Source organism: Ptychodera flava, chromosome 18 (assembly GCF_041260155.1).
Source record: "Ptychodera flava strain L36383 chromosome 18, AS_Pfla_20210202, whole genome shotgun sequence".
NCBI classification, from domain to species: Eukaryota; Metazoa; Hemichordata; class Enteropneusta; family Ptychoderidae; genus Ptychodera; species Ptychodera flava.
In genome coordinates, this window is record NC_091945.1 from 4,662,962 (window position 1) to 4,723,909 (window position 60,948).

The following is a 60,948-nucleotide window of genomic DNA, read 5'->3' on the forward strand; positions in this document are numbered from 1 at the left end:
TTTGTTTGCAATGTGTGAGTAAGTGATTGAGTGACTAGGGTAGGCATACATCGGATTTCGGCCGAAAGTAGTTAGAAAAGGTAGTTTTTCGTGCACGATCCAAATCGGAACAGCGGTCACCTTGTATTCCGCCTATCAATCAGCACATTCAGCAGGGCTGTGGTGGGGGAGCTCAGGCTGTAGATACACTGGGAACACACAGCATCGTACGCAGGTCATACAGTGAGCAGCGCCGGCACAGTGAACGACTTTGGCTGCTCAACTCTACTGTTACTTATACACTCCAGTATAATGTGTACAAAGCAGCCGAGCGGCCACAACTTTCCAGACTGAAATTTGAAAGTGCGTCGTGTTGTGTACTTGACGCTGCGGATTTGAATAACGATTAGATCGGATGTAATTACATGGATCGCATAATGTGCAATCTGATTGGCTGCTCCAGAGCGCGAGATTTGAACGCGACCTTCTATGGGAGTTGGTCAGATGTAGTGAGAGGCGACAGCGAGAGAATACCGCGTACGCATAAGAAGACGTCGCCGTACTCTACATCTGATTTTAATCAGATTGCAGTCTGCCGATCATTTTACATTCTGATTGGCTGAAAGCAGCCACACCCCTGATTAATGCAAAATCGAATTAAGCAAGTATTAGCTGATCATCATGGAGATGAAAAATCTTGTTTCAGATTTATACGCACCCATTGTGATATCAGAATTTTATTAGGATGCGCCCTCCTTTGTAATACTTTAACAAAATCTAGAACCATTTTTATCACATTTCATGGATTTTATCTTGAAAAAAATCTAAACATGTACTATATATGTGAGTTGTCGTAAAAACCCAAACAAGCCTAGTAACAGGATATAAGCTATAACTGTTGATAATTTTTGCAATATTTCTGTGCAGTATATCAACTACAGTTTCTTGCTGTTTCCCTACAGCATGCTCAAACACACACTATTCAGTTTGGTTCAGGGTATTGGGGGTCTAAAAAAAGGATTTCAATCGCGATCCCCCAAACGTTATTTGTGAACACAGCCTAACACAGTATTTTAGCAATAGTGGAATATTAGCTCTTGTCCACTCAGAATGGCTCATGGTATCATGATATAATATAATCTAAACCATGCAACAAACGAGATGGCAGCTGTAAATGCAATGAAGGATGACATGGTGAGCAATGTGACATCAGTGAGTGTCAAAGTCAAAATGTAATTCAATTTAAACCAATTCGAGATAGGAAAGGCTTATCATCTATACCTCTAGACAAACTCAAAAATATGTGTAAACAATTAAAATAGCACCTCATTTATTTACCTCATCACGTCATTTTTAAACAGCTCTGTATACATCATGTTTATACACCAGTCCAATCGTGCAAATTCATTTCTCTGAAATAATATGCTCATTAGCAGGATATTATATATTAGCTCACAAAGATCGTGCTCTAAGCTGAACCCGGAAATCAGTAACGCTAACCACGTATGTCTTGTCCGTTTTATTGCGAGCAAACTTAACCGTGATGCAAAGTTTAACAATAAAATTTCATGTACTTACACGCTAGTAGTGGGACAGGGAATTTTCCTATCGTGTTTTTATTATTATTGATTTCAGAGTGTGAACAAGGAATGTACGGAGAAAATTGCATGCATGAATGCCAGTGTGCTATGAATAATACAGTAGCGTGTGATCCCCATGGCGGCAGGTGCAGGTGTAAACAGGGATGGGTTGGAACAACGTGCAATCAAAGTGAGTTATGAACTTATCATGTTACAAAATTCTATTTAGAACTGCGTAATAGTATGAGCTATTTAAGTGTGTATGCTTTGCCGATTATTGAACTGAAAGAAAACAAAGTTAGCCGGGGACTGAGTAGAATTAACGACATTGGGTGGGGCAGTGAAAATAGAAAGCCTTGAAAAATATATGGGTGCTTATTTCGATCTCAGTTCTCACTCTATACAAAACAAACAGAGATACAATTTACTTACTGAGAGAGTATAACCTTACTTTTTTAAAGCTTAGCCTATTTTTAGCTTTAATCTTCAGTATGAGATACTTTGATAAAGCTTTTGCAGTTGCATTCTAAAAAATTTGCATAATCTGACTTGAAATCACATCTTGTAAAACTGAGTGTTGTGCAGGAGGCTCAAAGAGATATACAGTACAGTTTTTCTAGCATGTTTCTGTGCAATTTGCTAAACGTAGAATCCACATGAAATGGAGGGACTTTGCCTTCTTGAAAATTGGCATATTACAACCTTCGACAACTACAGGGGAGGCTAATACCTCCATGGTTTACTCGGATATGACACGCATGATTTTTTAAAATTGCCTTTAAAATGGCTCCGAGTATAAACTTTAGAGTCTTTCAGCCGACATTGCTTTGATTCCTCGACTATGATAGACATTCCTCTTTTGTCGTGAATTTCTGGTTGACCTTGGATTACAGTTGTGACATTTTTCAAAAGATCCGAAAGAGGATCGAAAGTCAATCACTACATTTTTTTATTCCAATCCAATATTTCTTATTTTATTAAATTCTTCATCCCACAGGCATTGCAAAATTACAGGGTGATGTATCCATTACCCACTACTCACTGGAGCAGTGAGAAGTAATGTGACTCGCTCAATGGCACAACACCGCGCTAGAGTATCTAACTCACCATCCACAGACAGTGAGTTCGTTACTCTGGACTTGTTGGGTCATCAACTCACCATCCTTTGATCATAGTGAAACTGGTACCCTAACCACTGCCGGGTACTAGATGCCGTGTTGTGACTGCTAGATCAACTTTGGTATGTTCAAAATGTCAGCCTCTATACACGATGTTCCGCTAATCGTTATGTTAAACTCCCAGAAATTCCGTTCTACTAGTAATAAAAATAAGATTTTGTCGTTTTCACTGGTAATCTTTAAAAATCTCCTGTTGCGATTTTCAGCATTAGTACTGATGATTTTCGCTGAATTTGAATCGCAAGGTCGCCACTTCAACTATATCGTTGTACCGTTGGAATGGGTTATCATTGTTTATCATTGATTTAGAAAAGAATCAATAATATTGGCCACATTGGTTTGACAAGGAGGCAGGCACCGATTTTATAAGAGTAATAATTCAATTAACTGCATGGGCATTCCCTTATTTCCTATAGCTTGGGATGTTATTGTAGAAACCGTATTTCCGTACAAAAATTACCGCCAGCAAAATGACATCGTTATTCTACAAAACAGGTGCCACCAGAAAATTGTGTGACTGAGGGCTGAAGGTAGACCCTGATTTGCAAGTGAGTGCGTACAACGATAGAGGGCGTGTGATGTTTGAACTTTGGCACAATATGAACGGCTGGGTCACGGGTCAGCATCGTATCCCCAGTGGCTGGCAGATCGTTGGGGCTGTACAGCGACTTAGTTCCGTCACGACTAGCGGCTAGACTGCGAAGCCAGACTCTGACAGGTGACAAGACATCGACTCATACATATCGTCAGGAGGAGGAAGTCTCGATGACGCTGACAGCGTCATTCTAAAAGCTCCTGGATAGAATATACGAATCGACAATCAAACGTACGGAAAACGATACTACTTGGTAAGCCATTGACAGCACGCACTTTTATAAAACAGGCGAGTCATTTAGTTTCAAATTTTAACGGCAGCTCAATCACGCACTGCACTCAGGTACCATCAGTGGGCGTGTGCACTTTGACCCTATACTGTTTGTATAATGCAAGCGAAACCTGTCTAGTCTATTCTACACACACTACAGCAACTGAGTTTTAAATTTACCAGTATTATGTACACAGGGAAGGCAGAAATTTGCAACTATGACGACTTAGCTGTATAAAGCTTATAAGTCATACTCTCAGCGTTCAGTCTTCCGCGTCGACCTGTATCCTAGCAGCTTGAAGAACCCATGTGACGTAAATTGGTTGAGGTCATTGACCTTTGGTCGACGAAAGTGAAAGAAGAAACACCAGTCCGACTGTCGGAATGAAATTTTTCCTCCTTGTGAAAGGATTTTTATTTCGCTAGTAAAATCCCCGTTGCCAGTTTCAAAGGGTGCTATTACGAGACCTGATGGAAAACTGGGAGCTGATAAAGGGAGCGGTCGTTGTTTACGGCCGGGGGTCGCAGGAATTGCATCGAGAAATCAGAAATTCCGAGTTGTCACATGCCTCGCGTGCGAAGTGATTTACACCTCCTTGCTGGCTTGAGCTTTTTGCATGGCACCACCCCTTTCCCGATGTGACATTTGGTTCAAATCAGTCTGGTCTTATGCTAAGCTTATGCAAAAGTTTGTCACCACTCTAAAATTACCATCATCAAAATCTGGATATATATATATATGTATATATTGTATGATGTCAAGAACGTTAACCGTTTAATTTGAGTCAACAATACAGAACACTGTTGCAACTTTGAAGTAAACAAAGAGTATATAAATATGAAAATATTTATGATCAAGAAGCTTTAAAGCCATGCTGTTGCAGGCCAGGATGTAGGTCCCACCTCCGATACTGAAACTTTTTGAAATGTAGTTTTTAAATAGTTTTAGTTTGTGATGTCTAGAACACAAATTTACATCTGACCTCCACCAACCCAGTCACCCTTTAAAGCTTTACATTGATATTATACATTTGATAGTTTTTATGTTTATAACAATCGAGTCTACACAAATTCAGAATCTGCAAGTATCTTCTAGCTATCAGTAAGATTCAACAACGGCAAGTATGAATAACAAGTCAAGAGAATACAGGAAGGATTTGAAACCAGATACAGTTCTTGTAGTCCCTGCGTTATCAATTGTGTATGTTTGATGACACCCAACTGTCAAGTTGTGAATACACTGGGAACTCTGAGGTCAGGATGAGTTATCCCCTCCCTAGTGTGAAGACTTTTGAAAATTTAACAGTGAAGCATTTCGTGATACTTAAACACTTGTTAACCTTGACATTTTTCGCACAAGCCCCTTGTTTGTTTTCATCGACAAGTGCAATGCATAACGAAATAGATAGGTAGGTAAGTAGATAGACAGATAAATAAATACTAGGTAAATAGATAGATAAATGAATAAATATTCCCTAACCACCCCATTCCTTCGACCGTAAATGAATGACGGCTCCCTAACGACACCATGTTGGTTGTGAAGGCTTCACGAGTCATGTGTGGTATCGTTAAACTTATATCTGTGGTAACCATGACATGTTTTCATGTCCTGAAACTTCTTATTATTGAAGACTGGGAGACTGTAAATGTTTGCCCCTTTATGTTGAACTTATACAAATACAATGGAAAGCACAGAACAACAACTGCAAATATGTACAAATTTACCAAATCTTTGAAGAAAAGCTTGTTCGCTGTATTTGTCTGTACCCTTACGATTAGACGCATGAAAAAGAGGCCAACTTTTGATTTACCGCTTGTCATCGTAGATGTGTAGTAACATGCATTGCTTCATTTTGGCGCCAAAATGAAACAACACGACATTAACGGGGTCACAACTGGTAAGCGTGGTGACAGGGGTCAGTACTTGATTTACGGTCATACACACTTGAAGTTTTATACATGTAGAGATGATAGGATTACAGTTACTTTTTCTCTTGTGGAAATGTTGGTCAGCGGCAACTAGTGAACTTAATGAAGTAAATGACGTGTGGGAATCTGTTCGCAATGTCTTTGTCTTAACAGAGATCAACACTCACCCATGGCCATCATGATGCACAATGCGGTCAACTGACTGAATCATACAAAAGTGGCTATAAGGTATACCTGCCACAGGACTCGGTGCTCCGATTGAGAGCCGTACTCAACGTTGAAACCATGGAAACATGTTAAGTAAACTTCTGGGTGAGCTCTGATTAAGAGCGGAGTAGATTTTTCAACAAGTGAAGTTGTCATTACACTTCTTGCACTGTCAAATCTTCAGAAGTAAGACAATGGGAAAGTCCCTCCTTTCGGTAAATCCAACAAACGGGCATACTGACCCTGAACATGAGACCCAGAAATCATCAAATCTTATGTCCATCTTAATTTATAATCTGTTTTACTTTAACAGATAAGCCACCACAAAAAAGTCATGAATCAAGTTCCAATTGATCGTGTGAATACCTTTCTCAAAGGTGAGTAATGTCATTTGCATAGAGTGCCAGGGAGATGTACCGTAGCTGACTATGTATTTAAACTCTCCAGCGACCGAACTTAGGAATTCAATCTCACTCTTGACACAGTATTCTTATTAAATAAAAAAATCTTCCTTTGAAATATAAAAAAATCAAAATTTACTAATTCTCGCAGCTTGCCGTAAGAGTCACGTCCGTTAGTTATTTGTATTGGTGCATGATATACAATACATCTTAAACTATATATTTACAACTGGACTAGTTGATCTGTTGGCGTCGGTAGTGGGCGCTCCTTTCTGGACTAACGGTGCAGTGGATCATGACAGATATCATTCAATGCACGGATGTTTGGTCGTTTTGCAGAAGTAGAACATTTCCTGGTGAGCGCCCTCCAAGGTCAAAGTCTACATCAGGATGCAAGGAAAGAACGGGATGAACTTCTCAGAAAGTTAAATACTTTCAAGGCTGACATCGAACAGATGACGAAACCAGCAGGTTGGTTATTATTTAACGCTGCAATTCATCATGATATTCAACGCTAAACATTAAGTCGTTGAGTGTGATTCCCGGTAATTCATCAACATAACCATTCCTTTCTCAATTATTTGCAAACTACAAGAAATGTCGCACGTTGTGACTAAAACATTCTGGAACTGTTTTTTTCTTTTTCTGGTCGACTGCGGGCGTCTTAACTTTAATGTCCCATTAGATGTAACTTTTTTATGTATTTTGCAATTTTGTTTTGCTTCTAAATAGATTACAAAGAGATTCTTATTCTACTCCATAATTAATGCGGAACTTCCTAGTGTCCATTTTGTCAAAACATTTTGTAAGTAAAGTACACCAAAAAGTGTAAAGTGTAAGTTGGTAAGGAAACAGGCTTTATACAAAGTAATTTTCAAGCTGAGAAGAAAATATTAAATTTCTCGAACGGTAATGGTGAAAACATTGTGTTTCCGACGGTCCACAGTTCCTTAAATGTGTCAATGAATATAACTCTGCCTTAAAGTTGCCACATGCATTTCAAAGTTCCGTGCACTCTTCCTTACATTACCTTGGTAGTATGTGGAATCTTCATAAAACAAACGAAGGATTCAGTCAATAATCCCTTTCTTTCAGATTCAAGACCTATTCTGGAGCGTCAAGTCAGCTGCAGCCGTAATTCGTTGTCAATCCTCAACGAAATCAGACCAGACTTGAGGTTTGTTTTAGAATCGGAGAGCGGCCCCAGCCACGCAATGCAATTCACCTTTTCAGTCGAAGTCGATGGAAAACGGTTTGAGGGAACTGGAAGCTCCAAGAAGCAAGCCAAGCACCGAGTCGCGGAAAAAGCTTTGAAATTCATTCAAACGGGCAGCTGCCCCGAAGACGACAGTAACCAGGGTCAGACTGGAGGTCAACCAGGAGAAAAAGATGAAAGTGCGCATGCGTCGGTAATGTCGCACATCGACGAAGTCAGTCAAGATGACACAGATCCTACGTTCGTTCTGAACACTTTGAAGCCAGGCAAAGTATTGTACGAATTGGTCGCCGAAAACGTTCTAGAGGGTGGAGAGAGATGCTACATCTATCACGTGACAGTTGAAGGTCAAGTTTATGAAGGACGCGGCACTAATAAGCGCCTGGCGAAAATTGACGCTTCAAGAAGAGCTTTAGATTTCTTGAAGCTGACTCTATCTCTCCCAGAAGAAGGAAGACCTGATGCAAGTCCTCAACAGAAGCTAGCCGACCAAATCAAAACAATGGTCTATAAAAAGTTCAGCCAGATCACTGAGAACTTTACATCAGCGTATTCAAAGCGTCGGGTTTTGTCGGGAGTCGCTATGACAGTCGGAGATGATAGTCCTCAAATCATCGCCATAGCAACCGGTACAAAGTGCATAAATGGTAAAAACTTATCGAATAGAGGCTCAGCGCTGGTCGACTGTCACGCAGAAATAATTGCAAAGCGTTCATTGGTTCGCTACATCTACTCCCAGTTGCAAATATACGCAAGCGGAGAGGGCGGAAACTCAATATTTACTCCGAGAAAAAACGGACGTGGATATCAGCTAAAAGACGACGTTAAATTTCATCTCTACATAAGTACTTCTCCTTGTGGCGATGCAAGAATATTTTCGCCGAATGATGAGTCAAATGACGGAGCTGCAGACTCACATCCGACGAAAAAGTCACGTGGTCAATTACGAACGAAGATCGAAGCAGGGGAGGGTACAATCCCAGTAGACCCTACAAGCTCTACTACACAAACCTGGGACGGCGTGATTCAAGGAGAGAGACTGCTCATCATGTCTTGCAGCGATAAGCTTGCCCGATGGAACGTGCTCGGTGTGCAGGGCGCCCTCCTGAGTTACTTCATCGAGCCGGTGTATTTTTCAACAATAATTATCGGCTCCAACTACAACCAAGAGCATACGTCACGAGCACTCTTCTCGCGTGTCAAACTCGACAATCAGCTGCCAGCAGCGTACAGGCAGCACGAACCTACCCTATGTCGGACTACTATACAAGAAGAGAGACTACCGGGTAAAGCTCCGGACTACAGCGTCAACTGGAACGTATCAGATGACAGTGTTGAAGTTGTCACCACAACGACAGGACGCACAGAACTGGACAACAACTGCTCAAGACTTTCTAAGCAGAGTTTTTACAAACAGTTCAAAGAATTGGGTGGCACGCTAACTTCTATAATCATGAAGAAGCGTGATGTGTTGAAAGCTCTTGGCTACGGAGATGCCAAGACAAAGTCAAGCGAATACCAGAAGGCAAGAGCGGCATTCGTGCAAGCTTTCCCTAACGCTGGCCTTGGTATGTGGGTGAAAACGCCCGCTGAACTTGACGATTTTGATGTGTAAATGCAAACATTTTATTGACTCTTAGGAGGTATTCATAAATACACGATATTCAACTATAGCACAGTAGAGTATTTGTCATACTGAAACCACATGCATTTCGAGTTGTCACGGATCCCTACTCCAGACTTTCAATCTGAATCTGACTACAGCATGACGGAGTGTTCCAAATATGTAGAGTATAATGTGTCTTCGACATGTTTATAAATGATACCATATAATATATGTCACTATTGGGCAGATCAAGTGCAACACAAAAGCATTGAAACCACTCATCGAGCTTACAACCATGTGAATTGTGCATTGGATATTCATGGACCAAGAACCCTGGTTTAAGTTCTGCTCTCAGAGAAGTCTATTTACTAGCTGTAGTTGACCATAACGGTATGGGGATGCTGCAGAGCTCTTTGGATCTTGCCATCTTGTTTGACAATCACCATGTACTATAGAGTTTTCTTGCTTCTTATTATGTTGTGTCTCTTTTTTATAATATTTGATAGGCAAGTATTTCGAACAAGGTGGACTATAGAGTAGTGCAGTCACAGATAGAACACTTTGAACAATACATGTAGTTATTTTCATAATCCAATATTTGTAAAAGCCTATCTGCCATGTTATAAGGTAATTCATTCAGATATGCCGATGCTTTCATATGGAGTCGGTATCTATACTGCACCCATAAGTCAGTTGAATGACCACTTTGCTACAAGATGCCTACATGCAAGTAATAAAGAAGATCAGTCAGTTTAAGTGTATACGTAAATCGTACAGTCGATACATCACCACGTTTCCTCCGCGAGTTTTATGTTGTACTGTATCACATTATACTTCAATCTTTATACACATATCTTTGATAAAAAATGTTATCAAAATCTATCATTATCATTTCTTTCCGTACTATTCAAATGATATCTTTTATGTTTCAACATTGAACAGTTTAAACACCTGGTTAGGCTTCGGTGTGACCCGGTAAGCCGCAATTATATATTTTGTAGTCGCTATTTAAGACAAAGTACAGTACTGTTTCTCTCTTAAGTTTTTCAGTATATTCAAAATTAAATTTGTATTCATTTGTTTCTGTCCAGATTTATAGAAACGCACCTAAATAGTGCACCCACAGCTGTGTAGATTTTCACCGGACGCGGTGTAGTGTGTTAAATGTCATAGGGTCAAATTCAGTCGCTGTCAAGTCATTGGCAATAAAAGAATGTTTAACTTTTAGGAGTATCAAGTTTAAGTGTAGTGACGCTTTTCAGCTTCATCACGAAGGTATCCATCATACAGCGGTGTCAACCCGAACCTTGCAATGTCATGTTTCAGACGCAAACAATAAACAGCGTTACCAGATCGAAAAATTATCATCAAATTTAAAAAATAAAGATAGTTTTGATATGTATGCAAAAAGATAGACTTCGTTTCTCTCCCAAAAAGATAGTCTTTCTCTTCCACCATAGAGCTGGCCATGCTCCCACACGTCGATCTAGGCAAACAACGTCGAATTTTCTTTACAAGGTTCACTGTATTGAAAGTCTATTATATGTACTTGTGACATTACTTGCCGTGTAGATGATGCTTAATCGGCTCTGTGGGTTACTTAAGAATAAACGTTTACCTTTCAAAAAGGCAATGTAGTAGGACTACACAAGCTCAACATGAGTTTGTCATGACAACACCTTGACGACCCCGTGGGCTTGTGTGTAAAGTTTGTGTTGTGAGTGGAATTGACTCTGTCAGGGTTTGAAATTGAGGGGATAATGAATTTCATCAGCATTCATTCACTGTATGAATATGAAGTTATATTAGCTTTGGCATTTTGGCATTTGTTTGAATCTTAAGCAGTTGTCTGAGATTTGAGAAAGCCCCTCTGTGTGCTTGTTGTGTATGCATTAGAGAACACGTGAAAGTGGCCTACGAAATCGATAGCTGACCTTTGACCTGAATGTGAATGTCAAGTGAAAGCAAAAAGGTAGCCCGATTGTTTATCTCAATACATCTGATCACTGTTTTGGTAAACACAATGTTGAAATGTGTTACCTCAAATGGAAACGCGATCATTGGGCAATACACACCAACAAACTGCTATCTAAATTTCGGTGTTTGAAACATGTGTCACCTTGGTTACTTCAATAGCGTAGTTGTTAAAACACTGTGTATCTACAAACCAACTCACAAGCACAGAGTAAATAAAGGTTGTATTGTGAAATGCCTAGGCCGCTATTGTATAACAGCACAGTCTATTTATGTTTTAATGCGTTGCTGTAGTCGATAATCCTTTACGGATCTAGTGAAAGCAGACATGGGTAGTGCGGCGAGCACCAAAAAATCAGCGACTGTATGGGCGTCAAAAACGAAGCAGCGACGGGAAGGTGAAAGGTCACATGACGAGAAAGACGTTGACGAAGCGTCGATCGGCGACGTCGCTACAGTCAGCGAAGATGACAAAATAAGCGCAGCGCTAGTGGATCACAAAACGAGGCTGTCTGAACACCCTGAGATAGAAAAACTATTGCCTTCGTTTCAAGAAGCGATCGATACCATAGAGAAATGCATTGCTGATCCAGCTTCGTCGGACTCGCTGGAGAAAGTCTACAATGTGGTGGACCACAATATCAGACAACCAGCCATGACTTACACGAGCAAAGAACAACGGCGACTGATCTGTGACCAGCTAGCCTTCGACAAGTTTGTCTGGACTATTCATGGCTATTGTGAGTCGTTGTTGAACACTGGCCCCTTGAACAGAAGTGAACCATTGTTTATGACGTACGTCTCCTGTGCCGATATTATTACTTCCTTATCCGACAGAAGCAGCATGATTTGTGATCAGTGTCGACAAACTGGATTTCTGGAGAGAATCATTCAACATTCAAAGGAAAATAAATATGCAAATGATCATGACCCGAAGATCAATCGAGTAAGCTATTAATATTGACTTCGTCACACTGTGAATAAACCGTAACGCCACACTAACAATATTGCAAACATGTAAGTGGTCGTTGTCATAGCAAAATGTATCTAAATAAAATTTCTTAGACAATCGGTGCAAATTTCCAAATACATATCACAGAAACATTGACTATTTTTTGTTGTTAGCATTTTCATTGTAAGAACAACGTAGATTCAAATTTCTAATTTTGCTTTGTGACATTGTTGTATAAAACAAAACCTTTTAGATAATGTTGCTCTGCTTTTTGACACTTGCAGAAACGGCAATACGAATATATCTGTCTATATCTATCTATCTATCTATCTATCTATCTATCTATCTATCTATCTATCTATCTATCTATCTATCTATCTATCTCTATCTATCTATCTATCTATCTATCTATCTATCTATCTATCTATCTATCTATCTATCTATCTATCTATCTATCTATCTATCTATCTATCTACATGCATGACATGTAGCTAGCTAGTTATAGAAGAAGTAGTAATTGTTATTCATTTATTGTTATTTACCTAGGAGTCCTTAAAAAACAAACTTCATCTTGAACTTGATTTCTTTATGTATTTTGTCTCGTAGATAAATACCCTATTTGTAATAACGTGTATATCAATAGTGAATAACTGTGCCAAGGGCGGAGTGAGTCGCCAGTTCTTCACGGAGCTCGATACAATCAAGGCTGTCTTGCCGTACTCAAAGTCATCGGACATCGTACTTCAATCAATTACGTACATGACACTGGCTTATCTTGTGGACGAAGATGACGAACAAAGCGACCTCATCGCAGCAGATGATAAAATCATTCGATTTCTCATACATCATTTGAAGATTGCTCTCAGTGTACCCGATAAGACATCCCCACAGGCTGGAATTGCAGCAGAGGTATCGTTTTTGTCTTGGTAGTCCCTATTCCTTTATGTTCTAGGAATTAAAGAGATAATTGCGAAACTTTCCTACTTCTGCCTATAAGTATTGCAAACATAATGCATTCAGCATGCAATGTTATCGTTAGCAAACGAAATTTAGTCTGGACTTAACTTTCGTCATCAAGGAACAGTAACATTGGATATCGCACACCCACGTGCGCTTTGTTTACAAAATGAACACTTGGCATTTTAACGTGGTCTTTGGAGTAAATAAGAAAGTCAGTTTCTTTATAGATAGTCCGAAAATAATATTTGAAACACATTCGAGGCTGCTGCCGATGAAGTTTTAGGAGTCATGGTCAACGATGGTCACACATTTATCAGCATCAGATCTAAGACCGCCATATATACAAAATCATGAAACGTACTATAATTGATAACCATATATATATTTTACTTTGATCGTATGTACCCTCTGGTCTATGGTTCAATCGGCCGGGACAACGCGACAAATACATCAGACCTTTACTTAAGAGAAGATTAAGTATCCCTCTTGACATGATTTAATCATCGAATACAAAGAGAAATGTGAGAACACAGTAAATTAAACGTAGGGTCTCGAATGTGTCACTCTCATAGACAAACACATTCAAAAATCGAGGACTAAACATCATTATTCATGATTTGCCTATACTAATTGTCAAACGATTTCTGCTTTGTCAACATTAAGGAGATCGCTCAAGCCTTGTCTTGTCTCGCTAACAACGATAAGAACAAACCCAAAATAATGGAAGCAGGCACCGTACCGTTGTTGGCGACGCTAATGAAAGATGGAGACGAGAAAGAACAGCTGTATGCCGTCAAAACTATATGGAATCTGGCTTTCGATGAAACTTGCAGAGAGAATATCAAAGGAGAATCGGGTGTCATTGAAATCATTGAAGGACTGAAGACGCACAATAGTCAAGAAATACAGAAAGCGGCGAATGGAGCATTGTGGGTACTCGAAGGTCAACAAAAATTGCGAGGTATGAACTGATAGAAAATTGTACTACTCTTCATCAGAAGACAGGAAGATATGAAAATATGTTCGAATATTAAATAGCTTGAAAATTAAAGGATTAAGGTGTTTGTTCAGTTCTGAATGTTTTGATGTTAAGTTTCAGAGAGCATTTTATAATTTTCTTTAACTATTTTTATATAAAATTTATATAAAAATAGTTTAATATTAAATATTTATAACAGAATCACTCTTGAGTACAACTGACATAACGTGAATATGAGTAATACTATGACAATGAAAGAAGAACACCCAAAAGTCGACAAGAAAATATTGGAACAATATTCTTTTGAGGTTTTGTGTAGCTTATAATGCCACAACCAATATTGAGTATTAACACTTTTACTACTACTGCTATATTTAGACACTTCGGAAAAACAAGGAGATGTGTCGGAAGCAGGGGAGGAGTGTCAGCACGTTATGATAAGTTACCAATGGGATGTTCAGAATTTGATGATAAAGGTCAAGGGTCATTTGGAGAAGAACGGATACCGAGTGTGGATGGACTTGGAGCAGATGGGCGGATCGACGTTGCAGGCAATGGCAGATGCAGTTGAAAATTCAGCTGTAGTGTTGATGTGCGTCTCGCAGAAGTACAGGGACAGTCCCAACTGTAGGGTGGGTAAGTACAAGTGAATTCTGGGACTGGTGTACGTGTCCTGTGAATGCACGCGTATTTTTCGAGACGCCTACTCAGTTTACGTCTACTCAGTTTAGTTAGTACTTCCGTCTACAACTGGGATACTTCTCTGTGATTTTAACGGACATTTTATTGCGCATGTCCAGATACACAGAACGATTTAGTCAATTAGAATTGTATGCTAGCTTGCTAGTATATCCCCGTCTGCTCGGATTCGTTTTAGGATGTTAATAAAATAACGATTATTGTTAGCATATCAAGCAAGCAAAATGCGAAGAAAATCACTTTGCTGTACAGTAGGGAGAAATAAACTACTTTGTTTTGATCATATTTTTCTCTGTGGCCATAGAGATTCGGTTCAATAGGCCCAAGAAGTATCTCAAAATACATGTACTCAAAAGTAGAGACAGGAAAATCAAGCCAACAGAGGATAACCTATGTGCATAATTGCCTTTGACTTGAAATTCACTGAGTGCGGTGACTGAGAAGTCTATACGTTTTAGTTCGTACTTCCGTCTTCGACTGGGAAAGTTCTCTTTTACTTGATTGAAAAAAAAATCATTGCATATGGACAGTGGTATAACAGATCTTGTTCAAACTGAACAGCTAAACATGATGTTCAAATATGGACTGGTCATCAAGTGGACTTTACATAGACGCCGCGTACCATCAAAATATCAAGGATAAGGAGCGTCGAGTGAATGCGTCACAATATCTCAACTACTGTTACCGTAAAAACCATTATTTTCTACCTTTCTGATACATGGCAAATGCATGATTTATTCTACAGAAGCCGAATATGCATTTCAACTCAGGAAAGACGTGGTTCCACTCATGGTCGAGGACAAATACAAACCCACAGGGTGGCTCGGTGCAATCGTCGGAACAAAATTTTACGTGCATTTTGCCAGGAAGAATGCAAATTTTGAAGTTTGCATGAAACAACTCGTCCGAGAACTTGGAGAGCGCGGGATGGTTGGGCGAAAACGCAAACATGCTGTCGCGGACATCTCAACGGTTGAAACTGCTGTAGCAACGCCCTCTACGAGTCATGTCACACGAAATAGTTCAAGTCACCCAGCGAACAAATGGACAGAAGTCAATGTCAAAAGCTGGATGAACGACAACGGTATCGAAATGTGAGTAAAATTCCAGCTATTCGCACAGATATTCAATAAAATTTGCTATTAACTGGTTCCCTGACCCATTTCCCCGGTAGAGGGCGTGGGGAAATATAGGGTCAGGTACCGGCTAATGTAAACATGGGCGCTATTAGGTTAAAATAAAACAAGCTGTGATTGGATAAAAGTAACACTTGTAATCTTTTCTCGTGTTTCCTGGGTTTCGCATTTTCAGGCTCACTTGACACCAACTTCTTGTTTGTACCACAAAGCCGTGGAGGTAGAAAGAAAGACTTTGTATCTTCATGATTTAGCCACTGTGATTTAGCACACCTCTCGATACTTTTAGAACGTCCACATGATGCCTGGCATTTTTCACGAAATTCGGACACCATTCTATCCATCGAAATCAATCGTCGTTCACAGTTCCAACAAAGTTTGCTTTCAATTAGCTGTGATATCGCAGCAGTACTTGTGGCGTGTATCGAACGTGCTCTGGTCATTGGGGTCACGCCACAGTCGGCGATGACCTCAATGACCCTAGCGCGTTCGATACACGCCACAAGTACTGCTGCGATATCACAGCCAGCCTTCAATCACCTCTATTTCCCCGTACTTCTGGATTAATCCTTCAGTTTATGTTTCCCGTCTCGTGTGCCAATGTTTTTGGTTCGGATACCGGTGTTCTAACATAATTCTGATCCAGTCGAATTTTGACCGGCGTTTTCATGGTAGCAACCATATTTATTGTAGCATGTTCTATCAGGTGACTAACCTCCGCCATCTTGAACAAAATTCTGTTCAAGATGGCTACCCGGTACCTGACCCTATATTTCCCCACGCCCTCTACCGGGGAAATGGGTCAGGGAACCAGACTAATTACAAACAAAATTTGCTATTAACATTTCATTGTAACTTCATTGACAACTTACCGATTATGTTCCCAATAGGATGATTTGCTGGCCCCTGGACGACAATGTTTTCTCTCTCGAGTGAACCCTTTCTCATAGAGTATAAATTTCTGTTTTAGGCAGCGTCAGTATATTATTGAAAAGAAAACATTTGGCCACTTGCTCAGGTCGTGAAGTATGGGTGAAATATACAGTGTGGTCTCGATGTGATTTTTATTAACTCATTCGCCATGGCAACAAACAGGAAACATACAAGAACAAAAGGAAAAGCCCTATACCACACATATTTTAGCAATGCAAAATGTCACGATTCCATAACCTTTTTTTTTCACAGCAGCGTTGATTCTCTATGAAGAATGTTTAATCCCTTTTAATAAATTAAAGCCAGGAACTGAAAACATGATCACTTTTGATTCCAGGAAAACGAAACAAACTATAACAGGGGAGGACCTTGTGTTCCTGACGAACCTACGAGACGAGGTTTGTTATTCATACACTTTCACATTTATAATACCCCCAAGAATGATATTAAACACCATGAATTGAACCGATCCGCACCGTGGCAAACTAGCCCACAATCGACCTGTCACGAAACTTCTTCCCGAAGTGGGGAAGGGATTAATGGTTATTGGTCGGTAGTCATTCAAACAGCCCTCTCCAAAAGTTGAAATTTGAAGATTTAAAAGCATGTTTTCTATGCAACTCTTAAGTAAATGACAAATATTTGCATGGTTTGGTTTCACAAGTTTAAGAATATTTATCTAACTCCATGCATAATTAACACTGGTTTATTGTTCAATTATTTCAGGCTCCAGAGTTCTTTTACAGCTACGTTGTTAACCATCTTGGAATAACAACTCTGAGAGGAATGAGACGACTTCGAAATGCGCTGGAAAAGTTTTGATGTCAACAATAGTAGAAACCACTTTCAAGTTTACATATAGACTTTTTATGAATATACTCTCCAGAGGGGGCTATTCACGACTCGCTCAGAGTCGAACAAGCAATTTACAACATGTGTTAATAAATTTTATTAAATATTACTCTAATATTATGTAACATATTCATCAAAATATCCATTTACACATAAATTATCTATTGCAATATATAGAATAAAAACAACATTCAAGTGATAGTATCTTCTCTGTGGCCATTCATTTAAAGAATCCCGATTAATACGCTACAAACTATCGTCTCTAGAATTTCTTACTAGGATTTACTACACTTTCGATTGTTCTCTTGTTTAAGTTTTGCATTACGTTCATCAGATTAAAGCAAAACCAATATTACAGATGAAAATATTGGAAGAATATTTTTGTCTTGAAGTGTACCCCATCAATAGTACGTGTTTAAGGTTGCGTTGCACTTAGATGTGAACTTAAACGGAAGTATCAGAAATTGAGTTCGGGCGTATCTTTCCCTGACGGGCATTTCCTCTCAGCAATGAATTTGTTAATAATGTAACAAGGAAACTGATTAGATAAAGGAGCTATCGACGCACAAAATTACGAGACTGATTTCTATCGGCGTCGCAAGTTTCTTCCTTCAATTTCTTCGCCGACTGTAGCTGTAAACTTGTACGACAGGTGCGTCTATTTTAGAGCCAATAAATTTGCATAATAACAGCCGGCTGCTGGTCTCCCAATTACCATTAACGGTCGACAAATACAAATGATAAAGTGTTGAGCCAGCTTATGCAATAGTCATTATAACTGATACTATGAATATTTACTCACCTTGTGGAGAATTGGATGACTTTAAGCCGACTCACACAATCACACCACCTTTGATAGGTTGTCTGTAGTTGGTCAAATGTGCGCCAAGTTTAGTCCATGACAATACCGCGCAGGGAAAATTCCACATTATGATGGCGCAGTATGTTGTTTGCCGTCGGATCTGCTGAGTTTTCAAGCCCGTGTTTCACCTCAGTAACCGCGGACAGAACCGTAGCTCAGACGCTCCAAGTTTTGAAATCCGTGTCGTTCGTCTGCAAGGGCATTCTCAGATTGCGAAGAGAAGCGTTTTTGTAAAATGTAAAAATACACACTCGATAATATACCAGCAACTGCCGATCAGAGAAAAATAGGAGGCACATCCACCGCTCTTCAGAACAACTCCATCGGCTAAACTATATACGCACCTGTTAAACACATTCACAAATTGGTCTAATTATAATTACTGGGAAATGAACCAATCACAAATAGCCTTGCGAGAGACATGTGACCAGGCCGAAAATAGGTTTAGTCTGCTAGTTTACAGAGAACGAATGGTTGAGCCGATTTGATTCTTTACAATTACTAAGAGAAATAACCAAGTAAGCAACCATTAAGGTACTCAATATTGAAAACCTTTTTATGATTTTAAGTGAAGGGTGTGTGGCACACTCCAATCTGCCTCCGATACTATATTTTGATCTTATCAATGGCGGGTAATGAGTGACTTAGAAAGTAAGTTACTGGTCTGAATACATATCCCGGAAATGATGGTTTGAACTTACCCATTCACTGGTCTTAAACCGTTGTGGCCTAAGTTGGCAACAGATACCCAGTATGAACACAGTCATTCTATTGCTGTAGATTGATCGTCTCGAGGAAACGCAATTTATAATCCAATTTTTTCATGAATAAGTTTTCCACTGGTTTCGTTGCGCTGTGGAAATGGGTCACGAATGGTCGCTTTGGTATTCATTGGTCGAAATGAGAAACATGACTATACTGCATCAATTGTGAAGCACTACTCTGACTATGGTATTATAAGATTTGTATAAAAAAAACAATTCTTTTTATTCAATTTGCACGAAAGAATACAATTATGTCAAAAGCTTGGACGAAATTGTGAAGAAATTTGTCCCGTTAGAATTTCAAAAATATTCTCTTATGATTCGATCGTGACAATATTCCTTCTCAGAAAGAAAGCTCCAATCGGATAACATTCGATGTTTGTTTGTTTTCACTTTCCTTGACATTGTCTCAGTCAGGATATTGTTTTCAAATTATCATAAAAATTGCACTAAGAAGACATGAATTTATCCTGAAATACTTCTGAAAGCACTTGACGGATAATTTTCAGAATCGTTACACATGTTTATTGGAATGCACTCAATCAGATTCGCCCGATCTAATTGCAATGAAAGCAGTTGTGTTTCTTTAGGATCCCTTATGCAATGTAAGTTTTCGGTCGCGCAGTATTTTAAACTTGTCCACAATCGATTTCTTATTGATTATCTAGAATCTAACTTTCATGGACGTTTTCTTCACTAATTCAAAGAATGTGGAGAGAGTATTTATAGGAAAGCATTAGTATTCTCCAACCTTGCTAGCAAGAGGGCGCCTTCCACGACGATTTGATACCTACAGAAGGCCATATGACAAAGTGGTGGCTGATTATTTGATTATTTGGCAACAACTATTTTGTCAGTTCAAACTTAATATGTCAATTCTTAGCCAATAGCTACAATATTGGGTAAAGGAAACGGTGTTTAAATAGAAACTTACGCGACTCGACACAAAGGCTTTGCAATATTTCCCAACTAAGAGTTTATCTATAGCAAACTTTATTCAAGGTAGAAACTTTCAACCGGAGAATTGAAAATCAAATAGCAAGTGATGAGCTCAATGTCGAACTTCTGGTCCATTGAACTGCCGGTACTTCCCCCTGCACTGTACGAAGAGACACACATTGCGAAGGTCTGTGTAATTATAAAGTACTTTATTCAAATAATTAAAAGAGGGTAGTTTTTCACACAATGTTTGCAACTTTTCGAATGGGAAAGGAACAGTTTTAACGTTTTAATGTTACTGACAGTTGCCACTGCATTTCAGAGACTATTGATGCAATATATATGAAAGAGCTGTAAAAGGCCTGATGGATATGTATTCTTTGACCACAACCATAAGAAAGACGAATTCATAAAGTTTTTCGTGAAAGCATTCATTGATATAAACTGCACGTGAAAAGGTGAACTTCCCATTCCTATAGAAACGTTTGTTACAATGTTAGTCAAGATAAGCCATGTCTTGAAGTTTGTCCAAAGCGTCGCCAAGCTTGCAAAGTGCTTCCAAATTACTCACACCGAGTTCTTTGTAAACGTAATGATAGAAGAATTCAGTTGCCTGCAATACATAAAAGGAAGCACATTTTTTTCAAATGTTATTTTAAAATCGATGGGAACTGATTTGTAAAATCAACAAGACCAACAAAAACATATTAGTTACATACCTGCATTCGTAGATTCATCAGAAATACTAGGGTCTTGCCAGTGACGTTGGGATATGGTCTATAATGGATAAGATAATAAAGTTAACATAATATTATGCTATTCTGCAGATTGTTGTCAATCCGCTACATGACTTTGCTTGTTCAGCAATTTAATGTTCAAAACCTTGAATTTCGCTTTAAGATCTATGATGAATGTAACCATTGAATGTATACGTCATTCTGTATTTATACACGATACTGTTAACATTCTCCTTATTTCGACTGGTTTTTAGCTCGTAATGCATGCGTGTTGTCACCACATACATCGTCAATTAGGCAAATCTTTGGAGTTTTTGAGGTATGCAGACAGATTGTCGATCTACTCTTTAACTGCTTACATTGGCATTACTGACTTACATTTGTAAATCATTGTCGTCCATCCACTTCTTCACTGCATCGTCATTCCAAAATTTTGCCGGGTGGTAACGCGATGGTGGCGTCCATTTTTCTGCTTGTGTCCCTTTCGGTGTGGGCTCGGCACTCCCCAAACCTTGTGTACCGAGTATTTGAAATAGTTTGGACACGCAGTCTCTGAATGGTAAGGTGGTGAAGTCGACGCAGAGTTTCATGCTAACCAATGATGCAAGCCAGCCTTGTGCGTCAAATCTCTCTATCATTAGCGGAACGATCCGCTTTCCGTGTTTAAGTGCTTCTTCGGCTTCTGTGAAGAGGTAGATTATATTCAGACTTTGATCAAAATTACAACTGAGAAGAGTTATCATGACTTTATTGTGTAAAACTTGTTTTTATCATATATCGAACTTTCACTATTGCTTGTAAAATATATTGTTGTAATCTCTAAAAATCTTACTGTACTGTCAATACTTTGTAGGAGCTGCATCCATCGCACTATTATTTTGATTTTACTTTCACATCCAATTATTTCAAAAATTCGAATTGTCAGGTATAAAGCTAAGGTTGTTTGCTGTATGATGGGTAGTTATAATTTAGTTAAAATGCGATATCAATTGCATCATTTTGTACCTTTCTTATCATCTTATTATTATAAGCGAATAAATCTTTTACCATTTTATTTGAAATCAATTAATATAGTGACAGAGACGTAAATAAATTAACTTTGGTTAGTACAGACCGGATGCTTGTATGGGAAAAGTTTAATGACTTGTTTTGCTTCGAAATAAATCTGTTACCTAGGCGACAACCTGGATTATCTTCGTACGCTTGACACAGACATACGAGTACAGCTGATGACTTTTCAATGGCAGTTGCCATGGTTTCTGGCTGGCCGTTGCAGTTCCCACTCATCCACACATTGTAGCCTTTCTTCTCTAAGTAGCTTTGCAATCTTCCCATGACTTTATGACATTCTGGTGGATAGCTGATCGCTATATGCCCGGATGTTGTCTTCAAAGCCGGCGATGGTTCTCGGACCTTTCCATTTTCGACAGGTTGGGGCCCTGTTAAAATTTTAAAACCCCATTAGATGTATATTTTTATTATACGGATCACTCTCATAACGTTGAATCACCAGTATCAGTACGCTTTTTATGTATTTTTCAGCAGTCTTTTCTGTTCGTTGTACAATTTGATTCTTGTTCTCCCCAAGATCATATCAAATTCAGTATCCAATCTGTCAATATACTCTGTATGAGTATTGTCCCATGTTATCGTTCACAACTGTATTTTAATACCGACTAGAATTCATTTGTCAACAATACCATTGTATATTTTAAACTGTCAGATGTGTTGGTATGGCAGATACTTTGTGTTTCGACATACTTCCAGGAGAAGAACAAGAACCTGTTCTTTTTCTAGAACAATAATAATAATAATGACAACATTATCAAAAGTTACATCTATCTCCCTTTAAATACTATCGGCAACAAAACATTGTCTGTAATGTTTCGTACACAAATAATATTGCTTCATTTCAAGAGGAACAAACTTAGAGGTTAGTAACAATGCTGCTGATTCTCCTATGACTTGCACTTCGTAGTTGGACGAAACAAAATGTACACGTGATAGGCAGGTATAAAGCAGTTTCCTTTTCACGGCATTTCTGTTGGGCGCAAACGCAACATTATAACAGGCTAGGTGTGAACTAAGCCTCGTCGTGCTAGGATGCTATCGTTACACTATTTTATAGACGTCGAATTAACGTTAAAACGACAAAACTTCACATTACATAAGAAAATGAAAAAGAAATGTGTGACGGCGATGAGGAAGTCAGAGCCAGAGTCTCAGCAATGGTGATAATTTACACTTTCTCACCCCAATCATACATGTCTCTTCTGGGGTGTGAATTCCATTTGGGACAACACCGACCCTCCTTTTGTCAATGTGTGCCACAGTCGCCTGTGGTTCGATACACGACGGCCGCTGTGTTTTACGCATTAGAAATGCATACCACACAGTAGCTGTCGTGTATCGAACCATAAGCGACAGTGCTGTGTGCGTACTTACTGTTTCGTTGAAGTGTGTAAAGAGCCCCCTCGGCACCCAGACCAACCCTGCTGCTCTCGTCGGAAACTAAAACCAACAGATATTTGATCAAGTCGGGCTGCTGTTTGATTTTTGGAATGTTTGTTTCTTCGAATGCTAAGTGAAAGAGCGTCATGACGGCGTAGTATCGCTCGCCCGCATCTCCTCTCTTCATCAGCTGCACCATCAGAGACAGCGCGCCCGCATCGGCAACCTTGACCTTGTTTTGGTTCTTTCTTGATAACGCCATCAATGAGTGCACAACTTCCTGAAATAGATAATCAGAGCCATAGATCATGGGTAATATTCGACACACGAAAACTACTGAATTTGCTTGAAACGTGAAAGTTCATCGTAACAGAATCATCCATCCTTTCTTTCAACAAGGTCCATATATAGGAATGATCGTGCCACGTTACTAAATCAGCTGTCGCCCTTTCTGTGTGATTATTTTCTTTCTATTCGGTGTTAAGTTTTTGGTGTCATAATCAGCTTATTCAACCGACTGTCCTATAACACATAACGCTCTGGGATTTGACATCGGACATTCCGTTCAAATGGATGACATTAATATACACACATACCTCGACGGTGAACTTTGTCCCATCAGCGACGATTTCGCCGAACGTCGCACTCAGTAGTGATACTGCCTTGTTCAGTAATTTCATCAGATATTTTACGGTGACTGTCGATGCTTCGTCGTCGTCTGTGTCGTCCTCCTTGGTGAAATCCGCAACATGTGCCATGATCATATGAGATAACGCCACCAAGAGTTCACTTCTAGACTTGGTGTACGGTAATATAGTTTTGTCGATCCCTCTTTCTGTGAAGAATCGACGACCAACTCCGTTCTTTGCACAGTTGTACACTATCCCCAGGTACATTTTCAATGTTGTATACTGGTTCTGATAAAAATGAATAAACAAGTTTTTGAGCATAAATCGCATAATGATCTGAAAGTTGAAACAAAGCCGGGAAACAAAGATAACAGCGAATATTTAAGTTGCTGTAAGATTTTGTATATAACTCTATATGGCTGTTATTTCGTCGACTATGGAACCATATGATTTATTTCAATTTTTCAACCCGCGATTGTAAAGGTTTCGTTAGTACATGCAATAATGTCACTTTGTACTTGTAATAATAAATTCATAATTCACGCAACCTCAATAGTCGAAGACTAAATTCTAACTTTTCGATTCAAAAATCATGAATTTTACGAAAAACAGCTTCAGATTCTTTCGATGTCCTGCAAGGCCTTATTGGCCACCTCTACTTTACCGTAAATCCTGGTTCCTGACTTTGTCTTAAATATTTATCCGTCTTCAGTTCTGCAATGATCTTCTCGAGAAATCCGGACTTTCGACACTGACGACACATGAGGGCGCTATTGTCACTCGGGGTCCACACGGCTTGCAAGCTCTTCACATAAACGCCAAGGATATCTGGACTCCTCTCGACTGGACCAGTAGCCAAAAGTCGTATACAATATCTGCAGAGTGCTTCGGTGACCCCATCGTACGCCATCTGGTCACAGACAAGTCTCCTTTGTTCTGAAGTATCGAATTTCATCCACGGGGTGGTCAGATTTTCACGGTCGACGATGTCACGGACTCCCATGACCGACTTCCGTGATGTAGGGTCAGAGCTGGCCGAGTCGATGATGTCTCGGGCTTTGATGAATTTTTCTCTCATCGCAATCACGTCTATTTCAGGGTGTTCTGCTTGGCGTCGTTTGTGTTGCCGGCGGAAGTCTTCCCCGATTGCAAGAAGTTCTTCGATATCCATGATTTTGATTTTCCCGACGTGATCTCACTGGAATTTAAGATCCTCTCCTGTTAAATGAATAAAGCATTCACAACACCGTTGTCGTCACAGGGTGGTAATGCAACGAAATGCAACGAATGGATTATGTGAAAATGAATGTTCCTTTGTAGATGTAATTATTGTAATTTTGCTTGAGCCCCGATGAAAATTACTGTACAAGTAACTCGGCCGCTCAATAAAAGTGTAAATAAATAAATAAATAAATAAATAAATAAATGGATCAAACAAGATGTTGTCAACAGGGCGATCGATATTCGGTCAAAAATAAAAGTATGAAACAAACATTTCAAATCTTATTTTTTCAAATTTTTTGTAAGATTTGAAAAGAGAAAAATCCTGTTCAAAATATTATGTAATCCTACATCATTTAGGCACAGAACAACGAGCAATCATAAAAAGGGAATTGCTCTATCTTATTGAGTGAAGGCAATTTTCAAAATACTTTAATTCTGAAGTACATGAAGTATTTTTCAAACCGTTTTACCTTTGTCATCAGTGCATATAGCATCGCATAAAACACGATCAGTAAACAAGAAGTGAGATATTCTTTTCTCAGTCCCCCACGGTCTTGTTGAGACTATTTAATGACACATGAAAAAGTTAGTCATCCCAAAAGATAATGTAATTCATGTACATCACAACTCCCTGTAGTAAATATTGAAATATTCAGTTGTCTGCATGTCATTCACTCGTCGAAAACGACTCTGCCTTAACAATGGATAGGGCAAATAAAACGTCACATTACAGAAACTTTAGGGCCCATATTTTGATATTATTAGATCAGATGTTTCCCTATTTGTAATTTACAACGTTAAATCAGTGGATTCATGAGTCAAGACAGATTTCACACTTTAGTTCGGTTTCTAGTAGACATTCATTCTTTGACGTCTGCAGGTGTTGTATAATTAATTATACTGAATTATTAAATGTGTATTTATTAAAACTCACTGGTTAGTAACGACAACTTCCGTTTTTTGTTGTTAAGTGAGTATGCTTTTCAAATTATGAAAGACTTTTTAAGAGTTACTATTTTGAAGAGGCCAAATCAAATGAAAATCGTTGTAATATTCTGATAATTTTTTTTACGAGGACATTAGTTTATCGCCCGGCTTCAAGCCTTGTTTGCTTTCTGAGTCTAAGCAGTAACTTTGGATATTGTTTCTTTACCAATGGCTGTGATTGAATAACCATATTGTGTGAGTTATAGTACACCATGCAGTTTGCCAACACAATTCAACTTTAGTGTGGCCTAAATCAAACAGCCTTTAATATCAAAGATTACAGTTTTCCCGTCAATATTAACTTTACTTGGCCATGGACAACTTAATACGGATTTGTATCAGTGTTGTACGAGAACTCCTACATGTGTATTTGTTCCACTCGAATTACGGAAAATATCACAAAGTTATGATCTTATGTGCGAAAATGTCTATCATTGATAGCAAGACACATGTTTCATTTTAAGAAAAGTTAAGATCTACAACGAAAACCTTCCCTCAACATATGGTGAGAGGGCTGAGCAACTTTATGTGGACCTACTTCCGCTTGTCAAGTCAAACCATGGTCACTAATGCTTACAGCAATACCAAAAGTGAATTACATCAGTAAATACCCTTTCATAAGCATTTGAGAGTTGTACGGTACATCGTAAAGAAAATTAAGTGTGGTAAACATTGCGTATCTGGTACTTACCGATGCGAAGGAAAGCAGTTGGCTTGAAGCACTATTCTGACTTGTCCAAGTAAGTGAGAGCATAAACAAACAGGTGCTATTGATATGCAAATAAGCTTTTGTGTTCAAAACATTGTCCAATCGATCGGTGAGCCCATTCAACCTGAGTTCGCCACTCTAACTGATACATGACGAAAGACAATGTCACTCTAGAAAGACTTCGAACTATTTTCATTGAGCTAAAACTCTAATAAGAGACCCCGCATTCTTTCTTTCTTTCATTTATCGAAACCAGTGGTCCAAATCACATAGCACTAATTTGCTGAAAGCAAATACCTGTATCATAGTCGGGCTTTTCAGCTACCGACGTCAACAGAATACGTCATTATTCATTATGCATAGGCTGTCCAGTGTTGTAGCGGTTTAAAGGTGAAAAACCTCTAACTTATTTAAGTCTTACGGTTACACAAAATTCAAAAAGCGAGTCACGCAGACGCACGAATTCATATACAGATTGCTGTGGGTTTTCACACGAAGTCATTTACGCCTACTTATAAAACCCGAGCATAAACATCAAAGAAAGTGTCAGATTGCCACACATTTGGATGGTATAACAGAACCACAATGGTTTTAACTATCTAAGGAAAGTTTAAAACGCGTCAAGTCACTGCTTAAGTGAAAGAGTGCCTAAATAGTTGGTGATAAAATATTAATTCGTAATTTAAAAGTCTGACGGAAGTCATGATCATACGTTGGGTCCAAGAGTTTTCCTACAAAAGAGAGAGAGAGAGAGAGAGAGAGAGAGAGAGAGAGAGAGAGAGAGAGAGAGAGAGAGAGAGAGAGAGAGAGAGAGAGAGAGAGAGAGAGAGAGAGAGAGAGAGACAGAGAGAGAGAGAGAGACAGAGAGAGAGACAGACAGACAGACAGACAGACAGACAGACAGACAGACAGATAGACAGACAAACAGAGAGACAGACAGACAGACAGAGGGGGAGAGAGCTGCACATGTCCGAGTTTCTCAGTCTTAAGGTTGCTCGTTATAGTCCCGAATGAATCAATTGATATTTGACAGGGTGATGCTTTACACGATTGGAGGAAATTGAGTCCATCTCTTTACAATAAGAAACAAATCAATAATGAGTGCCACGAATCGTTTTAAGGTAATTTTTGAGCGACTTGTGCGACTACAATATTACATGTACATCCATTTTCAAAACACAGCAAACTATGCGGACGCATATAAATTGTGAAATAACTGCGATATATTTCACGAATTCAACAAAGATTTACCTATTTTTTCTGATACAAAAATGACAGAATTAGAAAAAAACAGTTTTGCACCGTGGTTTGTGATAAATATACTATTGCTGACGACCTCATACTCTATTGTTATTTAAAACTATTGAACAAGTGTGAAGTTACATGGCTGACTACTGTCCTTTACAATTACTCAGGTTATGCTGTTTTGCGTTGCGCGCCAAAATAAAATGTATTTTATTAGATATAGAGAAAAGAGCCCTAATTAATCAAAACAAAACATTTAATTTGACTTAAGTCAGCCGATTCACATCTAACCGTGCTGTGATTGTCAACAATATGAGGCACTTTTATTGGTCACTGAAGGTCAGGTGAGTGACATTGATGAAGCAATAAACAAGCAAGGTTACGGGTATTAGATTTCGACAGGTCATGGCATGATACATAAGCGACGTTCAATTAGCGAGTCAAAACTGAATGGTGTACTCACTGCTAATGTGGTTTATTTAGCAATAAAGCACACCCAGCGATGCTATACCACGAGATTTTGACCAGTGCACGACGAGCGATAGCGAGTGCATATATGAAGCGAACTGGTCAAAATCGAGTGGTATACCGTGGTTGCTAATGTGATTTATTGCTATTATATCATAACAGTATATTGAAATTCTGGCGCGGAACGTAAAAAACGGATTTTCGCTAAAGCTGAGAGCTCGCGCGTATGCCAGCCGTGGTATATCGCCCAATATATCACGGTTCTTTTCGCGTCTCGACCAATCAGATCGCTGTATTTGCACTATCAATATACTGGCGTGATATAATATATTATAAATCACATTAGCAGCGACGGTATACCACTCGATTTTGACAAGTTCACTTCATATTATGCACTTGCTATCGCTCGTGCATATATGTCGTGAACTGGTCAAAATCTCGTGGTATAGCATCGCTGGGGTGTGCTTTATTGCGTAAGTATTATACTGCATTGTATAGTATATTTTATAGTATATTATATTATACCAGTATAATGATGGTGCAAGTAAAGTGATCTGATTGGTCGAGGCGCGAAAAGAACCGTGGTATACTGGCGATATACCACGGCTGGCATACGCGCGTGCTCTCAGCTTGAGAGAAAAATCCGTTTTGACGTTCCTTGCAGAATTTCAATATACTGTTATGATATAATTGCAATAATCACACCCAGCGACGGTATACCACTCAATTTTGACCACTTCACGACATATATGCACTTGCTATCGCTCGTGCATATATGTCGTGAACTTGTAAAAATCTCGTGGTATACCATCGCTTGGTGTGCTTTATTGCTTAAATATACGTAAAATACTAATTATGGCATAAACTTTGATTTATTTAATGTAATATACCAGAACCAATTTGTGTCACTTAAGATCACTTTTTACTGATTTAACTTTTAATAAATCTTTAACCTCTCACCAAAAGAGAAGACGGCAACGCATACGCGAATATCAGCGACTCTCTCAAGAAGATACAGACCCTGTCATAGCCGTACGTGCCATACATAACGTCGTTTGGGGCCAATTATTTCGTTTCAATATTAAAATTAGAGAAAAAATGCTGATCTGATAATAATTAGATTTTCCATCGGTGTTTTACCATTACAAATGAAGAGACAACCTAGATGACAATATTTTAGTATTATCGAGTTCATTAATTTAGTCGGACCATCAGTGAACGTACCTACGTCCTATACTGTTTATTTCACAATTTTTTGTTCCATGTCCAAGGCAAACCAGTCCGAGTCGGTGGCAAACCACTTTTCCTACAAAATTGACATTTTCTTTCTTTGTACAATGAAGGGACTAAAGGGTCCGTAATTGCCCGCAAAATTAATTTATGGGTTTTGGCCGGGCGGGGGGCTTAAGTATTCGGCTGCGCCCCCTTCGTTCATTTGTGGCATTTCTGTCACCCTTCACGGTAAATAAATGTTAACGAGCAACGCTTCGTCCTTTGTTCCTTCAACTCACTTACGTAGGCACATAACAAGATTTGCAGGTAGTCAAGTTTTTAGAGAGTCACTCTCAATTTTTCTCAGTTGCCAAAATCTTGCTGACCTAAACAAATTCCTGCCAACAAAGTAACCTCCTGTTCCCTATTGTGCAATAATAATCATAACCACCTACCATTGGAATTTTCTTCACGTGAACTCTGACCCCCCAATAATCACACCCTCGGCTGAACAAAATGTACATAGTACTGGATTTAACGGGGACATTGTAGTGAAATTTCACACTGTGGAAGGAATTTATAGTAGTCAGCTTAAGGTTCTTCCCACCACTCACAATCAAATCCATGGACTCTGTACCCACCTAGAACCCTTCTCACGGCCGCATTGTATACGATGAACACGGTGAGTAGGTACGGTTGAAGTGGCACTTACGGAAACAATGGTTTGCCCCATTCATTTATCGAAGTAACTGGGGCTAACCCCGACTCATTGGCATCGCAGAACACGACCTTTCAGTATGTACCTGACCTTTCCTAATAGAAGTCCAATTGATACTCCCACATTGTCCGGTCAACAAGGTCACACGCGATTGTAATTCTGCTGGCTTCTTGCAACACCAACAAGATTAGCTGACCACATGATATGGTTTACTGTGTCGTGATTATATACGACTGCACATGCAAGGCGCCGCTACTTTTATAGACGTCAGCACCTTCTTTCTGTGGTCACGATGGCTTTTGCCTCTCACAATCGAATGACTATTCCTTATCACTGATGCTACGAATTGAACGCAAAGGGAGATATACTGAGGACAAGACTGACAACTACATACTGTGTGATATGATAAAGAACTTCCTCAAACTCAAGGTGAGTTCGCTGCAAGGCTCAGATTTACAGGCAGTATACAGAGCCTGCCACCACAACTCTCTCATGTTCTATGCGACGGTATTCGTTACTATGGATTTGTACACTTTGAGTACTTTTCACCGATAAATCCGACGGTAATTTATGTAAGACACAGGAACAAACGCAAAAGTATCAACATGAATATTACACATTTCTCTGTTGCTAAGAAAACAAACCGTTTAGGAAACTGTAAAGCAAATTCAGACATGTTAACAGGAATGCCCTCGACTTGTACTGACTCCCTACAGTACAAGACTCCATACGCAAATGTGAAGCTTAAGGTTTGGGAGGAAGTCACATGACAATTTGTTGCCATCACTGTAGGATGGGGGCTTTTTGTGGATGTTTGAAGAAGGAAATATTTTGCGATATTCTGGCGTAACGTTTCTCCAATGGTGACATGAAACAATGTCCATGATGCTTTTCGAATCTTAGGCCACAACAGTTACTTTAATCTTGGTTCTTATGTTCAGCGTACACAGAACAATATTAATGTATTAACACTGCGTCGAAGAGCGTGGTCAGACAAACTTAACATTGTGGCTAAAAAATTGGAAGGGGAAATCCTGAGACCTCAGGCTCCAATCAATCGGAAAAAGCTTGGCCGTTACCTTGAAAGCCATTGCCCTGCATTTGGTGTCTTTGTTAGTACAAAGGCACACAGCGAAGTTTGTCACAGAGTGACACCATTCATGAAAAGCTACCATTCGGATATTCTGAAAGGACTGCTTCTACTTTCGTTGCTTTTGTCAGTAAGGTTAGCGTCCTCTCACAGTTCAATGGAACGGTATTGTGATCGTTATTGTCGCATCTATTAAGGGGAAGTAAAATGTTCGGTTTTTGGAGACAATCGACCCATTACTCACACACAGAGCTATAACCGAAAGACAAAATTACACTGACTGACGAAAATAGATACGACGTGTAGATCAAGCCAAAATTGAAACGAGATATTATCCAAATTATGTTAAGATGATCCATGTATACGTTTAACTGTTATAGAAAAAATTATTATTTTCATTTGTCTGCGTCGTTCAGAAATGTTCCATATTTTGCACTCTTTATAGTTTTTCAACTCAGTGACTGAAATCGTCCGTATAATATGTTTTACTTCAAAAACTTTTATAGCCTGTTTTATGCTTTTATGCAAGAGCTGTGTATTAGTCTTTCATCCTACCACCCCCTCTGTGTCTCTCTGTGTCTCTCTGTGTCTCTCTGACTCTCTCTGTCTCTCTGCCTCTCCCTGTCTCTCTTTAACTGTTTCAGTCCATTCCGTCTTTCTTATCAGTTTCCCAAGCACCCTGAAACCAAAGTCTGCTTCCGAAAGAACAATAAATGCAACAGAAACTAGTCATTTGTCGCTCACTACACACACCAACTTCTGAGCCAAAACAGACATACAGTGATTACCAGAGGTATATGTTACATTGGTGTTACAATTTTGGCATGTTTTTAACTCTTACAACTCTTAAACCCGTTATTCACAGATAATGATACATATTTTTCCGTCTACCAACAATGGTGTTGGGTTTGATCAAAATATTACAAAATAAGTCTACGTGGTTGTGTGAAACTTTTAAAATCATAAGCGTCAGATTTCATCATAATCAAAACCTCCAATGTTAACACTTTGGAGTAATCCGCTGACTGCATTGCAGGCAATGTGCAACAATCCTGACAATCCAAAGGTCATGGCAAAATCTGATATAAATCTGATGTAGAGATTGGCCAGTCTCTAACGCTGTGGTGTTACGTTTTCTTTATTTTCTACGGTCCTCCTCTCAAAAGATCCGATAGTGTATAAGACCGAGCCACCGCTACATCGGATTTTAATCAGATTGGTTTTGGTAGTTTATTCGTCCATCGTTCAACTAGAGGGCAGTTTCACGCGGAGCTTTACACTTGTTGTAACATTTGACTTTGCTATGGATAACGGTGAATGTGTCATTTTGACGTAGTCTAATAAAGCATCCATAAGTATCACTTTTTAAGGTGCTGGCCACTTATCACAAACTGGCAACAGGTGAAACCCATTTCATTCATCTTTGGAATGCACTCAAGCTCTTTAAGGCCAGTACCTTTCGTTTCTGCGAACAACACCGTGACGCGTGTATCTAGAAACTGCACAACGAGCAACGTCCAAATACTAAATACTCGTACAGACTACATGCAGTGAATCCGAACCGTCACTTCTCTTTGTCATTTGAAGCAGAGGTGAAATTCGGACCTCCTGAAGCAATCATCTGTTTTGAATTCAATGATCAGTGCTGTATTCAGTGCTAGGTAACAAATAGCGTCTGTTGCATTTTGTTAAGATTCTTATTGTCTTGGGCATTTGCTGTTATACCGGTCAGTTTAACGCCAAATTCCTTCGCTCATATAGACGACTATATTTGTTGTTGTGATGTAGCCGAAAGTTTCTTAAGGTACTGTATGCACCTTGGATGTGAAAAACTTCAACTTTTGCTCAAACTTTCCTCAATGAAACTTTCGACCATTCTCTTAGACTTGATACAATTTGAAAAAAACTCTAATATCTCCCCCTAAGAAACCAAATCAAGAATAAAAATAAGGGTCACCGTGCAAAATTTGGTTGGTACATGGCCTAAGATTTTCCGATATTTGAAATTCAAAATTGCCGCCATCCCTGTGTTTACTCTATGGGGAAAATACAATTTTCGATTTTCGAAAAACTAAGACAGTGAAAACTTTTCTTACTCCAAGAGCTTCAAAATGAGTCCCCACAAGTTGTGGATCAGAATAGACTTGATAAAATTTCAAAACAAACTCTAATATCTCCCCCTAAGAAACCGAGAGTCGCATTACTGCAACTATAATGTAGATACTTTGTGTAATTTTGTTTCTGTTAAACGTCGGTGAGCAAACGTGAAATCAATGGTTCTTTGTAATTAGATGAAATCAAACGCGTGTATCCACCAATCATGGTATCAACGGAACCTGCGTGACACCACTGTCAGTTCTCTGGTGGCTTGGTGTTTTTCCTCCAAAGATTATCTGTCTTAACTTTTGCCCGTCGGACATGAACGGCATCAGGTGCCGCCAACTGGTAAATTTCATGAATTTCGCAAAATCATCACAAGACATGTTTTGAAGGCTGATATACCGATTTTACTTATTTTTGACCTTGTCCTAAAATTTGGAGTGGAAAGTAGAGCTGTTCGTAACTGCTCTCCCACTGGCATACACGGAAAATATGCCCTCCCACTGAATTTTGATGCCCACTGCCCTCCAGTACCTATGGTCTGCCAGCTCCTCACTCCCCACAACAATTCAAGCTCCCCACAGCCCTCTCCCCACTTCTACAATTCCCCATTGCTCATTAGATACCCACTAGGCATCACAGATCAACACAAAACTACGCCAGCAGCTAGCAGTATACCTTGGAACATTGCTCCCCTCTAAGTTAGACGCTTAATTTCCCCTTAAGTTCTATCAGCCGTCAGCCCGTACGGCTTTCCCCTGTCAAAAAACTTTCTCCCCGCCAGCTGAAAAGTAATGAAATTTCTTCTCCTCCCACAGTAAATATCGATTTTTTTCTCCCCGCCTGCTGATTAGTTTTGAAAATTGCCCGCCCGCTGAAAAACGCCGCACGAACACCTTTCTTTGCACGAACAGCTTAGTTGACGGTACCTGCGGCAGAACAACCTGAGCCTTCCCCGTTATCGGTGTTGTAGACAACGTTGGCAACAAAGTCGAGGGGGCATGTCCCGCTATTCAATCACCGAAGAAGTAGAGTCGACCTGACCTGACCTGACCTGACCTGACCTTGAGCAGTTTCTAAAAACGTTTCTTTCAGTGAACAAGATTTTGCTTTATGTTATAGTGTCAACATCAACGTGTCTATACTACAATGCAGCAAACACATTGTGCAAAATGTGTTATCCCACAAGTTTGTTAAACTTGTTTACGTTTGGTATCATTGGCCGACCTAATGGTTCGGTGTAATGCCGTCATACACGACAGAACATGCGAGGCGCCGCTTCTTTTATAGGCAACCACACCCCTTTCGCTTTGTTGTTACAATAATCGCTCACACGTGAGGGGCCCTTCGGTATCATTTTGCATCGGAGAAAGGGTTACATTCATCGGACGGCGACCTCTCCAACATGGCATACTAAAGAGCTCCATCGACGACAAGGTAAAGTCACAGAACTTCAGTTCATCTGTCCAGCCCCTCTTATACTCTCTGTAGTACATCCCAGTCCAGAGCTCTGCGCTTTCAGGTTGTTGTGTACTTATACTGTATCTTTACGACACTGTTCAAAGTCCTATGACAAATATTCTCAGCCGGGTCAAATGTAAATATAGCGAAATGGACAGATACACATTTCACAAATGTTAAGGTCCGTGTCTGTTTCGTACCATCAAAAATCGGAAGCACTAATTTTGCAAAGTGAGAAACTTATTGAAGGGGTGGCTAATCATATGAAACAAGGCAGTTTACACTCACACTAGTCTTCGCCGAGGAAGGGGTTTGTATAATTCACATGAGACGTTTGGCTATGCAGGGGAGCAGTTGATAGGCTAATGATCAACGTGCCCGAAGAGGAAACAGAAATAGTGTCTTTTAGTATTCTATCAGTACAAATTTCCTTTAAATTTGTGTTTTTTCACCTTTGAATAGCGTTTAACTTTATGTAAAATCCCCCTAAGTCAAAACGTATAGAAGTATGTGCAGGAAATTATAGCATCAATATGCAAACACAGTGCATTAAATATTGAACCGTAACGTTCTGCGTAGACAACGCAATATTGACACTTCCTTACTCACAGTCATGCTTTAGTTAAACCACCGATAGGGTGACGACTGTGTAAAAATCTTGTATATTTCTAGAGGTCCTGTCCTCACCTTTCAACAATATGTCAAATTTCTTAAGAACTATTGACTTTCATTATGATCACTTTTAGGGATAACTTGTCCCTATCATCGTAGACTTGAGAATTTAGAAGCCTATCAGACTGGTCAAGTCATATAACTTGCATTGATGTGGAAATAAAGACAATAGATCTTCAAGTAAAATTAACAGCCCTCATTCAAAGTATTTGTGACGCAACCTTATCGTGACTTTCGGAAACCGTTGGGCTGCTCTTCTTTGATGACCTCATTTGACCGCTCTCATACACATAAGAAAGCTTCTCACGGGATGCTGCCACCCGTGAAAGCAGGTATTTTAGAAACCAAACCTCGGTCGAAATCTTTATGCGCTGTGAAAGAGTTGAAACTGTATTTTTGTGGTATATGTTGGTCAGTATGATAAAACCTGCCGAATTAAACGTTGGCGTCAACTGCGTCCACTAGCTACGAGATATCATGTGATTGCTCTAGCGATTTTTTCGATTCCACTGCCCACTTTCCTGCCAGGGACAAACAGTGACACGTTACATCATTTACGGTAGAACGCTTCATTGGCAAGAAAGGTAATGTATTCCGCAAAACAGAGACTGTGGGTAGTCATGTATGTCCTTTGTTTCTAATGAATTTGAATCGGTTCATCCACTCTCATTCTACAAACAGACTCTCAGACTTCGCGTACTTGTCGTATAATGATTGAAGAAAGTAAAAATAGTTTTCACCCGTAGCCAACACATTATGAGTCTATTTTGTCTGGACATGTCTATGTCAGTACAATGGTTGTGGCGTGGGCGACCATTTTCGCTTCACTTGTTTACTTCAATGTTACTCTTAGTTCAGAAGTTTCATATAATATTCTTATCTGCTTCTATCCTGTTTTCAACACAAAGTTATTGTCCTAATCGCCTGTTTCACATCAGCAGACAGCTCTCTGTTCGTTGTTTGTGGCCACACATTCTCTGCTTAGGGAGCTTTCAGTAATTACAGGGGGTGGGCCGGGGGAATTTCGCGCACACCTGTACCGTAAAATGTGACCCTCCCCCTATCCTCCTGCCTAAAATGTGTCCCCCCTTGTCCGACATTCTAATACTTGACCCCCAACCACTGCGGTATTCTCCCCAGGAATAACTGAAACAGTATCAGCAAATTTACATAACAGTTGGTTCAACTGTCATGTTAAGGACAAATTACAGAGGGGAGGGCTGGTGTTTTTGGAGGGACAGTCGCAATTTATCACGCAAGAATTTTTGAAGAGATATGGTATTTCATACATTTGAGGGAGGGTCACCATATTTTGTGCAACTATAAGAAGGCAAGATGTGACTGATTTAGTGCTTCATCCAAAAATATCAAATCATAATACATGGAGTCTATCAGGCAAATTATTGACAATTTCCCCCACAAAACATGCTATATCTGTATATTATATATGTTTGATAATGTATTTAAATGTACTTTGCTTGAATTGGGAAGTAAAATGTGCATTCGTGTAGAAGAAATTGATTTCTGAATTTCATCTAAAAAGTTGGTTCACTATCCATGGTGTCTATGATGAAACTATGATTTTTTTTTTCTACACAAAAACAGGTAAATCTTTGCATTTGTGTACTCTTGATTATTGATATTAATGTTCTTGATTAGACTAGAGTGGTTACAAGCCTGTAGTTGTGTAAAAAATTTGATTTTAGAATTTCACCAAAATGTCGATTCACTATGCATGGGGGTCTATGATGAAACTATGAATAATTGTTTTTCAGTACAAAATTAGATAAATCTGTGCATTTATGTATGCTTGATTATTTACATTATTGTTCTTGATTAGACTAGAGTGGTTACAAGTCCATGGTTGTGCAAGAAATTTGATTTTGGAATTTCAATGAATAAAAGGTTTACTGTACATGGTAGTCTATGAGAGAACTATGCACAATGTTTTTCAATATAAAAATTGACAATATCTTTGCATTTTCATTCGATAATTGATATACACTTTTCCACCTGTTGCATATTTATTTATTTATTTTATTTATTTCTCTTTAAATCGGACATCAATTGTCCATAGAAACACTATTACAGAATGAAAGAATAAACTTAAAGACACTTGGAATAAAGCACCGGAGAGGGTGCTGACAGCCAACATTATCTCACTAGAAAAGAGAATCAATCCAAAACTTGCGTAATTCAGATGAGAAATTCAAGCACTGATTCACTTGCTGAATAATTACATTATCACATATAGATATTCGTACCATAAAGCCATACATTTGTTTTCTGAGTAAACTGTCAAAATTATACAGATCGTTTGAAACAAACATGGAACTTGCACTACTGAACTTTCTGTATCCCAGAAAAATACGGGCAGCATTATTATAAGCAACTCTCAGTTTCATCATAGCCCCAAGGGAATATCTAAACCAAAGGTGAGATCCGTACAATTGGTAACAATAGGCTTTAAAATCATACATTTTACCCTTAAAGAACATAGCGAAAATTTCCTCATAAGCATATTAGCTGAAACACAGAATGATCTCTTTTGACAATCAATATCTGCATCGTCTAAAAAGTGAGACGTCAGAAGACAGCCCAAATACTTCTTAGTTTCTACAAATGCGATTTGTATACCATTTATGTAAACTTTAGGAAAATGTACAACTCTAGATTTGTTAGAGATGACACACAGGCATTCGGTTTTCTTTGTATTGAAAACAATGTCATGAGTGGTACCATAAGAACTACAAATATCTATCAATTTCTGCGTCCCTTTGACAGAAGGACATATCAAGCAAATGTCGTCGGCATACATTAAATGGTTTATAAACGTTCCACCGATATTACAGCCTACTTGAGATTTTACAAGCAAAGCACTCAAGTTATCATTATAAACATTAAACAGTTTGGGGATAGGACACCGCCCTGTCTTACACCATTAGTAACAGTAAATCCAGATGAAATGCAATCACCCCAACGAATAATAATAGATTGCGTCCGATACCAAATGAGTAAAAATCTTACAATATAAATTGGAACCTTGCGAGAAATCAACTTCTTCATATGTTTTTGTCGCTTGTCTTTTATCAGTTTTAACTGTTCAAAGTGTTTAATGTAGGATACCACTGCATCTTCTTTGCTTGTGAAACTTGTGTATAATGTGTACGTATTTTGTTGGTGATTTGCTATTCAGGAAATATCACATGGACAATCAAAGTTTTGGCCATAATATAAGCTTCTGTCAAAATGACCCTCCCCCAAGAAAGGTTTATAAAAAGTGACCCTCCCCCTTGAGCTGTTTTCTAAAAAGTGACCCTCCCCTAATTCCCCTGGCCCACCCCCTGTAATTACTGAAAGCTTCCTTACTGTCCTTCCAGCCGTCCAATAGTCAGTCTTCGGCGACAAGAAGATATTTGAAACATCAAATTCAGCTGGTGCAAATTTTGCGACCGTAAGACGGACTCTAAGTATGAATACGCGCGTGAGTATAAAAAAGTAATGCGTTTATTTAAAAAAAGCACCTCAGAACATTAAAACAAACAAGCTGCTCATTTCTCTTTTGTAGAATAACCAAGTGTAAAATTATATATACTTTGATTTATCCATACGACAAGTCGGATATCTGGCTTAAATCGAATTTGACATGGCGATTTTTCCCCCGTATAAGCCGATGGCGGTGCCAAATTCCATAGTACTGTCAAGGTAATATATAATGTAAAACTGGCTTGAACAGAGTCAGTTTGTGTCTATCCACGGTCCCTCCCACTATAGCCACCCTATCACTATCTCGGTGTAGTATTTCAAGGAATACAATTACACCCTAAATCCCCTCTATTAGTACACTTATATGGATCACCAACTTGGATTACTGTCAAGACTGAACAATTCTGTAGTGGCTGATAAGGTGTGAAAGTATTAGCTGCACCGATGTTGGCAAACGACTAACGACTTTGTTCATACACAAGGGAGAAGGGGATCGTCTACAGTTGCAAATTTATGTTTCCAACCTTTCATTGAAGTCATCAAACTCTATTCCGATTTAATGATTAGACGGCGGTATCTCTTGGCAAAATCGTTTCAAAGTTCAGCGTAAACACTGCTGAAGTTTTATTACAAGCAATTGTTTTATTGACGCCTTAATCTCTCAACAGTGGTATCAGCAAGTTTTCAAAATATGACCAATGCTAGGGACCTCAGCGCTAAATGTGCAGTCAAATAATTGCCCGTTTTAAGCAGGAAATTTCTGTTGAAATATTTGCAATCGCCATGGCAATGTCCTATTGGTTATACTGCTCACTGTACAAAGGATATCGATGTTGTCAATCGTTTCTACTTTTTCTTGAGACACGCGAAATAAACACTAATTGTCTCAGTGCTATTCGATGCGACGCTTAACGAATTCTGCTTGCGACTAAATGGCAATTGCCTTACGTACCTCTCATGCACTATAATAATCGTTGACGTTTGCATTTTCAGGTAAGAACATTTTGCCTCATACAGCGCTTAAAGTCAACTCTACATGGTATCACAAATTTCACACCATATAACAGTAATTTATGTTAATACTGTAGCATTGAGAAGAAGACAGAAGCTAGGACAGCTAGGAAACTATGGCAACGAAGCTTGAAAAATGGCAGGCCGTACGGCCAAGGCTGGGCAGAACATCTAATCAAGGCGAACGACTAGCGGTAGGTTCATGTATCAATATATTATTGAACAAGAAAGCATTATCCCTCCAACAATATCAATTAGAATCATGCCGAGTAACAGATCTAACAGATTGACAGCCAATCAGATCTAAATGAAATCCGACCAATTCCAATTCCACCCACAAAACTGAACTTTCACAGCCAGCACCACCACCAAGGCATCATCATCATCATCATCATCATCATCATCATCATCATCATCATCATCATCATCATCATCATCATCATCATCATCATCATCATCATCATCATCATCATCATCATCACAAGATTATTGTAAGGACGATTATGCTGATCTTTTTAATATTGTTGTAATTATTACTATTTGTTAGTTGTAGTTGTAGTAGTAGTTGTTGTTTTTGGCTTTTTGTTGTTGTTGTTGTTGTTGTTGTTTGTGTTGTGTATTTCAATATTGAGCTTACTCATTGAACTACCACGGATGTACTCGGAAACACCAGCGATATTTAGGTCAACATTAGATCGCTTTACCTTACTGAATTCTTGCAAATCACTGTATTGTTTTTCTGTAGGCAATGAAGACACTTGACTTCAACATGAGACTCTGTACGAAGTATGTGGCTCGTTCTGAGAACAATGGAATGAATTTTGGGTAAGATTCAATGTCTTTGGCAAGGGACTAAAAAGGAAGAGTAAATAATAAAATATTTCTAGGAGATACTTGTAATGCCATTGTCTTATTTGACTATCTATCAATTATTTGTTTGACCTTTGGCCTGTGTTGAGCCTCAATTGGTTTCCTTCTCATCAGTCTTTTAGTGGTTTTCGTCTTATTTTTGTTGTATAGATCTGATGAGGGCGTCTGTCACTGCGGAAGAAAACGGTCTGACCATGAAGACCGTTATCACCCCGATGCGAACGAAAATATTTGGAGCACTACGACCAGTAAAACCAATGCTTACGGTGAAATTGAATTTCCAGGATACAGTACAAGACCAGCAAAAGTAATTCTGTCCCTTCGACTCTTTCCATTTTGGACTGAATATACCGATAACTAGTACATAGAGACACATTGTATCGATTTCTGAGAAATGCGTCGACGTCATTGTCAATGCAGTTTTAACACCAACAAGGAAAGGGACATTGTCATGCATCTCATGAAAATCAGATATGAAGTTTTGTCTGCCCCCCAATTCGTCAGTTTTATTTAAACAAAATCTCATCGTTACATACATATTGTTATGTTATGTTCTTAAAGCAATTAGTTTCGTCGATGAGTTGCGCATAGATTTCTTTTCTCACATTCAAGTACATCAGATTGGATCATCAAAGTGACCCGGATAAGATTGTGGACCTGATGTTAAACTATTGGGATTTGAAACTGCCGAATCTTTTGATATCGGTAACTGGAGGTGCCAAAGATTTTACGATGACTCCGAAATTGAAGAGTGTGTTCCGTTCTGGATTGACCAAAGTGGCGCTGAGTACAAGTAAGGCATACAATACGTCGCATTATTAGGAATCTTTCTGCTGAGATTTTTCAGTTTCTTTGCAAGGGAAGATAACTCACCTTATTTCTACTTATATGATGACTTGTCCACTTATGGTGCAGGTAGTTTTATTGAAGTGGTCTTGATATCCAAACTATTTATGGTCCCGTACCTGCATGGTTATTTGGTAACTTAATCACTGTCAAACGGTGTTTTGATAAGACCACACACACATTTGCGTAACGTATATCAGACCCGCTTTGAAAGCCAAACTTTCTGGAAAATTAGTGAACTTTACATTTTGTTATTTATGATCATGGTTCATCAACTATTCAGGTGTTTTCTTACCGTTACGTTCAGGCCATAAACGGTAAAAGCCAATGTATTTCGAGGTAGTTTGGTGTGAAAAATAATTCGCATTTGTGTCCTGTAACTCTCCCACGCGTATCAAATCTTTTATTCGGTCCGATTTTTTTCTATGTGTGGACGGCAACAGGAGCCTACGATGTCTTCCTTTGCACTTTCGCATGTATGCACGCCCTCTACGACGAGATAGGAAATTTTATTGACCATGCATGGCCCTTACTGATTGCCTCTTATACCTTTTTTCAAGCAAAAATTGTACTTATCCTGTAGAAAGAATTTTTAACTTTGAGTGCAACATGCCACTAGTAAAAAGTAAGAATTTCCGTATAAGATCATACTGGGGTCGTGAACATGAGCTACACATTTAACCGATATTAGTGTCTCCAAATATCCTTAAAACGGACAAAATTTCTTTTCAGACGCTTGGATCATCACAGGAGGCACCCATTCCGGTGTGATGAAGCACGTCGGAGAGGCAGTACGTGACTACACTCTTGGTAGCGGGTCATACGGTAGAAAACAGATCGTGAACATTGGCATCACACCCTGGGGTGTGGTACACCGACGCAATGACCTTATCAATAAACATAATCAGGCAAGTATGGGGGAGTTTAATTAAAACCGGTACTTGTATGATTGAGCTGTTCTAATAATTCCGAATTAAAACAGGATTTATCTTGTAACTGTCTTCTGAACTGTGCTTTTAGGTCATGACAGAATTCACATTTGAAGGTAGCAGAACAGAACAACCGAACCAAACATTAGTGACTCTCTGGGATCATTGATTCAAATATCATTGCGATTGTTGTATTTAAACTGTCATATTTTCTTATGAAGGTCAACTTTAATTTCAGACATATACATCATCAAACATTGTAAGTTACCGCGTGGAATACACCCAAGGATATGAATCTTCACTTGACCCAAACCATTCACATTTTATCTTGGTCGACGATGGCACTGTTCATAATTACGACACAGGGACGGAACTCCGCGGCAAAATAGAAAAGGCAATTTCTGAGCACCATCATCGATCAGGTAAAACTGCGTGCATTTTCAATTACTACTGACGTATTGAAACTATGAATTTGTATATTTTAAAATAAGTTTTATTCTAATATTCAAGTTAACGGTATCTAAAATTGTAAATGCAAACCCATCTAAGCTCATGTTACTCCGCATATTTTCACATTTGTCAGTAAGGATTCATATTTAAACAGTGAGAATGTTCAAATTTTTGCACTGTATATCATCTACAGGCCCTTGAAAATTTAATTTAGGAGTGAAAAAAGTTGAAGGACTTGTTATTTTCACATTCGATGACCATTTACCCAATAATATAATATTATATAGTGATATCCTCAAAGAAAGGTATTATTCCATGTTCCACATTCCTTTGCTTCAAAAGGCGACATTATTTTACACGTTTCTTCTTGTTTATCCAAAATAGAGAAAGAGAGTAAAATGACGATACCCATAGTCTGTTTGGTGTTTGAGGGCGGTATTGGTACTTTGAAAGAAGTTGTTAGTGCTGTGGAGAATGCCACGCCAACCGTCATCATTGGAGGTTCTGGTCGAGCAGCCGATTTACTGGCGTGGGCAATAAGAAACGCACCGGACAAGTGCAAAGAAGATACAGAAGAAAAAGAGACCACTTTCTACATGAGGTGAAAATTAAATCTATACTGACAGATGTGATATTGGGAGTCGGAGTAACATGAGCTTAGATGGGTTTGCGAATGTTGTGCAGCATAATGTACATGTCTGACTTCATGTTTTTAGTACTGCCACAGACGAATACATAGCGAACAACGCACGAAGAAATCATTCTTACTCGTCTTCATAAAACAACTGGAAGATAAATCACCGTCTTCCACATCAGCATTTCCTTGCCATTGATTTCGAGCACTGATACCTGTTGAAAGTTATCAACATTTACTGATAACGAGCACTATTCAATCGGTATATGAAACTTTAATGTATTATGCAAAACGTTATATTAAATTGAAAAGTCGGCCACTTTACACATAATAAATAGCGCTTGTTCTTGCCTTTTCTATCTGATAGTGTTTGGTTCGGTACACACTTTTATTAATTCTTACTGTTTAACTGTTTCAGCCACCTCAGGAAAAATGTGGAAGAAACATTAAAAGCCCAGTCGACCGAAATTACAGATGTCGTGAAAATTGTCAACAGATGTATAAATAAAAGAGATCTTTTCACGATATATGAACTGAAAAACAAAGGGTCATCGAAGGACATAGATTTGGCCATATTGAATGCTGTTGTTCAGGGTGAGTGTTTTTGGGATACGTGATACGATTAAACTCATTTTAATTATGAAAAGAATGCCGCAAAACTATTACGGGAATAGATTTTAACGTGTCCATGAAGCAGTAGTGCGCACTAGGATATACGAAGCGTACTTTACGCATATGACTTTTACAGTCGTTAACGTAGAGTACACGCAGAGTATGTTTCTCACAGAAGACAGGCTACGCGCTGACCTATATGTTCATGGCCAATGGATACAAAATACATGCGGCATTTTTGGCATTGCAAATTTGTGTCATTCTTGTTTAACAAACTGCCGTATATCACAAAATCAGTATGTTTTTTTTTTATATATTTTGAGTGTATATAGGATGTCTGATACAGTTACAGCAATGCTCTGTGGGATAAACGGGAAAAAGTCAATTGTGAGTTAAATCGTTTTGGTTTTCATTTACGCGATTCGAATACATCACTGAAAATATGTTTTGTCATAAACCTATACAGTAGTAATAGATTCTTGGCGTTTGCGTTTTGTCATCATAGCAAAACGGGCCGACCAGATGGAACAGTTGCGCCTTGCCCTGGCATTCAACAGAATCGACATTGCTGAAAGTGTCATGTCAAAGTCGGTAAAGAAAGTAAAGGTACCTACCTTCGCTTTGTATCATTTATCGAGATTTTTATTGTCGCGTATTCTAATGCTTTATGGCGATACGCACACATTTGTCAATAAACTCTCCTTAGATTTATATATGAGGTAAATGCATATAATATTACACATTATCATACATGCTATGCCTGTATTGCCATTCTTCTATTGTTCAGACGGTACTGATATGAACCCATATTTTAACTAGTGAAAACACGAATTATATTTTCACTGTAACCGAACTACTTATTACAGCGACACGTACGCGTGACCTTCGTTGGTATATGTACATATAAAACAGCTGAGCGAATAAGACAAATGACAATCCGAAACGTCATTATGATTATGTTAAAAATTTTGTTGTTTGCAGTGACTTCATGGGCATTGCACTTAGACACAAGTACAGTTGTACCAAAAACATACAAACAAACGTATTGAAAATTTGTATCATTTGCCGAAACCTGTCATTGTTCACGGCCGGCCCCGTGGCGGTGCAGTGTTTTCATGTCGTCTACGCTGCTGAAGATTACATGTAAGATATCGGTTGACCGTGTATCATGATAGAACCGCTTTACGACAAGTTTCCTGTTGATGAGCTTAAGTATCTGGGCGGTGAATTACATCGTTTACAACCGCACTGAAAATACTCGCGACAGACAAGGTTCAAGGTGCACATAATATTTCCGATTTGCACCTGTCAGTGAGATTCACAGGTCATGATCGTGTCTGGCGGCACCACTGCGGTGCGGGTTTCAGATACAATGTAAGATCTAGGGAAAGTCAAACTTTCGCTTAGGTTGTTAAAGGAAGTTTAGTTCTATTAAGGCAAGCCAGGAACGAAAATATACGAGCAGACGACGGAAATACCTTTGAAATGTTTTATTCGTACAGCAACAAAATCACAAACGAGTTACGACACTACAGCTTACAGTGTACTCACTTCATGTTTTCCCTAATCCGCTTACTAAGAAGGTATATTCGGCATATTTGACGTCTGAGGACATGTAAAATTCTTCGAGATAAAGTGACTGGACAGGTACGGGTATATATCCACTGTGCATTCATAGATGTCGCAGAGCTGCTTGCTCCATGCACTCAGCTGTTCATACTCGATCGATTTCGAAATCGAACGCTGGCGTGGCGCGAGTATTTTAACGCACGCGATTTTGTCGGCCTCATAACTTTCACCGTCGCAGGGATGAGGTTATGTATCAAAACACGAAAACACACCAATTTTACACACTCCAGTCTATGTTTTACATCCAACGTCATTTTAAACTAAAATACATCTTCTTCAAATTGTGAAAACTTGTGTCGACATCGTAATATTGAAATTGTTCGCTTTAAAAGTGCGCCATAAACCCTGCTTTGAAGTGGAATGGCCCGATAGCGGAATAATATCAAGAAGTGATATGGTTGTCATCACTCCTTAGCAACCAACTTTTTATAAGTACAGCCTGGAGGAAGCAAGGTCGATTTCAAGTTGATTTCGTTTTTAATTTCGGAGCGTCTGTAGGAAAGCAGTCATAACCAAAGCATGCATGTATGATAAAGAGGTTATTACACGAAGTTAGGGCGATACCGCGTCGTATTCGAGTGATGTGTCCGTATTTTGACTCGTTGCTGCGCAACTCGTCAAAATACGGACACATCACTCGAATATGACGCGGTATCGCCCAAACTTCGTGTAATAACCCCTAATTATCACAAAAACAATTTCATTCAATTTAAAATGAGCAAAACTCGACTCTTATGACAAATTACTGATGTTTGTTTGTTTGTGACGTTTTTGTCCATTTTCCTTTTGTGTACAAAGATGAATTCTTACATCGGGTATGTCTACCCCGGACTGCAATAGGTTAACGTTTTGTCCAACTTTCAAGTACTAGTGAACACATTAATATCGCGCCATTGAACGACAAGCTGAATGTATGACTCTGTGAATAAAATAAGTGTATTATGTATTTTAATGAAAAAAATATATGTACCCTATGTAAGAGTTTATTTCCCTCTTTTTTATTCCAGTCTTCAGATTTGCACTCTTTGTTACACATGGCTTTGGTTAGCGACCAGGTGCAGTTTGTGAAATTATTCATCGAAAATGGCGTCTGCCTCCGTGAATTCCTGACTGTTGGAAGACTTACAAAACTTTACAACACGGTAACATTCGTTTATGATAGTTCTTTCCCATGTATCTCATGATCCTTTTGGTGCAATTCAAGTCCATAGTGGCTAATACCTCCCAATTTATGTACGTCAACTACATCGCTTAAGAACTGTTACATGACTAAGTGAGAATATTTAAGTAGGTCAGCAATACAAAGTGCGCTGTAAAATGATTTGGAGTTATTCAGATTCCGTAGCTTGCTGTGGGTGAACAATTAATTCATTTAAAGTCGTTTTGATTGGTTCATCCATGGTCATGAGAGACCGTGGTTGACGTGGACGGATAACTGGAACACGGCGCTTTTTTTGTCTTTTGCAGATTAAACGAACATGTTTCCTACATCGTCTGTTGAGTAAAGTGAAGAGGCATAAGCCAAGGAAAGACAAACGACGAAAACCGGTATACTATTTTGTTAGTTACTTTGGGGACTTTCGTTTTGCATTCAGTAAAAAGGTCTTTTTCTATGACCTTTATACGTATAGTGGGTTTATCATGTGACTAAATGAATGACCATAAGTTTTCTTCTTCCGATTGGAATTAAGGAAACATACTTAGTTCGACCAAAACATTTATTCTTCTTCTGTTCACAAAACATATCTCACTAAAAGATCCAAACGCACGAATATAACCACTAAGATGAAGAAATACAAGAAGATCAAAGTTAACTGAAGTCCCAAAGAAATTTTAAAGTATGAATATCCGAGTTAATCCCCTTTTATGTCGTAACTTTAGATTAACTGTGATTATGTTTGACAAGAATGGATTATTTACGTTTATGTACACGACTTCCAATAGATCTTTTCCCGATTATTATCCCACAATGCATTGCAGTGGTAATATCAAACACCGTATATACACTAAAAAACCCCGAAAGCATACTGATTTGTGTTGTGCAACTGATTGCTTCAGAAAAAGGACACAAATTTGCAATGCCAAATAATGTTCCTTGTATATTCTAACCATCAGCGACGAAAATATAGTCACTGTGACTATTATTAACCTACCTTGTGTATATACCCTCCGGCTAAATTTTGGATCAGCAACGTACGCTTTGTATACCCTGGCGCGCACTGCATCATGGAACCGGTAAAAGAACTACCGTTGCTATGACCTTTTCTAAATCGGATTTGTTACTTTCAAGTCATGACATATTGGATCTGTGGTAAAACAGATCTAAGATACCGGCTGATATTGTTCATCGAAAACGAATATGAAGACGATATTTAATATGTACCTATAAGTTAAACTGTCTTTCCGTTCTGTTAAAATGTGAAACAGAGTAAATGCGCCTTCACTCTTGTTGACGTCGGTAACTTGATCCAGCAAATGACAGATGACAGTTACCAGATACCGACAGAGTACAGAAAAATGAAACAGGAACACAGTGGAGGTAAGAATTATTTCCCAATAAGTCATCTTTTATTGAAAATGGTACTGACTGTCAATCAACATGCTACATTATTTGTTAACTTTCAATTTCGCTAATCCTCCAAACATTGTCGACGTTTTCTTGGTACATTGATGCTTTCCGTGCTTGTGAAACCTTGCTTTCATTGAATAAATTATGTAATAATGTATCCATCAGTTTGCCTTTTGCAAGTCAGTGTTCTGTACATATCTTTATACAGATGAGAAAAAATATTTCGACAACCCAAGACGTGAGCTGTTTCTCTGGTCGATGTTCCAGAATCAACACGACATGGCTAAGCTATTTCTGGAAGAGATCGGAGACACTATGGCGGCTTCACTGGTAGCTATGCAGTGTCTGAAATGCATTGCAAGCAGAGAGAGTGACATCGACTCACGTGTATGCATGGAACGAAACGCGGCGTACGGGTTTGACTTTTCTTCTTTTGTGTTGTTTATGAGACTATGGCTTTTGCCTTCTAATCATTGCTACTGTCTTCATTCAATTTACTCTCTCTTGTACTCGTCTTTTACACACAAAACACAGACATGAACAAAAACATATATATATATATGTATATATATATATATATATATATATATATATATATATATATATATATATATATATATATATATATATATATATATATATATATATATATATATATATATATATATAATCCCATGGTGTTTTTCTCTGTTTGACGTCATCATATACAAGTGTTTTTCGCGGAGCCGTACAACTTCGAGCCGAAATCACATGAACAGTCTTTTTATTTTTCTTTGATGTGGATGGATCAAAATTATTGTAACAAATTGCATGGTTTTTATCGCTATTTTGTGTTTTTCCTCACGCGGATTACTTTCATTTATTGAGTAAAGCGGCCGGTCACCCAGGAGATGTGCGAATGTTTACAGGAATACTTTCATTCATAAATCCGATTAAGCTGAACTTTTGATACATGAAATGGTATCTCCACCAATCAGACATACGGATTCGGTCACGTGCGCATGTCAATCAGGGCTCGAAATTAACTTTTTACCTTGGTAGTCCACTTGGGCTACCATTTTCTGAAGTTGGTAGCCCAGTAACAATGGCTGGTAGTCCATGAATATTTTAGCTTAGGGATACTGTACTCGTCCGAGTATAAGCCCCGGTTCAGCAACACAAAATAACAGTAAAACTAGGGGCTTCTACTCGAGAAACCCCATGTTATGTGTCAGAACGCTTAATTTATGCTTATTTTTGTACATTTGTAACACTTTCTATCACTTTCTAAATCGGCTTATACATCCAAAGAAATTGTAACTTTAGTAAAGAAAAACAGAAAAAAATATTCTCATGATATTTATGAACTGGCATGCCTTGTTACACCCGAGTCTCTCTGTACAGAACGTAATACATTGATACTGATCGACAACCATAGATAAAAGACAGCGAAACTCAGCCACGATTTCCAAGCTTAACTGACACAGTGTTTTGTATTACTATTTCAAATCAAACTGATTACACAATCTCTTGATATAGAAGTGAACGTTTTGTGAAATTTCAGCATCAAAACCCCAAAACTTGACACAAGTACATCTTGTATGCTGCCGATCAACAGCATAGTGTGAACTGGCATGCAAAGACTGCACACGGGAAAGCAACTCAACATTCTAGTATCAAACGCTCTGCATCTGTGAAAACAACAACATAGCAGTGAAAATTGTAATAGTCACCAGAAAAAAAAACTCTTCACAGATGAAACGATAATTGCTTCAAACAAATAAAACTGCATGTTGACTGCATTTAGCTCGTCCGAAAGTGACGGACATCGCACGCCAAGTATTTCACGTCCCAGGCTTTGGTAGTCCGTGTGGGCTACCATTTCATTGACTTTGGTAGCCCCAGGGAAAAGTTGGTAGTCTGTGGACGCGGGACTACCGCTAATTTCGAGCCCTGTCAATCATTGTCTCGCGCTGGACCGATGCCAAGGCAAGTCTACCATCGGCGGACATGACTCTCACCGCGCTAGCGACGGATAACCATAGTATTTTGAGTTACTTAGAATATTTACAATTATATGAGCCATTATGAAACTAATGCAACGACACGATCGAAACAGTAGTTATCATTCTTAGAGATGCTGTGGCTTTTAAAATATCAAAAGTTTACGACCTTGGCGAGCCCCTAAAGATTCAGATCGATGACACACAGAGTGTACGCTTGTAAGTTGTATCCTACATGTAGTGGGCACTGCCGTCACCGGTCTTCGCCGGTGGCCATCTCGGTCGTCAATTTTTCGTCTTACGGACTTTGATGTTTGCTGTGACACATATATCGCCCGTAGGCACATCCCAATTTTGTTACTTGACGGGAACTCTGTTCTGTTGTGAGTGTTGTCCGAGTCAACTTTCGAAATACATCGGATTCTACGGCGCTGCACTGTAGGTCGACAGCTTTAAGCTGCCATACGCTGCAGGTTTGATTCCGATCGAGAAACGACGGAATAATTTTGTGTGATGAAGGAAATTTATCGTTGTTCGTAAAATGACTTTATGCTTGTGCCTTCTATGTCGCTTTCCCGAAGATTATACGGTACTCATTTATTAAGTTGAACTTTCGTTGAGGTGTATATTTCGGGTTTATCGCCAACCTCGATCGCCAGGTACGATGACGTCCACTTGAAGTTTGAGCCTTACGATTGGAGCCGTTACATTATCTGAGCCATTATAACGATCGACGGTATCCTCATTCGATTCTTGGGAATAGCTAAAGCTTTACTTTTTAGCGACTCGAAATGTCGTTGGACATGCCTTCCATATTTCCATATATCTTGATTTGATCGGGTCACCTTTTTGTCAAAATGCCATGAGAACACGGCATCGATCACGACAAATCGTTTTGTGTGGTACGAACGGTACCATTGCAGGAAAAAAAGTTCCGGTTGATGACGTACAACAGCGGTAATATGGATTTCTTATCTGTGCTGGTGTACGTCACACAGGTGGAGATACGGGCCAGTTCATGTGATATATATATATATATATATATATATATATATATATATATATATATATATATATATATATATATATATATATATATATATATATATATATATATATATATATATAGAGAGAGAGAGAGAGAATCTTTGAGAACTTGACTGACAAATTATTCATCGTAATGAGCTTGCTTCGATCTCGATAAAAGCGGAAGAAGGAGAATAAAGGATAACCTTAGGGAGAATACAGAATATTTGTCATTAAAAATATTCCATGAGACTACCAATGCATGGAGTCTCATAAGAATACGATTTTTGTTCTAATTTTGCAGAGAGTACGAACAAATAGCATGTGACATTCTGACACAGTGTTACAATGACAACGAAAATCAAGCGTTGCTGCTGCTTATACGTCAGCTGCCGTATTGGGGAAATTCATCATGCAGTCGTCTGGCTGTCAGTGCCGGCAGTAAGAACTTCATTGCCCACACCGCAGTGCAGGAACTACTCAGCATCGTCTGGTATGGAAAAATAGATCGAGAACGCACGTCTACTTTCAGCGTGAGTTGCTGCATAATCCTTACATTTCCCTTAATATCTCTTTGTACAAATCATCCAATAGATTAATTAATTAATCAATAGATTGATAGAGTGTCTCCCTTTACTACTCACATTACCTCACGTTGTTTTTATGAACATTTTCTCCATCGCTTTACAGATTATTTGCTGCACCATTTGTCCGCCGTTGCTGTTTTGTATTGTGAAATACAGAGAGCCGAATGCAATTGATGATGAAGACTACGATCAAGAAATTATCGTAATTTGACTTTACGTTTTTTCAATTTTATGTCTATCGTAAAATTTTAAAACCGCCATGCAGTACTTGAAAGTTCGTTGAAAATATATGCTCCATTTACATCTAGTTAATACAAGAGAGTCGATTATTAGATGTGTAGATCAAGGATTTTCAACTATTGTCATTCACTAACCGAACCGGATAGAGTGAAATTGAACTTCAAAAGAGAGGTCATTAATTTTACACCGCACAAAAACTTGTCATTCCTCATGTATCTGAAAGGCAAATGTACAATGCTAATTGTAAAATTGTCTCTTTTAGTATCGGGAGAGCGCAAAGTTCACTTCAGAGGCCATGGAAACATTTGTGGAAGAATCAAAGTAAAGTATCTACTTTTCTGTATTTGCACTGTGCGTGAGAGTTTTAGAGATAACCAGAGTAATATTTTATAACCAAAAGTACTGAGTCGGCTTTTGTTGGTACCAATTTTTATTTCCAAATTTAACACATTCTCTCTAGTATTTAGATTCTGTGATACATATCTAGATGCAATAAAAGTGGTGTAATGCACTGAAAAAAATATGTCATTGTAAAATCTCTATTTAATGGAAGGTAAGGATTTTTCTTCCAAATGCGTACACTTTTGTTGATATCTTCAGTCAGATCCCGGGAGTTCTATGCAGAAAAAAACATCATATATTATGAAGTCCTATCAGGGTTGGTTATAAAGGTTTCAGACATGTAGGTGTTTCGTTTGATAACAACTGCGAAATACTTTCCGAGCTAACAACTCACATTCAATACTTCAGGCACGACACAAAAGCACATCAATACGGCGGTTGTTTGTGTGACGGAATTAATTTCAATGACGGTATCGACATCTGTGTGAATAGAAGACTTACTGTTTTTGAAAAAGTGATACACTTTTTTAAAAGTCCAGTGGTGAAATTCTGTTATTCAACTGTAAGTAATAGTCTAAAAGTTTCAGAATTTTGACTTTCTCTAAAGTGGTATCTATTTTGTTAGGCTTTCGAACCAAGAAGGTATAATTTTATTGGCCAACGAGTTACCATTGTTATCAGGTATACTTTTGCTTTGAGACTTGTGAACTTTTAAATTTTTGAAGAAAAATAGTGAATTCTTCGGAAGTCTAGATTAGTTTTGAAAATGTTTTGGGAAAGACGCCAGTCCAGAATCACCCACGTAAGGTTCATTGGTCCAAAATATAGACATGTTCCTATTGACATTGTTTGATACAAGAGGCGATCAATACAAAAATAATTACACTACAAAAAATTGCAGTTAGACAATTGGCTTTTGAGTTTATATGTGAGCAACAATGATAATCTGTAGACTGTTAAATGGCTTGCTTACTTATCTGAATTAATAACATAACATTTATTTTCCAATAGTTTTCATACATCGTGTTCCTGCTATTGTTCAGTTATATTCTCCTGGTCAAGTACGATGACCTTCACTTTGGTGCAGCGATTGTATTAACAGTATGGGTGACGTCGCTACTTTTCGATGAAATCAGACAGGTACGGTGTGTTATTATTGTCCCACGTCTAATAACCCATTTACGCATTTTCCAGATGATAAAAATTTGACAGTTAGGAAGGTTGAGCATGACTACGTGAGGCTCTTATTTGTGCACAACCAACGGAAATATTGAACATCGTGACATACGTCTTATCGCGTCGTATGATTGGTTACTAAGCAATAAACCACCCATGGGAATTTTTATAACGAGGAATTCTCTCTAGTTTATCACATATACATGAACGATGGCGAGTTTATACTTGAAGTGAGTTGGTCAAAATCGTTGCCGAAAATGTTTATTGTCATTATACGACGTATCACTGTAGTGAAAGTCTGGCGTGAAAAGTTACAAAAAAGATTTTTTTCTTTCGTTGATAGCTCGCATCGGTGCCTGTTCCAACCAATGTATATAGCGAATATATCACTGATATTTTCATGTCTCGATCAAACAGTTCTCAGTTTTTGCGCAATCCGTAATTGATTAATATTGTATTGCAGATAGTTCAACAAGAGGCTAAGGGAACTCGCTTGAAACTACTGAACTGGATTAAAAGTGACAACTGGAACATAGTAGATTCAATTTGCTTGGCGATGTTCTACATTGGTCTAGCCACTAGATATTTTGGTGCCCCCGAAATTGGACGGTACATCTGGGCTGTTGATATATGGTTCTTCTACTTCCGTATGTTACACGTCTTCTCCATGAGTCGACGTATTGGACCGAAGGTCATTATGATCCGAAAAATGGTAGGTACTCATACAATCGTTCTAGCTGTAGCATTATTGTATAAAATATTTCATGATCATAAATGATCATAAATGCAGTATTTCACCTCTTGTGTTTTTCTTTTTCTTCTAAGATGGTTGATCTCTCTTTCTTCATTGGTATACTTTTCGTGATAATGGTCGGCTACGGTGTAGCCGCACAAGCAGTCCTAAGCCCCGGCGAGGAAAGTCCAGAATCACTATTCGCGGGAGTTTTTTACAGACCGTACTTCCAGTTATACGGTGAACTATTTCTCGATGAAATGTCGCGTAAGTTGCATTCAGTACGGCCATGCTAACAGACATAAGTCGATTAAAAAGTGAACGAAAAAATTACTGGCGTGTAGGTCAATAAAGTAAAGGGTATAATCATGTAAGGAAGTATGCACCATAAAAGTGAAATACTAAATTTGTCCGAACTTTCCAATCATTCTCTTTCAATTTTAAGAATACCAGTCTTGGGTCACCATGCAAAATTTGGTACTAAAGAAACAAATTACCTTAAATTTACCCATTTTCAATTTCGAAATAGCCACCATCCCTCTATTATCAATCTAAGAATTTAAAACTACGGCGATGGAAATTTTTCTTACCCTAAGAGCTTTAAACTAAGCACAAAACGCAGCTGACCAGAAAAGTATTCAAAAACCATTAAGAGTCCGAATATTTGTCACCGAAGCACAGTCTACCTCATGGCTTACAAGAATTGCAAGCGGTTTGGACAAGGAAAACTGAGCATATGTAAAGTATACTTGTATTTAATACGTTTCATCATATATGCAGATATCTTATACATTCTTGCATTTATTTCAAATAAATGAAAAGGTGATTACTTTTTTTTCTCGCAGAAGACGAATCGTGTACTGATAATCAGACACTTGTGGATCTTGGAATACAAAAATGTTCTGAGTATCGTTGGTTTGCCTTGGTTTTAATGGCACTTTACATGATGCTGTCAAATGTACTTCTTCTAAATCTCCTGATTGCTATGTTCAGGTGAGTGATGATTAATATAATTTGCATATATAAATATGAAAAATACTATAGAACAAGCTATTTCGCTGTTATGTATGTTTAATACAACAAATTACTTTAAGTACAAAGTAATAAAATATGTTACTTAAGTTTCATGAATCGTGCAATCCTCTGAGGATTGCAGGATGCATGAAACTTAATTCATAGATTTCATTACCTTGTACTTGAAGTAATTTGTTTATTTATAACGCCCTGCTTAGCATCGAGCACTGTAATTTCCCACGAGGACATCTGTATACTTCGATATATATATTTATATATATATATATATATATATATATATATATATATATATATATATATATATATATATATATATATATATATATATATACGCATCTTTTTGTCCTTCAGTCTGTCTGTTCCCTCCCGCTCCCACTCACCTTATCTCCCATTGTGGCATATGTCAATACAGTTAATTGCTATAAGTTCTCTCTCAAAACGATACAAGATGACAAGGAAGTCTATGTCAATAATGCACATCTTTCTACAATAGAATTTTTCAATACAAATTTTTAAAAGATAAACAAAATCAGTTATCTCAACAAAGTACTCAAGAGTTTTCATATTTCATAGTCAAGTTGATAGAGACTGCTGAAGTTCTCTCTGGTAGATGCAATCTTTGTTTGTCAATGGACAAAATAAAATGAAGAATAATTACCGAGGACAATTACAACATTTAATAGTCTTCTCAACAGGTCTAATCTAACAACATCAATGTGTGTTTGTGTGTTCACATACGCTGTATTGAAAGGTACATTACCAATAGACATAATGTGTCAAATGTCCTTGTACACAAATATTTAACGGGTTTGAAATTTATACCACTTCATGGTTTATATTTTAGTTACACTTTCGCTGCCGTACAAGACAACACTGACATCTTCTGGAAATATCAAAGATACGGATTGATCGTAGAGTACCAAGATCGTCCAACCTTATGCCCTCCACTCATTATATTATCCCACATCTGGCTGCTGGTTTGTTGCTTGCATACGAGACTTTGTGGAAGCAAATCAGCCCTTGTCTTCGGATCATTAAGTACGTTCTATGATATCGCATATAACTTATCTAACGATGCATTCATTATTCAGGTGTATTATTGATAATGTTTTAAATATAAACAATGTATTCTTTTTGTAACGATGGTGTGACTGCAAAATACGATTGATATCCGACATGACCTCATTCAATTCACATTTTTTCGATTACAAAGCAGCCATTATCTCTTTAGAATAAAAACACGCAGTTTGTACATGGTTTTATGATCGAATAGAATCGGCTGCGGTGATGTGCTCTTAATTTGATATAGGGAGTGCGATACAGAGAGCTCTAAAATATGATTTAACATGAATTCATGTCTGAAACAGAACAAAGTATGAGTGAAGAGGACCAAAAGAACCTAAGTTTGTTTGAATTGATTAATACGGAGAAATATATGGAAAGCAAAGAAGTGAAAGCAACCGAAAGTGTGACCACAAAGTTAAATATCGCATTTGAAAGGCAAGTAATCACATATTTTTCAGTATATGATTGGTCGTACTTCGTAGCTTTTGTTCTCTTAATTGGAAATATTTCGATCTCGAAGTATTTTAAAATTGTGCAGAAAATCTAATTATTTGGTGCTTGCAAAGAAAATAAAACAAAGAATCATTATTTGCTACGTATCTTTTGGTCCAGATCAAACAATACTGCCACAAGCATACTTAATTGCGAGGAAAATGGTACATGTGTATACTGGGGACACATCGCCCGAATGGGTTAAATGCTACCAACAATTGCTGACAACGGCAGACGCACTGGAATGGTACGTCTTTAGGACAAGCTCTGTAATCTTTCATTACTGTTACAAATATAACATTAAATACAACAAAGATTGTTCAGTAAAGGAAAAGGTGAATGTATGTCACGGCGTGTGTCTGATTTAATCATCATTTATTAACTATTATGTTTAATCACAGATTGGAGCAAGTAGCACAACACGTTGAGTTCCTGGATAGTCAGGTACGTCTTTCATAATGTTACTAAAACATCATGATGATTTGAAAACCCACTCATCATATATTATGTATTGCTTTTCTGTTGGTAACATTTTCTTTAATACGGCTGGTCAAGCCAATCATCAATCGATTTTGTTCGTTGCAAACGTTGGCCTCATGTTACACTAGTTTCGTAACAATTTTGTAGTTTAAGTCAAAGTTGTAATCAAATATCATTGTACGGGGAGTCTCAGAGTATTTCACCAGGCCGAAATTACCGTCGATTGACAAGCAAGTTTAATTTTCTTTAATACCTAAATGCGCTTTACTTTAACAGGCAATATTTTCTCAACGCTAAATGCTAAGCAACAAACGAAGACGATCTTACAAAAATAAATTGTCTCCAAAAGTTACGATGAGAATTTTGGATTTTTATTTTCGTGTGCTGGTTCATGAGCTAACTTAATTTTCGTATAGCTAACCTGTATCCATAAAGTCCTTGAATTTCTTTTAGCTTGACAGATTGATACCAAGTGTAGATGACAGAAGTGTGACTAAATTTAAGGTGAGGATAATACAGAATATTGGCTGCACTGTACAATGAGCACATAGACATAAAGTATTTACATGGCTTGTTTTCTGATGTTCTGACAATACATATTCACCGATTTTCGTGTCTTTCAATAAGTGAATTTAAAGTTTTTCAGTCTGATTATCATAGTGTTATTGTAACGAAAATAAATTGTGCAGTTTTTTTCTTTTTTCAGAAACCCATCACGCCGTGAGGCATGCTAGTGGAATAAGGAGATATTCATTGATAGGATTCAATTCCTTTCTGTTTCCAATACTTACTTATTCAGTACAATTCTGTTATAATACAAAGAGTAATTTTCAGAATGATGTTATTTCAGATACGTTGACAATTTGTATAGTCCTGTTCATATTTTCGCTAATCGATGATTCATTTACTTGATGGGAAAATTTTAAACCAATTAAGTTGATCCATGATATCTTTTATGTTTGTCATGATGTGCTCGTATCGCTCTTTGTTCAGCTTTCACGGTTGCAATTTGCAAACATCATCTCGTACTACACAAAAAGCACGTTAATGCGAACGTCTTATAAATTGTTTGCACAGTTATTTACTCGGTCTAGGTTTCCACTATTTTATTATCTCCACGAATCATTAAATTTCTTTTAATTAACTTTCCGAAACATCACATTTTCTTTAAAGACAGGCTTTATATTTATATCCATACCAATCATCTGTGTCAGAAATGAAGGTCTCTGACATGATGGTATTTCCATCGCACCAGTAATACAGCCACAACTAATCATTAGTGACTTTCAGGTTGTTTGCCACGTTTCTTTCAATATGAAATACATTCTCTTTGGAATGACTTTGCCTATATTTAACAGAAGTTTGAAAGTATGTCTATATTTTGTCAATTAAAAAACGTCGTTTTGTACAATATGCATCATTTCAGTCAATAAATCACGATTTTATTTTTACCGGAAATAGTATTTTTTTAATGTATTTAATGTGAAGTGTGTAAGTTTAATAGGTATCCTTGATTCAATTCCTTCTAACATTTAAGACAATGTATTATTGTCAGGCGTTTGAAATATTAAAAAACAAAAACAAAAACAAAACTGAATTATACTGAATCAAATCTTCTGCATTATACGATGTGCGGATCACGGCTACAAACGATAAATAGACGTTGACAAATACTATAGGAAGAACTCTTATTGTTTGTTTAATTAACGGCAACGTCTACAAAACCTGTCAAGGTATAGTAGATCCCGTCAGGTCAATGCGATGAGATTCTAAAGAAGTTACGTTTAATAGTCTTCAGAGAGAGAGAGAGAGAGAGAGAGAGAGAGAGAGAGAGAGAGAGAGAGAGAGAGAGAGAGAGAGAGAGAGAGAGAGAGAGAGAGGGGGGGTAGGTATAGCACGCCCTCAACGATCAATCTCGCGTCTGTTTCACAGGCTTGCAAGGTCACGTAACTGTGATTATCACTTTATTCCACTGGAATTTCCCCTTCGATAATATGCAAATATATCAGATTGAATCATTAAAGTGATCCGGATATGATTGTTGACATGATGAATTATCAATGGACGTTGAAGCCACTGATCGATATCAACTACCGGTTTACTATGGCTTGATCTAGGTTCCGCTCAGTACAAGTAAGACATGGTGCAATGAGTATAACCTGTAATGCCACACGTTCACACACGTTACGCTGGCTAAATCGTCAAGTGTTACACGGCCCTAAGGCTGCATTGACAAAAATGGAGGGGGATCGAGATCAGCTGGACCAATCGCGATTGATATTTTAATTTTTTAATCAATCCTCAAAACCTGAAAAATATTTAAAATCCCCCCCCGCTATTTGATCAAAATTATTCAAGAACCCTGCATTATCATAATAGGCTGTGTGATTTAAGATAAAAAAATTCATATTTGTATTATTAGGGAATTTCCAGGCAATACTCAGGGTGTGTGCAAATTTATTCATTGCACAATTTTCAAAAGTATCCAACAGTGTCCATTCTACTAATAATAGCTCATTAAAATCTACCTATCAGATTTATCCTTTGTTTGTTTTCTACAACGCACCATAAGTATTTAAAATTGTTTATCGGACAATCATAGTTCCGAAAGCATTATTCTCATTCCTCTTTTCAAGATACTCTGTTGTCTTTACCATGGTATATATTTCTCCTTTGTTTTGCTGATGACGCGATTACGACAGATTGCAGGTTATTTTGTGTGACAATAACATTCCAGTTGACAATCAATACTTCATTTTAAATTTTTCATAATTGACAAAAATGCAGCGGAACGATTTTTTTAAAAAATTATTCCACTTCATAATTCAGAATAATCACCTTAGTGCACCTATATTCACTGATTGTGGTACTGCGCTATAATAACAGCACCTGATGGACCATATCGCATGAGTCTCTTCTTTGTTAGATTTTGTTACAGTAGTACGTAACCTTTCTGAGTAAACTGGTTTCCATAGAAGGAGAGAGACCAGCAGTGATGTACAGTTGAGGATGAGACTGACAGGAATGTATACATGATAGA

At 38.3% G+C, this 60,948-nt stretch overlaps 4 protein-coding genes across 7 annotated transcripts; 3 read left to right on the plus strand and 1 right to left on the minus strand.

Moving 5' to 3' along the window:
* The first annotated feature begins 3,331 nt into the window (after window positions 1-3,331).
* On the plus strand, window positions 3,332-10,594 carry LOC139116702 (double-stranded RNA-specific editase 1-like). The gene is made up of 4 exons (XM_070679296.1): window positions 3,332-3,585; window positions 6,052-6,115; window positions 6,479-6,610; window positions 7,235-10,594. Exons 2-4 carry the CDS (start codon window positions 6,073-6,075, stop codon window positions 8,968-8,970), a joined length of 1,911 nt encoding a protein of 636 aa, XP_070535397.1. The 5' UTR covers window positions 3,332-3,585; window positions 6,052-6,072; the 3' UTR covers window positions 8,971-10,594.
* A 632-nt stretch (window positions 10,595-11,226) lies between these two features.
* LOC139116703 (uncharacterized) lies at window positions 11,227-17,643 on the plus strand. The gene is made up of 7 exons (XM_070679297.1): window positions 11,227-11,881; window positions 12,494-12,796; window positions 13,511-13,808; window positions 14,205-14,462; window positions 15,271-15,619; window positions 16,932-16,992; window positions 17,321-17,643. Exons 1-7 carry the CDS (start codon window positions 11,264-11,266, stop codon window positions 17,414-17,416), a joined length of 1,983 nt encoding a protein of 660 aa, XP_070535398.1. The 5' UTR covers window positions 11,227-11,263; the 3' UTR covers window positions 17,417-17,643.
* Window positions 17,644-20,222: 2,579 nt separating this feature from the next.
* On the minus strand, window positions 20,223-25,071 carry LOC139116704 (uncharacterized). The gene is made up of 7 exons (XM_070679299.1): window positions 24,493-25,071; window positions 23,796-24,116; window positions 23,194-23,479; window positions 21,921-22,187; window positions 21,127-21,430; window positions 20,731-20,788; window positions 20,223-20,624 (listed from the first exon to the last, which is right to left on the minus strand). The coding sequence occupies exons 1-7, from the start codon at window positions 24,997-24,999 to the stop codon at window positions 20,508-20,510; spliced, it is 1,860 nt and encodes a 619-aa protein (XP_070535400.1). The 5' UTR covers window positions 25,000-25,071; the 3' UTR covers window positions 20,223-20,507.
* A 5,094-nt stretch (window positions 25,072-30,165) lies between these two features.
* Window positions 30,166-59,366, plus strand: LOC139116705 (transient receptor potential cation channel subfamily M member 2-like). 4 transcript variants are annotated; one of them, XM_070679300.1, is made up of 27 exons: window positions 30,166-30,820; window positions 40,289-40,405; window positions 40,957-41,036; window positions 41,232-41,388; window positions 41,694-41,874; window positions 42,660-42,835; window positions 43,095-43,278; window positions 43,691-43,907; window positions 44,359-44,534; window positions 45,058-45,158; window positions 47,189-47,323; window positions 47,649-47,729; window positions 48,609-48,720; window positions 48,959-49,160; window positions 52,063-52,291; window positions 52,449-52,547; window positions 52,848-52,906; window positions 53,336-53,489; window positions 53,939-54,067; window positions 54,567-54,815; window positions 54,929-55,103; window positions 55,682-55,829; window positions 56,716-56,909; window positions 57,239-57,371; window positions 57,830-57,872; window positions 58,362-58,412; window positions 58,615-59,366. In XM_070679300.1, the coding sequence occupies exons 2-27, from the start codon at window positions 40,328-40,330 to the stop codon at window positions 58,630-58,632; spliced, it is 3,561 nt and encodes a 1,186-aa protein (XP_070535401.1). In that variant the 5' UTR covers window positions 30,166-30,820; window positions 40,289-40,327; the 3' UTR covers window positions 58,633-59,366. The 4 variants fall into 4 exon arrangements, with proteins under 4 accessions (XP_070535401.1, XP_070535404.1, XP_070535403.1 ...); XM_070679303.1 differs by having other exon boundaries at window positions 30,171-30,820; window positions 45,058-45,143; XM_070679302.1 differs by lacking the exon at window positions 30,166-30,820 and adding an exon at window positions 34,874-35,018 and having other exon boundaries at window positions 45,058-45,143.
* The last annotated feature ends 1,582 nt before the right edge of the window (window positions 59,367-60,948 follow it).

What these genes read in the sequence shown, in the direction of transcription:
- LOC139116702 (XM_070679296.1), top strand. Translation starts at nt 6,073, where the DNA reads ATGAATCAAGTTCCAATTGATCGTGTGAATACCTTTCTCAAAG. An exon ending in TGTGAATACCTTTCTCAAAG is followed by an intron (nt 6,116 to 6,478) that starts GTGAGTAATGTC and finishes GTCGTTTTGCAG; the next exon opens with AAGTAGAACATTTCCTGGTG. An exon ending in ACAGATGACGAAACCAGCAG is followed by an intron (nt 6,611 to 7,234) that starts GTTGGTTATTAT and finishes CCTTTCTTTCAG; the next exon opens with ATTCAAGACCTATTCTGGAG.
- LOC139116703 (XM_070679297.1), top strand. Translation starts at nt 11,264, where the DNA reads ATGGGTAGTGCGGCGAGCACCAAAAAATCAGCGACTGTATGGGCGTCA. An exon ending in AGGCTGGAATTGCAGCAGAG is followed by an intron (nt 12,797 to 13,510) that starts GTATCGTTTTTG and finishes GTCAACATTAAG; the next exon opens with GAGATCGCTCAAGCCTTGTC. An exon ending in CAGTCCCAACTGTAGGGTGG is followed by an intron (nt 14,463 to 15,270) that starts GTAAGTACAAGT and finishes TTTATTCTACAG; the next exon opens with AAGCCGAATATGCATTTCAA.
- LOC139116704 (XM_070679299.1), bottom strand. Translation starts at nt 24,999, where the DNA reads ATGGATATCGAAGAACTTCTTGCAATCGGGGAAGACTTCCGCCGGCAA. An exon ending in GGACAAAGTTCACCGTCGAG is followed by an intron (nt 23,480 to 23,795) that starts GTATGTGTGTAT and finishes TATCTATTTCAG; the next exon opens with GAAGTTGTGCACTCATTGAT. An exon ending in GACGACAATGATTTACAAAT is followed by an intron (nt 20,789 to 21,126) that starts GTAAGTCAGTAA and finishes TATCCATTATAG; the next exon opens with ACCATATCCCAACGTCACTG.
- LOC139116705 (XM_070679300.1), top strand. Translation starts at nt 40,328, where the DNA reads ATGGCAACGAAGCTTGAAAAATGGCAGGCCGTACGGCCAAGGCTGGGC. An exon ending in TGAGCACCATCATCGATCAG is followed by an intron (nt 43,279 to 43,690) that starts GTAAAACTGCGT and finishes TATCCAAAATAG; the next exon opens with AGAAAGAGAGTAAAATGACG. An exon ending in ACATTTGTGGAAGAATCAAA is followed by an intron (nt 52,907 to 53,335) that starts GTAAAGTATCTA and finishes TCAATACTTCAG; the next exon opens with GCACGACACAAAAGCACATC.